Source organism: Lemur catta, chromosome 19, assembly GCF_020740605.2.
Source record: "Lemur catta isolate mLemCat1 chromosome 19, mLemCat1.pri, whole genome shotgun sequence".
NCBI classification, from domain to species: Eukaryota; Metazoa; Chordata; class Mammalia; order Primates; family Lemuridae; genus Lemur; species Lemur catta.
The window spans coordinates 33,475,246-33,543,763 of record NC_059146.1 but is presented as its reverse complement, the minus strand read 5'-3'; the positions used below and the strand labels follow the sequence as shown (position 1 = coordinate 33,543,763).

At 57.4% G+C, this 68,518-nt stretch overlaps 2 protein-coding genes, 2 non-coding genes and 1 pseudogene across 15 annotated transcripts; 4 read left to right on the top strand and 1 right to left on the bottom strand.

Annotated features, from left to right (window-relative positions):
- The first annotated feature begins 3,420 nt into the window (after window positions 1–3,420).
- On the top strand, window positions 3,421–3,482 carry LOC123624891. The gene has a single exon (XR_006730254.1). It is a non-coding gene; the product is annotated as a U7 small nuclear RNA (small nuclear RNA).
- An 8,933-nt stretch (window positions 3,483–12,415) lies between these two features.
- On the top strand, window positions 12,416–12,489 carry TRNAT-AGU. The gene has a single exon. It is a non-coding gene; the product is annotated as a tRNA-Thr (tRNA).
- Window positions 12,490–14,868: 2,379 nt separating this feature from the next.
- On the top strand, window positions 14,869–15,049 carry LOC123624925 (annotated as a pseudogene).
- A 10,079-nt stretch (window positions 15,050–25,128) lies between these two features.
- LRP3 (LDL receptor related protein 3) lies at window positions 25,129–38,587 on the top strand. 12 transcript variants are annotated; one of them, XR_006730073.1, is made up of 9 exons: window positions 25,134–25,218; window positions 26,855–26,902; window positions 32,444–32,582; window positions 33,917–35,674; window positions 35,890–36,022; window positions 36,278–36,580; window positions 37,593–37,671; window positions 38,011–38,334; window positions 38,513–38,587. XR_006730073.1 is itself a non-coding variant. In XM_045531768.1 (7 exons), exons 1-7 carry the CDS (start codon window positions 25,146–25,148, stop codon window positions 36,863–36,865), a joined length of 2,313 nt encoding a protein of 770 aa, XP_045387724.1. In that variant the 5' UTR covers window positions 25,129–25,145; the 3' UTR covers window positions 36,866–36,931. The 12 variants fall into 12 exon arrangements, 6 of the variants coding, with proteins under 6 accessions (XP_045387724.1, XP_045387721.1, XP_045387722.1 ...); XR_006730072.1 differs by having other exon boundaries at window positions 37,911–38,334; XR_006730071.1 differs by having other exon boundaries at window positions 37,553–37,671; window positions 37,911–38,334.
- SLC7A10 (solute carrier family 7 member 10) lies at window positions 37,878–52,309 on the bottom strand. Its single transcript, XM_045531769.1, has 11 exons — window positions 52,019–52,309; window positions 43,799–44,003; window positions 41,607–41,758; window positions 41,309–41,434; window positions 41,088–41,241; window positions 40,263–40,386; window positions 40,074–40,177; window positions 39,649–39,745; window positions 39,280–39,429; window positions 38,475–38,652; window positions 37,878–38,223 (listed from the first exon to the last, which is right to left on the bottom strand). Exons 1-11 carry the CDS (start codon window positions 52,167–52,169, stop codon window positions 38,093–38,095), a joined length of 1,572 nt encoding a protein of 523 aa, XP_045387725.1. The 5' UTR covers window positions 52,170–52,309; the 3' UTR covers window positions 37,878–38,092.
- Between the last annotated feature and the right edge of the window lie 16,209 nt (window positions 52,310–68,518).

The window sequence follows — 68,518 nt, the reverse complement described above, 5'->3', positions numbered from 1 at the left end:
TCAGCCCAGCTCACAGCAACCTCAAACTCCTGGGCTCGAGTGATCCGCCTGCCTCAGCCTCCTGAGTAGCTGGGACTGCAGGCATGTGCCACCACACCTGGCTAGTTTTTCTGTTTTTTAGTAGAGACGGGGTCTCACTCTTGCTCAGGCTGGTCTCGAACTCCTGACCTCAAGCAATCCTCCTGCCTTGGCCTCCCAGAGCGCTTAGGATTATAGGCATGAGCCACCATGCCTGGGCTCATTTTCCTTCTTGTATTGATTCAATTTAATTTTTAATTTTAATTTAATTTTTATCTTTTATTTTTTTGAGACAGAGTCTCACTCTGTTGCTCAGGCAAGAGTGCCGTGGCGTCAGCCTAGCTCACAGCAACCTCAAACTCCTGGGCTCAAGCGATCCTCCTGCCTCAGCCTCCCAAGTAGCTGGGACTACATGCATGTGCCACCTTGCCCGGCTAATTTTATATATATATATATATTTTTTAGTTGTCCAGATAATTTCTTTCTATATTTTTTAGTAGAGACGGGGTCTCACTCTTGCTCAGGCTGGTCTCAAATTCCTGAGCTCAAACAATCCTCCCCCCTTGACCTCCCTGAGTGCTAGGATAACAGGCGTGAGCCACCACGCCCGGCCTCCTTCCTGTATTGGCCTCTCCCCTCAAGGAGGCAGAGGTGGCCTCTGATGGTCCCGGCCAGCCTGGTTCTGGCTGCTGGCAGTCCTGGGACGGAGAGACCCTCTGTCTGATGGTGCCAGCACAAGTTCCAGGGAAGACTCCCATTGGCTCAGCTTGCGACACATGCCCACCTCCGAACCAATCACTTAGCAGGATGAAAGGCTCTGATTGGCTAGGTTTGGGTGACTTGCCCACCCCCAGGGCTGGAGTTTGGGGTCAGTGTCCCCTGAACCAGAGACTGAGAGTAGGAAAGGGCTGCTTCCCCGCAGGAAGTTGGGGGAGCTGTTTCCCGATGAAGAGGCGTGGATTTGAGCAGGGGCCAGGGCAGGGAGCTGCCATAGGGTGCTCCAGACATCTAGGAGCCAAGTGGGCACTCCCCATGCTGGTGAGAGGTGGGGCTCGCCCTGTGTGTCTGGGGGCCCCAGCCGGTGCGCATGCCGTCCGGGCCTGGCTTGAGAAATGCTAGGGCGTGTCTGAACCACTTTCCCCCTTCAGCAGCCCTTGCCCAAGTCAGGCTCCCACCGTGAGGCACCCCTCGCTTCTGTCCGTGGCTTTACTGGGTTCAGAATCGCATACAGTCCATCGTTATTATTATGGAGTCTGTATTTGCCAATTTACCTAGTTGCTAAAATCCACTTGTAACCCTAAAATCAATACGTGTGGCATTGCCAGGTTACTGATGGATGTGGGCCGAGCAGCAGAGGATGTGAGTCACCCCAGGCACACGTTCCCAGGTGCTCCTGAGTGAAGTGGTGCTCTGCCGTCTTGTGTCAGCTCTCACGCAGTGAAGTGTCTTTCTTCTTTGTGGTCTGTTTGGTGCCATCTTTTTCATATTTTTGTGCTTTTTGTTGGTGCTTTTGCTGTTTAAAATGGCCCCCCAACCTCAGTGCTGAAGTGCTGTCTGTGTTCCTAAGCGCTAGAAGGCTGGGCTGTGCCTTACAGTGAAAATACGCATTCGATAAGTTCCATTCAGGCATGAGTTATAGTGCTGTTGGCTGTGAGTTCAATGTAAATGAATCAACAGTATATAGTAAATAAAGTGTCTTTAAACAGCAACACACATAAAACAAAGTTATGTACTGATTGATTGACGACAATGTTGTGACCAGAGGCTCGAGGGAACCTAACCCTGTATTTCCCCTAGGAGCAATGATTCAGTATTTGCCAATTTAGTGTTTGCTAATAACTTTATAGACTGTAACTACCGTGAATAATGAGAATTGGCTGTAAGTGGTTGGGGGTCATCGAGCCACACCAGAAAGGGGTTTCGGTGTTATCAGAGTGAGCTGTGGTGCTGCCCCCCAGGTCACCCTCAGCCTGCTCTAGATGCACCAGGGGAGGAAGCACTTGGCCGGGGAGGATGGCCCTCAGCCCTGGCTCTTCCATTGTGTGTTGCAGGCTCTTTTCTCATTTCTGGAGGGTTTGACAAGACTGTGGCCATTTGGGATGTAGGAGAAGGCTACCAGAGGCTCTCCTTGAAGGTACATGCCCCAGTGCCAGAAGAACTAGGCTTCATTCCTTAATCCTTCCGTGCTGGGTGCTGGGTGCTGGGTGCTGGGGATACAGCAGTGGGTGAGACAGACCTACATGTCCCCTAATGGAGCTGACACCTCTGTGGGGAAGAATGGACCAGAAACCCGCAAGCAAATCACCCTTGGTGAAGAGTGAAATGGAGAAACACAATAGGGTGATGTCATAGAAACAGACCCGGGGACTAGTCCACAGTGCCTGGGCAGGGAGAGCATGTTGGAGAAGGAGGTGCTTGAGCTGAGAACTGGATGGCAAGCAAGGACTAGATAAGCGAGGATCTTGGGGAAGGGCATTCCAGGCAGATGGAACAGCAAATGCAAAAACCCCGAGATAGGAAAGTGTCCAAGAATAGCAGAAATTGCCATGCAGAGGGATGAATGCCACAGAACAGCACGCAGAGAGTGCTGTGGGGCTCCCAAAGGGGGGTGTAAACTGAGTCCTTCCGGCTGCAGGTTGGAGGAGCCCTAACTCAAAGTGGCACTGCGATTAGGGGACCCAGGCTTGGCGCATTCCGTGCCCCCGTCCCGGGGGATTGTGGCACACTCCTGGTTTCACCATCTCACAGTCACCTCTGGCTGCTAATGCTTACATCCAGGACGCTTGGCCTATCTGTCCCCAGGGACCCAAAGTAGACCATGTCCCCTTAGCAGCACGTGTTCAGGCCCGCGGGGCTGGTCTGTCTCAGCCTTCCTTTCCTAGGGTTTGGGGAGGCACAGGGAGTTTATATCACAGCAAATAAACATTTAGAACCGAATGTTAAACCTCCCTGTGCTTAGACGTCCCTTTGTCCCCCTAATAGATTGTTCTATTCTCTCTCCTCCTCTTCTCCTCCCTCCATTCTTCCATCCTCAAATTCCTGTCCTTTTGTTAAACACAGTAGCTCAGTCTTCTTTCCTGTTCATTTTTCTTCTAACATACCCCGTTGACTCAACTTCCACCTCTTTCCGTAAGGGGAAGGCCAAAGACAGGTATAGACACCGACGCAGAACCCAGCATCACCGAATGTCGAGCAGCAACGGCATCTGCCTCCTCTGGGCTCCTTTTCACCGGGGGAAAACGGCTCCCCATGTCCTTAAGCCACAGTGGATCGGTGTCGCAGTTACTTGAAGCCAAAAGGACCTCTGGGTGGTATTTCCTAGAACAAAGAATGCAAACAAAAGCCTGACAAGCTGGGAATATAACTTTTTTTCCCATCGTGCTAAACACCACAGTGCTAATGCAGTGTTGTAACTCTTGTAGGATTTGTCTGGCAGGTTTTCTGGTCCTCACTGGAATATTCCACCCCTCACCCACCCGCCACAGTGCAAAAAAAAAATAAATGAACACCACATACCATTTTTAAAAACACACAGTGCCAAGATATGCACACATATGACGTCTCTACACTTTGTGTTCCACCTTGAATGTTGTTGATGAAACCAGGGAAGCACAGTTAGTTGTCCTTCAGTGTAAGCAGCATTGGGTCTCTGACTTTGATGTCTTTGGTTTCATTTTTGTTGTTCTTATAAAGACATTTTCTCTAAGTCCTCATTAAGATTTTATTTTCCTTCAGGGCCACACAGACTGGGTGATGGATGTTGCCGTTAGTAAGGACAAGAAATGGATCCTATCTGCTTCAAAGGTAAAGGTGGCCAAGCTTTCTTTTTTTTTTTTTTAAGAGACAGGGTATTGTTCTGTCACCCAGGCTGGAGTGCAGTGGTGCAGTCACAGCTCACTGCAACCTCTAACTCCCAGGCTCAAGCGATCCTCCCACCTCAGCCTCCTGATTAGCTGGGACTGCAGGCATGGGCCACCATGCCCAGCTAATTTTGTGAAAAGTTTTTTGTAGAGGTGGGGTTTTGCTATGTTTCCCAGGCTGGTCTCAGACTCCTTGGCTCAAGCGATCCTCCTGCCTCAGCCTCCCAAGTAGCTGGGACTACAGACACACACCACTACACCTGGCTAATTTTTCTATTTTTTAGTAGAGACGGGGTCTCACTCTTGCTCAGGCTCATTAAAAGGATTACTTACCATGACCAACTAGGATTTATCCTAGGGATACAAGGTGGTACAACATAAAAATCAATCAATGTAATATATCACATTAATAGAACAAGGGGAGGGGAGAACCTGCATTTGATCATCTCAATTGACACAGAAAAAGCATTTGGAAAACTCCAAAACCCTTTCATAATAATAATTTAAAAACTCCCAGAAAACTGGGAATAAAGGGAAAATTCTTCCACTTGATGAAGGGTATTCATGAAAATCCCACAGCTAACATCATTCTCAATGGTGAAAGACTAAAAGTTTTCTTCCTAAAATCAGGATCAAGACAAGGATGCCTTTCACTGCTGCTATTCAATATTGTACTGGAGTTCTAGCCAGAGCTATCAGACAAGAAAAAGAAATAACGGGCATCCAAATTGGAGAGGAAGAGATAGAACTATTTCTAGTCACAGATAGCATGACCACATATATAGACAATCCCAAAGAATCCACAAGAAAGCTACTAAGCTAATAAATGAATTCGACAAAGTTTCAGGGTACAAAATCAACACACACAAATCTAACCATGTTTCTATACACCAGCAATGAACCATCTGAAAAAAATAAACAATTCCATTTACAATTAAAAGAATACTTAGGAATAAATCTAGGCAAGGTGGTGAAAGACTTGTTCACTGAAAACTGTAAAACATTGTTGAAAGAAATTAAAGCAGATCGAAATAAATGGAAAGACATCCTATGTTCATGGATAGGAAGACTTAATATCTTTCAGATGTCAATACTACCCAAAGTAATCTACAGATTCAACACAATCCCCATCAAAATTCCAACAACCATTCCTCATATGGAATCGCAAGGGGCACCAAATACCCAAAACAATCTTGAAGAAGGAGAAAGAGAAAAATAAAGTTAGAGGACTTATACTTCCTGACTTTGAAACTTACTACAAGTCTACAATAATTGAACAGTATGGTACCAGAATAAGGAAAGACTTGTAGACCAATGGAATAGAATAGAAAGCCCAGAAATTGACCTCGTTTATATGGTCAATTGATTTTCTTTTCTTTTTTTTTTAATTAATTAATTTTTTTTATTATTTCAGCATATTGTGGGGGTACAAAAGTTTAGGTTACGTATATTGCCCTTGCCCCCCTCAATTGATTTTCACTAAGAATTCCAAGACCATTTAATAGGGAAAGGACAGTCTTTGCAAACTGGCTATCCACATGCAAAAGAATGAAATTGCATCCTTACCCTATACAATATACAAAAAAAAAAAAAAATTCAAATGGATCAAAGACCTAAACATGAGCGCTAAAGCTATAAAACTCTTAAAAGAAAACATTAGAGAAAATCTTCATGATATTGGATTTGGCAATGATTTCATGGATGTGACAACAAAAAGCACAGGCAACTAAAGAAAAAATAGATAAATTGGACAATTGGACTTTATCAAAATTAAGAACTTTGGGCCCAGTGTGGTGGCTCACGCCTGTAATCCTAGCACTCTGGGAGGCCAAGGTGGGTGGATCATTTGAGCTCAGGAGTTTGAGACCAGCCTGAGCAAGAGTGAGACCCCGTCTCTACTAAAAATAGAAAGAAATTATATGGACAACTAAAAATATATATATATATATATATTTTTTTCTGTATATGTATATACAGAAAAAACTAGCTGGGCATGGTGGCACGTGCCTGTAGTCCCAGCTACTTGGGAGTCTGAGGCAGAAGAATTGCTTGAGCCCAGGAGTTTGAGGTTGCTGTGAGCTAGCCTGATGCCACGGCACTCTAGCCCAGGCAAGAGAGTGAGACTCTGTCTCTGAAAAAAAAAAAAAAAAGAAGAACTTTGTATATCAAAGGATACTATAAAGAAAACAAAAAGACAACCTATAGCATGGGAGAAAATATTTGCAAATCATTTATTTGTTATATAAGGGATTAATATCCAGAATATATAAAGAGCGTCTAAAACTCAACAACAAAAAACACAACCCAGTTTAAAAATGGGCAAAGGACTTGAATAGACTTTTCTCCAAAAAAGATATAGAAATGGCCAATAAGCATATAAAAAGATGCTCAACATCCTAAGTCATTAGAGAAATGCAAATTAAAAGCAGTGAGATATCACCTCATACCTACTAGGAGGGCTATAATAAAAAACATGGAAAGTAACAACTGTTAGCAAGGATGTGAAGAAATGGGAACCCTTGTGCATTGCTGATGGAACTGTAAACGAGTGCAGCTGCTGTGGGAAATGGTTTGGCAGTTTCTCAAAAGGGTAAACAGAATCGCCATCTGATCCAGCAATTCCACTGCTGAGTTTGTACCCAAAAGAACTGAAGGCAAGGACTCGAGCAGATACTTACACACTAATGTTCACAGCAGCATTATTCACGATAGCCAAAAGGTGGAAGCAACCCAGATGTCCATCAATGGATAAATAAAATGTGGTATGTACATACAATGGAATATTATTCAGCCATAAAAGGAGGAAATTCTGACATATGTTACACCAGGGATGAACCCTGAGGACATTATGCTAAGTGACATAAACCAGTTGCAAAAGGACAAAGGACAGATATTGTGTGACTCCCCTTCTAAGAGGTGTCTAGAGTAGTGAAACTCATAGACACAGAAGGTAGAATGGTGGTTGCCAGGGGCTGGGGAGGAGGGGAGAGGGAAAGTTATTGTTTAGTTGGTAATGGAGTTTTTCTTGGGGATAAGGGAAAAGTTTTGGGTATAGACAGTAATGATGGTGACACAAGATTGTGAATGTATTTGATGTCACTGAATTGTATATTTAGAAATTGTCCAAATGATAAATATTATACCCCAATAAAAAATAAACAATGACATGTTTCTTTATGTCCCATAATATATTTTTACTTTTCTGTTTCAAATAATACTTGTCTGAAATGCCTGCAGCCTTTAGGACATCCTTCTTTTACGAAGTGGTAAAACTGAATACTGGCAAATGTGAAAGTCACTGTGACTTTTATCTCTGTTCTTATCAAGCCTACATCATACTGTTTCCTGGTGTCAGCCCAATGTGATAACATCAAACTAAATGCCCTCTTGTCAAACACATCCAAGCCTGGGATACTTAAGATTTTACTTACTAGGTTCTTAGACTTGCAGAACTTAGTTTCCAGCTCTCCAAAAATATCCAAATGTACCAAATCCACAGCTTGTTTAATAGACCAGGTATTTGTCAGTCAGGTTCTTTGCTGCTATAAATTGAAGATAGAGGCTATATGTATCTAAAATATCCAACTCTTTTAAACACTCTGGAGCACATTGGATGTCATCATAAGTTAAATCTCTTTTGTTCCCCAGGGAAAAAGGCATTAAATCACAGAGGTAATAAAAACATGTGATATTAGGCTGAGCACGGTGGCCCATGCCTGTAATCCTAGCATTTTGGGAGGCCGAGCGAGGGGATTGCTTGAGGCTAAGAGTTCAAGACTAGCCTGGGCAACATACTGAGACCCCATCTCTATAAAAAAATAAAATAAAACAATTAGCTCGGTGTGCTGGCAAGTGCCTGTAGTTCTATCTACTTGGGAGAATGAAGCAGGAGGATCGCTTGAGCCCAAGAGTTCAAGGCTGTAGTGAGCTATAATCACACCACTGCACTCCAGCCTGGGTGCAGAGTAAGACCCAATCTCTAAAAAAGCAACTTGTGATATTGAAGTCAGATTCCAAATAAGTTATAGTTTTAGTAAAGAAACTGAGAATGTCCTGTTTAAATTGGCTGCCCTCTTTTTGATTTTTTTTTCTTTTTTGAGTACTGAAGAAGTCTTATTTCCAAAGAATGAATAATTTTTTCACTATGTGATTTTTGTCACAACCTACCGATGCAATCACTTCATCCTTTTTTGGCCTCTTCAAAGATCATCAGTTTTAAACAAACAGTATATACATTTCTGTGTTATTCTTATCTTTTCCTTTATTCTCATCTGTAGTGTATTTTAAATTTAGGGGGCATTCTTCTTGTCCTACACTTAAAAAATGTAATTTTATGGCAGGTCAACATTTTAACATCTTTTCTGTGGCCAGAGACAATAATAGCCACCTTGTTAGGCACATGTTTAAGGAAGATATCTCCTTCCGTTTCTGTAATCAAAAATCTCATCAAGTGCTTCTCTATGTTTTGGGGAAGGTGAAAAGTGGCCAAAAACTTGTATTGTGATAGACTCGACATCACAGGTAAGCAAATCACACATGTACTAGGTATGCACAAGGCCATTTAGCATTTACTTTGGTCAGAAGTTTATAGAATGAATGGAATTTGCCAAAATTTACATTTGCACTGTCTGCTGAATACGTAGGTAGATGAGCTAAGTCTAGTTTGTATTTAGACAAATACCAACATGCTTTTGTTTTCTGCAGTTTTATTAATATCTTTATAGAAACTCAGAAGATGATGTGAAACTCCAGCTTTGGAATCAAAGTATCTAAGAGCTGAGGGGACATTTATTTTGTTGCCATGGTTTGACGAATCACTTGATATACTGTAGAAAGCGTGATTGTTGGTAAAATCTGACAGCTCTACACTGTAAGGGGCCAATACGTGTTACCCCAAATTCTCCTTTCATTTCCCCACACAGGACATTTGGTTGCCACGGCTGAATCAGGAAACATAGCATCGCTCAGTGTGTTAGTTTTTAGTGCTTCTATAATAAATTGCCACAGACTGCTCATGTTTAAACAACACAAATGTAATATGTTACAGTTCTGTAGGATAGAAGTCCAACAGGGTCCTACTAGGCTAAAATCAAAGTGTCAGCAAGACTGCATGCCCTTCTGGAATTACTATTATTACTAACTAAAGTCCAGAGTTGACATGGTTTCACTCTTCGTGTTGCACACACAGTTCCATGTACTTTGCCAAATGCATGTCACGCATGAGCCACTGCAGTAGCATACAGAACAGTTTCACCTCCTGAAAAATCCCCTGTGTTCTACCCACTCATCCCTAGAACCCCTGGCAACCACTGATCTCTCTACTGTGTTTAAGTTTTGCCTTTTTCAGAATGTCATATGGTTGGGATTACAGTCTGCAGCCTTTTCAGATTGGCTTCTCTCGCTTAACACTATGCATTTTAAGGTTCCTCCATGCCTTTGCGTGGCTTGCAGCTCATTCCTTTTTATCTTTGAATGGTATGCCATTGAATGGATGTACCGCAGCCTGTTTTGTGACTGCTGGTTTGCTGTTTACCTTGTTCCAGGATAGGACCATGAGACTATGGAATATTGAAGAAATTGACCAAATTCCTTTGGTGATAGAGAGCAAAAAGGCCATGGGCTTAAAGCTGAAACAGGTTGGTACTACGTAAAATTAAGCCCGGTGAACCCTTTTAGATCCCTCTACAAATTACTATATTCTTTGGACAAACATTTACTGGGCAGCTAGGGATACAGCCGTGAACAAACAGACTGGGTGTTTGTCCCGGGGGAGGCAGAATTCTAAAAGAGCAAAGACATAGAAAAATGTGTGTTGAGTCACACAGTGATGAGTAATTTGGAGAAAAGTACCAGGAAAGGGGGATGGCAGTGCGGGGTGTTGCAATGTTTTAAAGGATGATCGGGATAGGTCTCCTGGAGAGGGTGACATTTGTGCCGACTTGGAGGGGGTAAGCCGTGGACATTTAGGGGAAGAATTTCCCGGCAAAGGGAACAGCCAGTGCGGAGGCCCTGAGGCAGGAGCAAGCCTGAGTGTCTGAGGAGTGAGGGGAGTGGAGGACATGGGGCCTGAGGGAGCACTGTCCGTGGAGGAAGGGCCAGGTGCACAGCTGGACACTGGGTGAGCCTCCTACGCTCCAGCTGTGGACCCCTGGCCGGGTGCCCCATTTCCCTTGCAAGAGGCCCAGGCACCTGTGTTTCTCTAGTGCAGGAACTTGGTGGCTCGTCTTCTGCCTCACCAGGGCCAGCCGGTGCAGGCCGCAGAGGCTGTCCCTGCTGGGGCCTCTCTGTGCATACACCTGGCTGCTGCTCGGAGAGGCTGAGGAGCATATGCTGGGCCCTCCTTGAGTCCCCCTTCCCTCGGAATCCTGGAGTCATGAGACTTGTCTCCTCTCAGAAGGCCTGGCTGGGGGCCACTGCTTCTGGGAACGGCGAGTTTGAAAGCAGCACTGCAGGACAGGGCGGTGAGGGGTGGGGCCCACATGGGCCTTGTCTTTGTGGCCAGCTGGCCCTCATGGCTCTTGCAGCTGGCTCATTCTCTCTCTGTGGCCTGCAATTTTGCAATTTCCACCTTTGCAGGCTTAGTAGCTGCAGAGAGGGGAGCTCTTACTGTGGCCCAGTCCAGGTAGTTGGGCCTGGGGGAGAATTCTCACTTCCTGCCCAATCCCCTCTGACCAGCACCTCCTTTCTGCTCTTTTGAAATATTTCGTGTCAGTGTGAAGGATGTGACAGGCCTTTCTCCATCTTTGAGAGTGACACCTCTTCTGAAATATTCAACAAATGTGTGTTCTGCCGGAGAGACGCAAAGGACTTGCCAGAAGAGTGTTCATCATCATCAGAAAAGGAGAATTCGTCACCAACATCGCCACCAATGGGGAGCAATGATGACTGATGGCCACAGGGCCCTTTGGGTGACTTGAACACAGGCTACCTATCACGTAGGTTTCGGGGCTCTGCAGGGACCTTTTTCTTGGGCCCCTCCCAGCTGAGTGAACCTGTCAGACCAGCAGGGCCAAGCCGGGGCTGGGCTCTCACCGCAGGGCCACCGTCGTAGCTCCGCAGCACCCTTGTGGAGCAAACAATTTATTCTTAGCTTTCATGAAAAATAAATCTATATTCCTTTGGAAAACAAGTGTCCGTGTGGATTCTAGAAGCAATATTGCCATTTCTATTGTGTCATTTTTGTAACATGCTATGGACTCACGTTCTGGAGTCTGGAGTTGCCCTGTACAGTGACGCTTGGGCGCTGGCACCTGCAGTTCCTGAGGAAGGGTTTGTCAAATGAGTACAAAGATGTGTGGGGCCCCGTTGTGAACGAGGCATTGCCTCCCCGGCCAATGCTCTCAGACGGCCGGCCACCCACCCAGAGCAGAGGCAGGTCTGGCTAGGCCAGGGGGTGACGGTGGCATTTCGCTGATGGGATGTCTCATGCTCCCTACCCTAGGCTTCTCCGTTTGCAGATTGCCCACGCCTACGTGCAGCCCTCTTCCTGCTGCCACGACACATTGTGCAGCATAAATCGACGCAGAAAGTTTTCAGTTAACACGAAGGACCCCCTTTTCCATTTGGTATGTGTGGCTCACATGCTTTTCATCAAATGTCATTAATATTCCCCTTGGTCCATTTTGCACACTTAACTGCAGGACTGATTTACACAGTGCCGATGTCTGGCATCCAGTCACTGCGCACCATAGCAGGTGCGGCAGGTCCCACACTTGGTGCCATCCTCCTCGGTCACAGCCCAGCTGACTGCTCACACTCAAGCTGGCCGTTTAGTATTTATCCGTTTATCTATGTGAGTGATGCACGAACACGCCAAAGCTCCACTGACGCCCTCCCGTCGACTGGGGTCCCCTTGCAGAGGCGCCCTCTTGCTCGTGGCCTCCCTCCCTCCCGCACGGGGGCAGGCCTCGCTGTATCCACCCCAGGGCTGGAGTCACCTAGACTGCAGACGCCCACTGCCCCACTGACGGGCACGCGGGGTGGCATTACAGGAAATGCCGGGCGAACCCTCGTGCATGCACTTTTGCAGACTTAAGTTTCTGCAGAGGGACTGCCACCGGGAGCGCGCTAGGTGGGCAGGCTGGCAGTGCTGGGACACGGGGACGGGGTGCTTGAGGGAGGAGGCCCAGGTAGGAAGGTGAGAGCTCGGGCGGGAGGGCCTGGCCCTGCTCCGGGGGGACTGTCCCCGGACTGTCATGTGGGACCCGGGGACGCCCCGACCGACACGCGGGGGCCGGGGGACCCTCCCACTTCCGGGGGGCAGAGGGCCGGGGCGCTGCGCGCGCGTCCCCTAGAGTGTGGGTGTCCCGGGTCCCCTTCGGAGACACCACCCTCCGACCCGGGGCCCGGCCTTCCCGGGCCCTGCGCGGCACGCGCCTCCCGAGCTCCAGTCCCCGCGTCGCACCCCCACCTCCGGCGGTGCCAGTGAATCCGGCCCCGCCTTACGTGTGTGTCCGCGGCAGACGAAGCCTGTGCGCATGCGCGCGGCCGATGCGCCAACGGTGATGGGAGGAGATTCGCGCTGTGCGTGTGCGGGAGGCGCCGTGGCTTAGTTGGTTAAAGCGCCTGTCTAGTAAACAGGAGATCCTGGGTTCGAATCCCAGCGGTGCCTCAACCGAGCGTCCAAGCTCTTTCCATTTTGCCCCTGTCGTCTTTCGCTCTGCGTCCCTGCGCGGCTCCCCCTCATTTTAGGGGTGTGAGAGGGACCCTGAGAGGTCGTCTTAGCCGGGCCCCTGGTGGGCGGGGCTTCGGCCCCGAGCGGGTGGGCGGGGCGCTGGTGGGTGTCACCGACCCGGGGCCTGGGCGACAGGGCCCGCTTTGCTGGCGAGGCGGCCACCCAGGTGGCCCCACGAAGGCCAAGTCCCCGTGGTCGCCAGGCCCAGTTCAGCTGATTTCCCCTTCTCCGTCGTAAAGGAAAATAAAAATCTCAGGACCTTCCTCCTAACCCTTTTTGCAAGAGGAGGCTGAGTCCTGCAGCTCCCTCTTCCCAGTGACCGTCCGCTGCTATCCTGCATGGGCCAGACCCCGGGGAAGGGCAGAGGCCTGTCCTGGCGTCTGCAAGGACTGTCCCCACAGATCCTTCAGGAGGAAATCCTCGCTGGCCTCCCCTGCACAAGGACACGCGGCTTGTTCCTTTGGGTCTGCAGGCTCCGTCTGGCTCCTGTTCATCGCACACCGAGGATCGTCACGCTACTGACCCCACGGTTCTCGCTCCCCAGTCAGCAGGCACTGGCAGGAGGCCGAAAGAGGAACTCCTAGAGGCCAGGCTTAAGGGGTAGGGAGGGCTGTGGGTTTGCTGGAACAAAAGGGAGACAGTGGCGGTTGAGGGGCAACCAGACAGGCTTTTTTCCCCAGCAAAGGGCTGGGGAACTTCTAAGGGACAGCGAGAGAAAGTCTGATGCTGGCACTGAGAGCACACACTAGAGGCCGGGTTTTGCTGGCAGCTGCCCATCTGGCAGTCATGCTTCTTCATACATGGCACGTTTCGTTAGCGTGTTAAATCCCCACCCTGGGGCACGATTGTTGGCACTAAAATGAGGCCAAAGGTCTCTGAGCTGTCAACTTTGGGCTTCCTTTGGGCAGTAACGGGTTCGCGCTGGCTTTGGGTCCGTCGCACCCCTGCTGCAGTGGTCACTATGTCCTGTTAAAGAAAGAATTACCTTCTATAGAACTGAGGTGTTGATCATTTTCAAAGCTTTTGTTCAGCAGTGTAAGCAGACTTAAGCCTTGGCTCAAGGCTCAGGCGGGTAGCCAAAGTCCACCTCCTTATACCTGCTCAGTTACAGGTTTGTCTTCCCAGGTGCAGACCAGAGACAGGACAGCATCAAACATTCTTCCGCCTACCCGGGACATCTGCATGATGGTGCCTCTTTCACTTCCTCGTTCTCTTCTAACATCCGCCTTATTTTATGTGACATATAGATTCCTGGGTCTCACAAGAATGTAACCATTTAGTCTCCCTGCCCACCCCACCTTCCTCTTTGTTTCTTTCTGTGTGCCCTGTCCCCTCTAGAACCTGAATCCCCAAATCCCACTTGAGAAAAACAACCACATGTTAATATTTGTCTGTGGTTTGTGTTTTTCCTGGAGTGTCCTCCACTTTGGCTTAAAAGGCCTCTGTTGATTGAGGTCTTTGCCTCAGTCACTTATTTTGGGTTGTCACCCTCTGTTTTACAGATGTAAGACTGGGGCTTAGTGAGGTCAGGTGAGGCCCGAAGGGGAAGAGTGCAGGACTGAGTCCAGCCACTGTGACAGTCAGTCCGAGGACGGCATGAGAACTCCAGGTGAGGGGAAGAGCAAATGGAACTCTGCCCAGTTCAGGCCAGGAGAGGGCTGGGACACGAAGGCCTGAGCTGTGGCTGCAAATCGGGGCTTGAGAACACATTTGCATGTGGGGGCCTACTTCAGAGAAATTGCAACTGTGTCTTTGCAGGGCGGCGTGGGGGGAAGCATTGGAGTTTTAAAAATAATTCCCCAGAGGTTCACATACGTCAAACCCAGAAGGACAGTTGTGACGCGCTGCAGAAAGTGCAGTCATGGCATGAGGCTGTGCTCCACACAGTCAGATTCACCCGCCCAGAAGCAGTTCCTCTCTCTGCATTTCCTCTGGGTCTAGTTTATTGTTTGTTTTTTCTCATGTTTTGTGGTCCATTCTTGCCCTTTGCAGCTTGGTTGTTTTTTATTGACATTGCCAAGGAAAACTTATAGGGATACTTGAGGCTTTGCAGTTCTAATGAATTTACTGGGGAACTGGGCTCAAGTCGTCGTGGAGGCTGGTTTATTTCTGGTTCATATTTACTCCTAGCCTGAGGTATTTAGGGTCAGTTTTGAGCATTTTTGTGTTAGGTGGCCAAGGGGAGATGTTGGCTGGGTGTGTGTGTCTGGGTCTTAGGGAGGGTCAGCTGAAGAAAAGCATGTTGAATCATGAAATGTTAAATATCTTATGTAGTTTATTGAATACTATAGCAAAAGTGAAAAACAGAATGGCTGAACTGCTTCTCAGCCTTTGGGCTGAGTGTAGTGTCTGTTCATAGCAGTGTAATATCTGCTATGTCCTCCATCCGAGGACAATATTAAATGGATATTTGGAGCGGGGAGACGGAACAAAGTCTTGCTCCACCCACTCCGCACATCAACCTGGTATTGCAGTGTGAGTGCTCAAAGTACGATTTCTACTGACTGCGCTTGGCTTCTGCACTGTTGCAAAGTCGAACCGTCATATAATCATAAGTTGAATCCTCACACCTCAGCCTCCTGCAGCGCTCGGATTACAGGTGTGAGCCTCCGCGCCCAGCCTGTGTTGTTTCCCTTACTGATTTGTAGGTGGAATTTTATTAAACGAGAGTCCTTTGCCTTTTATAGATGTGATCAGTATTATCTCTCAGTCTGTCATTTGCGTTTTAACTTTGTTATGGTGTCTTTTATCTTTTCATTGATTCAAGTCATCTTTTAAGTCCTTTGATCAAGTTTACAGTGTTCTCAATCTAGGTCTTATATATTTCTTGCTGGATTTATTTGTAGCTATGGCGAATGGAATCCTTTTCCTATTATTTCTGTCGTTGCACATTGTCGTGTGTAGGAATGCCTTTGATGTTTAAAAGTGGCTCTTTAAAGAGTCCTTCTTGCCTGACTCTCATCACTGCCAAGTTTGTTTGACTTTTTGGCAGATTCTGGGTTGTGCAAATTGGGATACTGAATAATAACTTTGATCTTAAAGGGGAATAAAAGACAAGTTACAAAACCAGAAAAAGATATCTAGAAGACGTATAAGTGACAAAATAATTTTCAGTCGAGGAAGGATCCCAGGTTTAGCAGAGCAGTGAAAATACTTTATCAGAATTTGAAAAGCCAGGTTGTCGACAATCACATTCTTCAGTATTTCCCCAAAGAAATGAAAACAATTTCCATAAGAAGACTTCACAGATGCTGTAAATACAACAGCAAAAACTAGGAACAGCCCAGGTATCCATGGAAATGAAGAAATTGTGGTATGTCCAGGTAGTGGACCACTATACAGCAGCAAAAAGGACTGAAATGCTGATACACTAACACGGATGGAATCTCACATTGTGTGGAGTGAAACACTACACGATTCATGATTCCATTTATATAAAACTTTATAGTGACAGCAGATCAAAGGGTCCCTGTGTGGCAGAGAGACTGGCTTCTTGAAAAGGGGCATAAAAGAACTTTTGGGGGTGATGGAAATGCTCTTTATCTTGGTAGGGGTGTGGGTGTGTATTTACCAAAACTCATTAAATTGTATGCTAGAGATCTATGCGTGGCCGGGCGTGGTGGCTCAGGCCTGTGATCCTAGCACTCTGGGAGGCTGAAGCAGGAAGATGGCTTGAGGTCAGGAGTTCAAGACCAGCCTGAGCAAGAGTGAGGCCTTGTCTCTACTAGAAATAGAAAAATTAGCTGGGTGTGGTGGCATGTGCCTATAGTCCCAGCTACTCGGGAGGCTGAGGCAGGAGGATCACTTGAGCCCAGGAGTTTGAGGTTACTGTGAGCTAGGCTGACACCACGCACTCTAGCCCGGGCAACAGAGTGAGACTCCGTCTCAAAACTAAACAAAACAAAATTTACAAACAAAAACAACAAAAAAAGATCTATGCATTTCATGGGATGAAAGTTAATCTCAATAAAGGTATTAACAATAAAAGTCATGCAGACAATTCAGATCCTCACCCCTACCTGTCCCCCAGCTGCAGGTGGATTTAACTCTTTTTTGCCCATGGTCCATGCCCTCACAGCAGGGTGGGGCTCCAATAGGAGGGCTGCGGGGCTGTCCGTCCCCTCTGTTTCGTGTCCTGTGCCATTCCGGCCTGATGGGTTCCAGACAGAGGCGGGTTTATCTGGGCCTGGAGGGTGGAGATGTACATGTACACCCCATTGGCTGCTTCTAGGGGAGAGTTTCACATTTAATGACTGTCTGGAGAGGTGGCCTCAGCCTCAGGGAACAACCCTCCAACAGCCTCCCGGAAGAGCCTCCTCGTTGCCAGGGAAGGCTGGCAGTGTGGTCTCCGTGGAGCTGGGTTCTCAGCCGACAGAGGGAAAATCATTCATCGATTTCCCTCGCCCCACCGCTGTCCAACCAGTGTGATTTATATAAATCAAAATGTAATGGTGAATGTGTTTGTCCAAATGATATTCATAAGATTCTATTATTTAATTTAATAGGTTGACTAATGTGAAAACAAAAACATCGTTTCACACCAAATGTTTTTTCTTCAATTTAATTAGATTATACTCTAATCCAAAAAACTCATCAAAATTTAAATTCAGCAAACATGAAATGTCTGTTGGGTGTGAGACAATTTACTATGTGCTCTGGGAGCTGGAAACACGAATTTGGACGGTGTAGGATGGGCAAACTGAGGCCAGCGGGGCATGAAGACGGGGAGCGAAGGGCAGGCGTGGGCATGAGTGTGGATGGGCTTCCGGCCTTCATGTGTGGGCTCCTTACTAACCGTGCCCCTCGGATGCTCTGCCACTGCCCTTTGAACAAGAGAGGAGCGTTCTGGAGGCCAGCTGATGCTCCAACAGAAGCCTGTCTGCTTTTTTTATTATTATTTTTTTTATTTTTTGAGACAGGGTCTCACTTTGTTGCTGGGGCTAGAGTGCAGTGATGCCATCATAGTTCACTGCAACCTCAAGTGAGCCTCCTGCCTCGGCCTCCTGAGTAGCTGGGACTACAGGCGCATACCATGACACCGGCTAATTTTTGTATTTTTTGTAGAGATGGAGTCTCGCTCTTGCTCAGGCTGGTCTCAAACTCCTGAGCTCAAACCATCCTCCTGCCTCAGCTCCCAGAGTGCTAGGATTACAGGCCTGAGCCACCACACTCAGCCCTAAATTTTCTAATATTTTGTTGAGGAATTTTGCATCTATGTTCACATGGCATATTGGTCTGTGATTTTCTTTTCTTACAAAGTCTTTGGTTTTGGTTTCAGGGTAATTCTGGCCTCATAAAATGAGGTGGAAAGTGTTCACTCCTGTTTTGGTTTTCTGAAAAGATTGTATCAAATTGGTGTGATTTCTTCCTTAGTTGTTTGGTAGAATTCACCAATGAAACCATCTAGGCATGAAACTTTCTTTGTTGAAAATGGTTTTAATTACAAGTTCAATTTCCTTAAAAGATATAGCACTACTCACGTTATCTATTTCTTCTTGAGTGAGCTTTGGTAGATTCTTACAAAGTTAAGCATACACTTAATATACAACCCAGCAATCTCACTCCTAGGTGCTTACCCAAACGAATTGAAAATTTACGTTGGCACCAAAACCTTTCAATTCAGAAGTTCCATGGCAAGTTACAGGACACACTGAAAGAATGTCTGGAATGGCTCCTGCTCGATGCCAATTCCCAGGGCTTCAAAACCAGACAACCCCAGTCCTTGACCACAGCTGGTCACCTGACCCAGGATGGGCCCACACAGAAGGGCACCATCCCAGGCGAGGCCAATCAGAGCCTTTCCATAGAATGTGGAATTTTGGTCGTTGGTTTGTAATGTGCAAGACCAGGTGCTGTATATGCAGGTGCTGTGAGCGATGGTGGTGGTGGTGGGTGCCATGTTTTCTGCCATCTGGTTGGAGGACACAGAAGGTTCTGGGGAGGAGGACAGGTTGGGCACAGGAACAGGGTCAGGGATGAGAGACCCAAACCACACTGATTTGCTCCCAAGTGTCTCCCTGCATTCCTGTTCTGAGCTGCATGACACACCCAGGCCAGAGTCCTCTCAGCAAAAGCTGAGTTGGGTTTCTGTTACTTGCAGCTGAAAGCATTCCAGTGCTTAAGCATCTCTCCTTCCTTGGGCAATTTACATTTTCTCTGGAGAGGAGAGTTTTTTCTTTCCCTCCATTGGCTTCCTCCCCTTCAGTCTAAGTGCTGGGCTACTGTGGCTGAGTCACGCCACACTGCCCCTGGCTTTTGTCTTTCATGAAATGAGGGAAATTGTCCTTGACTTACTACATGTAAGAATCTTGCATGGAGAAGATGCTCAAAGGACAGTCGTGACAAGGATGTTGTCAGGATGACACCAAGATTTGCGGGAGATCCTCTGAATTGGGGGCTGAGATAGATGAAGGATTGAAAAGGACAATGGGAATGATGATTTGTGATTTTTAGCTTCCCAGTAGCAGAACCTGAACTTGTTGCCTTGAAATTGTTACAATTCCCTTAGAGCTGCTACTGCTGCTATTGTTGCTGCTGTCATTATTGTCACAACTACACGGGGCACCCTGAGTTCACAATGATTCCGGGTATAACCAGGTTCCCTCCTTCTCCCAAACTTGACTACTTCCTGGCTGTCTGTGGCCACACTTTGGGCTGAATTAATATAGACTTTGGATCTTGCTGACAAAATTACAGTAGCTAGTGTTGCTTTTTCCTCTTTAGTTATAGAAATTAAAAAAACAGATAAAAACAAAAAGAACATTATCTCTTGGTTTTCTAAGTATCATAGAATGTTATTTAAATAAATAGTTGAACGAACTTTTGGGATTGACATTTCTGATGCTTATTGTCTGGGGGGGAAACCATTACTCTCTTGTGTTTTGCACAACTTCCTTTGTTGACAGTATGGAGACTTGAGTGTGGAAGAAGAAAGCCACTCCAGGGATCTTGGTGACCTCCTGTCTGTACACAGTTCACTCTGTGCCAGGGACAACGTTAAGCTGAGCTTGGCTTCAGCTGCCTGCAGGAATGTAAATCTGTACTTCCAGTGCCAGAAAACTTGCTTTTCCCCTTTGTTATTTTAGATTTAAGAGCTGGAAGGACACTTTTAAACTCCTTGGCACTGGATGTTTCAGCTGCTGTGATGTTAATGATTCACTAATTGAAAACATAAAATATCCTGGAAACCTTCTGCTAAAGGAAGGATTTTAAAACGTGTTCGTTCTGTTGAAAAATATGCCCTTCTGAGATGGCTGAGGAGGCACAATCTCATTCGGTCTCATTCCTGAGGGCGGTGTACATGCCCTTCTTATTTCTGAATTAGGTGGGAAGATCACTTGAGAGCAGAAGTTCGAGACCAACCCAAGCAAGAGAGAGACCCTGTCTCTACCAAAAATAGAAAAATTAGCCGGGCGTGGTGGTGCATACCTGTAGGCCCAGCTACTCAGGAGGCTGAGGCAGGAGGATCGCTTGAACCCAGCGGTTTGAGGTTGCTGGGAGCTAGGCTGATGCCACTGCACTCTAACCTGGGCGACACAGCAAGATGGTCGGAAGGGTTTTCTGTACTCCAGACACACTTTCCCTTGACGCTTTTGCGGAGTAGTGTCCCAGCCTCCCTGGCAGTCTGGATCAATGGCCTGAACCAGCACCCTCACTGCCCCTTCCTTGCCTGCTGATTCAGAGCATGGGAAGCCCAAGGTGGCAGGTGGCAGTCGCCACTGCCAGTTCAGTGGACTCATTGTTATGTCTCCTGGTGGAATCGTTCCTCCTCCTGGAGCTAAGACCCCTAGGCCAGCGGAGCATGAGATGGGGGAACAGAAAGCAAAAACTTCCTAGTGGGTCCCTAAGGGTAATAACGGAGGGTGCCATTCCCATTCGCATCCCTCGATTCCCTGAGCCTTGAGCTCTGGCTAGGAGCAAGCACCACAGTGGGAAGTGATTCAGAGCATGGACGGTTTCCCCGGCACCTTGCCCCAGCCCTGCCAGGTGCTGCCTCCGAGCTGCTGCTGTAACTGAGTCTTCAAAAGGCCATTCCGCCACCGTTCTGTCCAACTAGCCGCTGCGTGGGCTCCGCCGCGCTCCATGCGCTGTGAAGTGAGCTCCTAGGTCGCGAGCATCGCTGTGCAGAGTACCGTGATGGAGTGCCACCTGCGGAGTACCACGACGGAGTACCACATGTGGAGTACCACCTGCGGAGTACCACGACGGAGTACCACGTGCGGGGTACCACGTGCGGAGTACCGTGACGGAGTACCTTGTGCAGAGTACCACGTGCGGAGTACCGCGGTGGAGTACCGCAATAGAGTACCTTGTGCGGAGTACCACGACGGAGTACTACGTGTGGAGTACAGCAACAGAGTACCTTGTGCAGAGTACTGTGAAGGAGTACCATGTGCAGAGTACCACGTGCAGAGTACCACTTGCGGAGTACCACATGCGGAGTACTGCAATGGAGTACCTTGTGCGGAGTACCACGACGGAGTCCCCTGACGGTGGAGCAGACAGCGGTGGGTCCACAGATGGGGGTTTTGGCAGAAGCATAGTGAGCAGGGAGGGCAAATTGGGATTTACATTTTCCCGTGTTTACTTGCCATTTGGACATTCTCTTTTGTGCTGTATCTATTCAGACTTCTTGCCAGTTTTTACATTACGTCGGGTATCTTTTATCGATTCACGGTAGCTCACTTCGTGTTCTGGATGTAAGTCCTTTATCCTACCTGTGCTTCATCTACAGCTTACCTTTCACTTTATTTTCTTCTTTAAAAATTTAATTTACATACCATAATATTCAACCTTTTCTCCTTTTTAATGATGTTTGGTTTGGTTTGGGCCAACAGAATACTATATTTAAATAAAATAAAAGTGAGTCCATTTACATACAATGATTAAGTCCCCATCTGTGGCGGTGGCCCGGCAGGGGGTGAGCACTGCCCTCTCCCCACTGCATCCCCAGGGAATCCCAGGGACTGGTGGTCTCAGTGCCAGACCCGCAGCAGGCTGCTGTCATCTCTCCCCGGTGCTGAAAGTAAGCGCGGCCTGCCCCTCTCCGGCCCCCCCGTGATGGCGAAGGGGCCTCTCCTTGGGACGTGAGGGTTATGCTGGCGCCTGGCCCCACCCACCCCTCCAGCCCAGGTTCCCGCGGGTGTACCGGTGCCTCTGACTCAGGACCAACAGAGTTAAAGAACAAACCTTATCTGTTAACCCACCTCAAGAGTTCTGATGCGCTCTGCTCCATTAATAATTTAGTAAGGTAGACTGAATCGGATTGATTCTCCCTGAAATCAATACACAAATGATTATTGTTTCAGGGTGCTTCTGAGTGCTTCAGCAAGGCCGAGGGGAGCTTTTTGGTTGAAAGTAGGAGCTGCACTCACCACTCCGGGTTACTGCAGAGAGGGTTATGCAAACCAAGTGGTGACCTGCTGCTAACATTTTTATTGCAATAAAAGCCCTTTTTGGGGAATGGTGCTTTTATGACATACTATCACTGTTTGAGGCCTATAATTTTAAAATTACTGTTCAGTACTGAAGGTGAAATGATTTTACTGCCACTGGAAGTTGTAAGAACCAGCTAAGGCTTGGAGAGTGTCTATGGCTAGATGCACTTGGCCACACCGCACCCATTGTCACAGATGTGCTCTAGACCCAGCAGGGCGGTGTTGCACTGAGGCTGGGTGTGCCTGGGCACTCTCAGAGGGGAGCAGGCACGCAGCTCCGAGCCTGGCTGTCTGCACCCAGCTGACCAATGCTTAGGAAGCCACGCTAAACCCAAAGCAGCACCCGGGCTGGCTGCCCCACCCCATAGAGCTCGGGGGTGTGGGGGGGAAATCTTAAAACCATACATTTTTCCAGCTTATTTTTAGTATTTTAAATTTAGTTTACATTTTTATTATTTTTTTTGTCGTGGTAAAAGACATGTGACATGAAATTTAGCATTTTAATCATCTTTAAGTGCACAGTTTAGTGGCATCAAGTACATTCACATTGTTGTGCAACCGTCACCACCACCCATCTCCAGAACACTTTTAATCTCTTCAGACTGAAACTCCTTACCCATCGAACCACTCCCCGCTTGTCCCTCCTCCTGGCAACCATCATCCTACTTACTGCCTGCCCATGACCTTGTTGCTACAGTTGCTCACGTCCCACTGTCCCACCGCTGCTCCCTCGCCTGCCCCAGGCAGTTCCATGTTCCAGGTCCACTACTCAATCAGCTCCTTCCCAATACTAAGTTCTCCACTATTTGGAAATTTTTGGTTTGCGGTGGTTAGAAGCCTCCCGGATGGGGGATGTTTGTTAAAAGGTTGCAGAGGTGGAGGGAGCCTGGTGACTGCAGCCGGGCTGGAAGAGTGCTGCGGCAGACACAGGACTACCAGGAGCCTTTCCAGAAATGGCTAGCAGGCAGTGGGGGAGCATGGGCCAGGGCTGCACTGGGGACCCACAGCAAGGCCCCCGCCTGGGTCGGTAGCCTCTAGAGTGCCCTAGACCACCAGGAGACTAAACTAAATGGGGTGTGAGGGGAGGGCAGTGAGGCACTTGCCTTGGGCACAAAGGGAGTGCCAAAAAACTCAGTAATCAAGATGAAGCAGAGGTTAATGCAACATTTTTTTTTTTTTTTTTGCAATGGGAACATTGTTTCCGATCAGCCCAAGGTTCCTGGGTATCCCAGCACCCCCTGATGTTTGGGTTTATGATGGTCCACAATGGGATATGCACAGATTGGAGGACGTGGAGCTTTATATACAGTCATGCTTTGTGATTGCAAAGCTTGTATTAACCTTCCCCATTTGGTTCAAAATATAGGAGCATATTTCGGTAAGTGTTTATAGGGTTTCACATTTTTCTTTTGCCTCAGGCCCCAATGTGGCCCCCTAAGGCTTTGGTCTCCACCCTTGATTCTTTACATAACTTCTAAGGCACAAACGGCAGGAGGCAGCATCCTCAAGTGGGAACAGAGCTGCAGGTCCTCCCGGCCCCTGCCCCTGCCTCTGTTGAACATTTCTGCCACGTGTAAATAAATGCCTGTTCACGGGCAGTCAACAGTCCGAGGAAATTCTGAAACTAAGGCACACGTAGGCTAGCTCTGCACCGTAAGTCAGTAATTCATCGCATTTGATTTTGAAATCTTTGAATACATTTCCTAAGAAGTCTGCTTTGGAAAAATCACCAAAGGAATTACAGAAGAGAGAGAGAATAAGAAAACCCAGAAAAACTAAAAGGATTTTCCCCCCAATTTTTAAATTAAGATCCAATCAGGCTGCACAGTAAAAGTGAGTTACTGAGTTACTCAGTCTACACTTCCACTAATTGAGCCTCAGTTTCTCCCCACCTTCTCCCCATAAAAGGAGAGTAACAAATGGGTTGGGATAATGGACAGGGGTCCTGAGCCTCAGCTCAGGCTGGCGAGCCCTCTATGCCATGGCATCTTTGGGGACCTCTGATTCATACCTGTCGTAAGGATGGAGGGTTGACCCTGCTTGACCCTAAGTGGCCTCAAACCTGCCCCCTGTCTCTTCTGGCTTCTGCCTCTTCTGGACTCAAAGCCTTGGTTGACAGCGCTCCAGATGGCGACCCCGAGCCGAAAGGCAGGCCTCCTCCCCATTCCCAGTGCCTGCGAGGTGACTGGTGGGCTCAGGGATCCCTGGGGGGATGGGTCTCCAGGGGCCTTTCAGGGTGTTCCCAAATATCCCCTTGCGGGCCTTGCTCTGCATAGGGGGCTTCCTCTTAGAGATGTGACGGGGGCACCTGGACTGTGGCAACCGAGGGGGCGCAGGGCGGGAGCAGGGACACCTTCGAAGGAAGACAGGCCTTAGCCCTCCACCACTATGCACTGTCCTGACCTCAGGTCCCCCAAGCAGCCCTTTCTCTGCCACCTTCTGCCAATCTTCTGTCCTCCTCCGCTCCCAAGCACAGCCGGCTGCAGGAGGGACCAGTACGTGGGACCGGGAGGGCAGGCGAGCGCTGATCCGTCCCGGGCGCAGTGTCCACCTCGAGCGCCGGGCTCCAGGGCCAGGGGCGCGGGGCTGGGCTGGGGCGGCGAGCGCGGAGCTGTCCAGCACCCCGAGGCGGGGCGTGCGCCCCCGGCCCGCCCCAGCCTCCTCCGCCCGCCCTGCCAGCGCCACTGCGGCTCGGCGGGCGCGTCACGTGGCTGGCGCAGCTCTGCCTCCAGGCTCTGGGCGCCGGCGAGGGGCCGGGCGGGAGGCGACAGACCCACGGACGCACTACCGGCGGAAGCCGGCCGGACCGGCTGGGCGCAGCGCGGGGCTGCCCAGGGGCACCGAGGCCGGGCGGGCTGCGCGCCGCGGGGCATGGGCGCACCGGGGGGCCCCGGGCGCAGGCCGGCCGTGGCGCGGCGCCCCGGGCGCGGGGACAGCGGCGGGCGGGGGTCCTCCCTGGCGGCCGCCGCTGAGCCCCCGCGGGGCCCGTGACGCCGCGGCCGATGTGGCCCCGCACGCGCTGCGGGCCTGCACCGCCTCCGCACAAAGACGCTGACGGAGCCGCCGCTTGCACCCGGGCCGCAGGCGCCGCGCGAGCCCCAGCCGGAGCCCGAGCCTGGGGGCAGGAGGCGGTGCGCGCGGACGGCCAGCCCCGGCATGGAGAAGCGGGCGGCCTCGGGGCCGGAGGCGGCGCCGGGCGCCCGGGCGCAGCTCGCCGTCGTCTGCTTGGGTGAGTGGGCCGCGCGGGCCCCGCGGGTCCGGGTCCCCCAACTAGTGGCTCCGCGCCGCGCCCCGGCCGGATCCCTCGGCCCCCCGGCCCGTCCCCTCTGCGGCCAGGGCTTCCCGGAGCCCCGCGCCGCGACTGCTCCCGCACGGAGGCCGCGGAGAGCGCGCTCCCCGCACTGGCTGCGCTCGCAGGCCCGGGAGGGCGGCCCTGGGCGCCGAGGCCGAGCGGGCAGTGCTCGGGAGGCCGGTGCCTGCGGGCGCCAGGGCCGGCAGGCAGCAGCTTTCACCCGGCCTGCCCGCGCTGGCCTGGCGGCGAGGTGGCTTCGGGAGCTGTGGACAAAGGCCAGGCCGGCTGTCCCCCAAGAAGAAACTGTTTCCTGCCGGGAGTTGGGGTGGGGCGGTGCTGGCGGCAGATGGGGACTGGGATGCCCGGCCGGAGGAGGATGCCTGGGAGGAGGCGGCTTTGAGAAGGATCCTGTTCTCCCTTTGTGTCTTAGCCCCAACCGGCAGCCGGCAGCCCTGGGTGGTGCGTTTAGGGAGGGCTCAGGGGCCGGCCCAGGCCTGGCATCCGGGTGGGAGGCGCTTCTGCCCTGCCTAGAGTTTCTCTGTCCACCTTTCCAGGGCCCTGGGGGGGGGGGGGGAGAAGGGAGGGAAGGAGTTAAATCCTCAACCCACATGGCTCCTTTATTTACCATGATGGAGGAGGGAGGCCATTCCAAGAGCTGGGGGTCATTAGGGGACACTCTGTGATGTCACCGTTGAGGGCTCTGTAGCCTGGCAGGTTTGCTGAAGCCACTGAAATGCCCAAGTGAAAAAGCTGTGCCCTCCTGTGCCTCCTCCTGCATGAGGGAGCTGTGAGTCGGGGTGGGGGGGACGGTCCACACCCCAACTGCGTGAACTGGTCTAAAGAAGGGGCATAGCCCCAGGGCACCCCCCAGTCTGGTGGGGGTTATGGGCTCTGGGCTGTGAGCTGCTAGGTGCTGGGTGTTCCCGGTGAGCAGGAGGGCAGGGGGACAGGCCCTCGGCATCGCCAAGGCCCTCCCTGCTCAGGATACCTGGCATGGCTCTGTCCAGCAGAGCTGTGTGTCCTGAGGGGAGGGGCAGCTGCCCCTGCTTCCTTGCGGGGGGGAGGGGGGAAGGGGCAGACCCCTCCAGAGATGCTCCCTGTTTGGTTGGCACCCTGGGTGGGGAGGAGAAGTTGGAGCTGCCCTCTGACTCTGCCCATGTCCTCCTCCTGGGCCACAACCCCAGGCAAAGCAGCAGGTGAAAGCAAAGGCTACCCCTGGAGGTGGGTGCTTGAGGGGTGCTGGGGAGTTCTCTGCCTCCCTTCTTGAGGTCAGCATGGCACAGTGGAGAGGCACTGTTGCTCCACTAGCTGTGTGTCCCTGTAAATGGGGATAATCAGACCTGCTCCCCCACCCCCGGGTGGACGAGGTGGCTGTCAAAGCCCTTCAGGGGTCCAGGCGCTGTCCCAGCAGGCACGGTCTCTGTGCAGCCCTCTGGCCTTGCCCTGTGTGATCCAGGGGACTGGCCTTGCGTTCAGCTGTGGGGTCCTGTGCTAGAGCAAGGACTGCCGGGCCCACGCTGTGCCTGGGACCCCGAGAGCGCAGCCCCCACTGACCCCTTTGTGTCTCCCACAGTGAACATCTTTCTCACTGGGAGGCTCAGCAACGCGGTTCCTGCCTTAGGTAAGTCAGTGGCTTCTCCCCTTCCTCTTCTCCTCCCCGGCCTTCCTCTGGGCTAGTGACCACTGGGGACAGGCCTTCAGGGTCCTGGCTCCATCCTGACATCCTTGTGCGACTTTTCTGCATCATAAAGGATCAGTGTGGCCTTGGGCAAGCTTAAACTTTTGTGAGCCTCAATTTTCTCATCTGTAAAATGGGTGAAATAACCGTATCCACCTGAAAACCTGGCTGTTAGGGTTCGTTGAGGCAATGAAGCGAGGTGCTCAGCACGGTGTCTGGAGCTCTATAGCACTAGCAAACTGCCAAGGGTCCGTATGATTGACATATGGTGCCTCCCGTAGGCTGTGGAGTTCCCCCAGGGCCAGGAGGTTCCATGAGATGCCCACTTGTTTTAAAATAATCCCTAGGATTTAATTCGTAGAAGTATGACTGATGACACAGAGAGGCCAATGCCGTTGAAAGAATTTATCACTTTTCTTGGGAGGAGGGGACATGCCCTGCCACAGGGCCACAGGGGAATTACTACATGTGGTCAGGCAGAAGCAGGAGCGAGAGAAAGGCACAGGCCAGAGATTTTTATTGGGGTTTGCACAGGGAAGTCGAGGCAAGGCAGAGTAAACAGCTTAGGACCGGCTAGTTTGAATAATTCCAGCAGGTTTGGGCTATGGGGGTGGCCTCTAGTTGCCCGGTACATGGTCTGGGGTGCTCTAGGACAGGGGAAATACCGTCTTGGTGTGTGATCCTTAGACAAGAAGGAGGGTGGCGGGCACAGCCTTGGATCAGCTGGTGTGTAGGTGACAGGTGAGCCGACCTGCAGGGGAGAGGTAAACACCATGGGCCAACAGGACCCAACACCGCCCCGCCTCCTGCCGTCTGTCCATCCGCTGCCGTCTCTGAGGGAGTCAGTCAGCCCAGGCCCCCTGGCCCTCGGTGCCGCCAGGAGAGTTCTGAGAAGGGCCCCAGGGAGCCAGTTCTATAATCGATAAGCCTCCCGTTTGCTGCTAATTCAGCCAGTATACCGCCATCTGCAGCAAACCCTAGAAAGGTACGAAAGCAAGCACAAGTATTTACATGAAAATGTTAGGTCAAGGTGTAGCCAGGGGGAGGGTCGCCAGCCTGGAGCCCTCTGACTTGTCTGTGGCCTGCTGTGCTGCGTGGTGGGGTAGGAAATGCTTGGGGTTTTCAGTTCTGCTCGTGGCCCAGGTTGCTGCAGAAGCTCACGGAGGCTGGCTCAGGAGTTAGGGCCCAGGGGGAGGGACCCCTGCTGGCTGCGGTCACTGGGACCCCTGCTGGCTGCGGTCACCGGGATCGCAGGCCCAGGGTGCACAGAAGCGGTTCTCACTGGCCCATCTCCCAGGCTCGGCCTCTGCCTCGCCCTCGATTCTCCCTGCACTGAGCGCCGTGCCCTGCAGCCCGGCCTCCTCTGCTGAGTGGCTGCCCCAGGCGCTGCCTTGCTCAGTGCCGACCCAGCCCCCAGAGCTGACGGCCCCGTCTCCCATCCCAGAGTCCAGGAAAAGACTGACTGGCCCTGCCTGGGTCAGATATCTGTGGCCGTGGTAGAGAGTGGTGGAAAGAGGGGACCGGGGGTTGTGACATAGAAACGTGAGCTGCAGGCCAGCCCTCATGCTGGTGTGGTTGGTGGGCTTGTCGCCCCAAACGTATCTGCCACATACACATACCCCATGTTTAGAAAAGTGGTGCTTCAGGGACAAGGGCCACTCGTAGCACTAGGGAGGGAAAGGGACCCACCCAGGTCCTCGTGTTTGGTGGTTCTTAGGCATTGAGACCTCAGGCCCCAGCGGGGTCCACACTGCCCAACTCCAGGGGCTGCTGTCCACAGCGCGGCGCCCTTGGTGTGGGGGGGTCTCGGCCCAAGCTCTCTTGGAGTCTGGCTCTGACGCCTCTGGCGTCGCTGACCGGCGTCAGGCTGCCGAAGTGCCCCCTCCCACCACGGCATGGTGACTCTGCATTTTCAGGGCTTTTCCTGCAGTTCCCGCCGGGAGGGAGCCTGGGTCAGGAACTGTTCCCCCGAAGCCCCTCTCGGCCCTCACTGGGCCCAGGTGCTCCTGAGAGCCCGGCCGGGCTGCCCAGGGACCTCACGGGGTTTGGCCACTCTGCCCCTGTCCACCCTCATTGTTGGGCCCCGACTGGGCAGAAGACCCACTGCCTGCCCCCCTGCCCCAGCCTCTGGGCTCTGCCACAGGCCACTGTGGCCCCAGCGGGGGGAGCCTGGGCAGGGTCTTCATGTGGTTCTCCTGTCACCCGGCAACTCCTGGGCGTCTGCAGTGGGCCCCCCAGCTCTCCCTCATCGGGTGACACCAGGCGGGTTGTCCGGAGTATTGATTGATCACTCTGGAAATCGGATCTGCAAACTGTGCTTCATCAGGCCTGGCTCTGTCCTCTCAGGAGTATCTGACGACTCTTTGGGCCAGGAGGGAAGGACGCCGGCCTGAAAGTGCCCGTCATTCCTTGCCCACCTGAGCGGGCACCTTAGCCCGTGGGCTGAGGCCATCTTCTGCCCAGGTGAAGGCCGGCACCTCCAGGTAGAGCTCAGACGGGCCTCTCGGACCACCCCCAAGGCCCCCAAACCCCTCTCTACGCATCAGCGTCCCCCCAGACACACACTCCACCTCTCCTCACTGCCCTCCCACTGTCACATGGCCTGTCACCAGCCCCGGCCCCACCAGGCATCCTTAGAGACTCCCGTGCCCCGTTGGCCCCCCGCCCCCCCCCCATGAACGTCTGCCTGGAGACTGCCGCTTTCCAGCCATCCCTCAGAGACAAGCAACACTCACTGGCTCCATTTTACAGATGGACAAGCTGAGGCCCATGGCAGAACAATGTGTCTGGCAGTGTGGTCCTGGGGCTGGATTCATGAGCCCCTCCCCTGCTGGTGCCCGGGCCCTGGGGTGGTGTGCTGGGGGGGCTGAGGCCTGCCTCACAGAGAGCGCTGGGGTGGCCGTCTGAGCTGGCAGCACCCTCCCGGCCCACGGCCAAGCGTCTAGTCAAGAGCCTCTGCCCAGAGCTCCAAGGCCCTGCACGGGCCCCAGCCTGCCCCCAACCCCAAACCCTCTGCGTGGGGTCGGGCTGGTGGCTGCACAAACCATGGGTGCCCTCTGGGGTGAGGCTGTGTGGGGGCCGTGGGGCTTTGCTGAGAGGCAGAGAGGGCTGGCAGTTGCCCAGCCCTCTGCTCCCGGCATGGCCGGCGGGCTGGAGAGACAGGCCCCCCAGTCCCTGAACGGGTGGCCAGACATCGGTCTAGGAGAGACAGTATTCTGGCTGAGGTGGCCAGAAGAGAGGAAGGTGGCGGGTGACACGTGACATGAGGGCCTGGCTTTCCCCCGGCCAGTCTGGGTGAGACACCTGGCCTCGGTGAATGCCTTGAAGACAGGCAGGTTTACGTCTGCGTCCTAGGGAGGGGCTCTGGGGACAGGGTAAGGACAGACGGGTCCCTGCGTGGCGCTGGGCTGTCCTTGGGGCTGAGGGCACCGGTAACCAAGGGGTGTTCCCACCCTCACTGACTTGAGGCCACCTGCCTCAGAGGTCCGATGCTTTGTTTAACATGTGCTTTGGGGACTCATTGTGGGAAGATGTGGCCCAGCCTCGCTCGCTGGGGCCCCCAGGAACCCCCTGCCCAGCACCCTCTGGGAGGAAAAACCTCTTCTGGGCTTCACAGCCCACGTCTCCAGGGCGTTCCAGGTCAGCACCAGGGTCCCTGTGAGGTCCGCATGGCTGGTGGCTTCACCTGGCAAAGGCAGCCGGCTGGGGCTGGAGGCGTTTCGCGTGCTGGGTGTGCTGTGCCCTGAGACCCCGCTCCGTTACTCTAGTCCAGGCCTCCTGGGCGGGAAACGGAGTGAGCGGCTCCCACTTGCTGGATGAGGAGTCTGAGGTTCAGAGAGGCTGCCTCCGGGGCCAGGTGTGAGTGTCAGTTGGGCAGGCACTCAGGCCCTGGCTTGCTGACCAGGGACCTTGCTGACCCGGGACCGTGGAGGGTCTGATGGTGACCTGATGGTGGCCAGCCTTTCTGTAGGACCAAGCTGGGTGTTTCTGTTCCTGTCCTTTGAGGCTCTTGTGAGCCTTCGGACAGGAGCTTGGTTGGTGGGGTTCCCCACTCCCCATTAGTCACAGTGTCAGACCACCTGGACCTCCACAGTCACAGCAGGCCCTGTGGGTTTGGGCTCATGTCTCTGGACACCCAGCAGGTGCCTGCACTGACCAGGTCACTCGGTGACCCCCACTGATTAACCCCGGCCATGTGTCAGGCCCCGTGCAGGACCCTGGGACATAGTGCTGGCCAGAGCCAGTGCGGCCCTGCCTTCCTGTGGGGGGACTTCCATCCCATAATCCCAAGAACAAGAGGGAACTTGCTGCTGAGGCAGGGGCTGGGGGCTGGAGCTGTGCTGGGGGCCGCTGGGGACAGCTGGGGACAGCTGGGGAGGGCTTCCCTGGGAAGGGACCAGGGAGCTGAGCGCGAAAGCTGAGCGGAGTGAGTGAACAGGACAAGGGGGTGGGAGAGCACCCAGGGACCTGCAGAAGCAAAGTCTCCCCCCACTGAGGGATGGTGGGAGGAGTGGGGTGGCTGGCGAGGGGGTAGTGGGAGGTGTGAGGCAGAGGGGCGGGCAGGGAGGGGCCGGGGCCACTGCAGTGAATTGTGCCCTTGTCCTAAGAGCATGGGAGGCAGCCAGAGGGCTTCCCTCCTTTCTGCAGCTCCTCCGTCTGGGGTCCCAGAGAGTCTTGCTGAGAGCCAGAGAGCAACAGCAGCAGGTGCCAGCCGCAGGAGGGTGATGAGGTGGTGTCACCAGGCTCGGGTGACTTGCCTTCCTGAGCCTTGGTTTATCCATCTGGTTCTGCCATCTACCTCCCATGGCTTCCCGCTTAAACTCGGGATAAAATTCAATTTCTGCACAAGGTGCGGTCAGCCCCAGGTTGTGTTTCTAGCCACGCCTGGACATTGCCAGCTCCCTCCAGGCCTGTTTCACAGTCTTCACCCGGAGTTCTGCGTAGTCTGTCTTCTCCCATCCCCAGCCTGTGAGTTCCGTGGAGGGGCCTTCTCCTGTCTGACTCAGCGTGTCTGTCACTGTGCTCAGTGCGTAGTAGCTGCTCAGTAAATGCTGGGGGAGCAAAGCCCCTCTCCTCCCTCGGCTGAGATCTGCCTTGGGCAAGCCCCAGGGAGGGCATGCAGGGGACCAGAGCAGGGTGGCCTGTGCAGGCCTCACAGGACTAGTGGTGCAGAATTCTCCGCTGAGCTGGGGCCCGAGGCCAGGATACTGCACCTTGGAGGTGCTGGCTGCCAAGGGGCATTGGTGGGCTTGCTCTCAGCCCCGCTGGGGATTGGGGCACAGGACCGAGGCCGCCCCAAGTCCAGGTGGGTCTTCCTTGACCTCCCACACACACCACTTCTGTGAAGTCTTGAGTTGGGGCCTCGCCCTTGGCCATGGCTGCCCTTGGCTGGACTTGATCCCACCCTGGGGGAGGCCTGTGCTCAAACCATGAGGTGCTCAAGCTTCCCACCCAAAGCGGGGGCTGGCATTTCTCTCCCGACAGCTGCCTGCAGCGGGAAGCTGGAGCAGCACACGGAGCGGCGCGGAGTCATCTATAGCCCGGCCTGGCCCCTCAACTACCCGCCGGGCACCAACTGCAGCTGGTACATCCAGGGCGACCGTGGGGACATGATCACCATCAGGTAAGGGGGTCCTGGGGGAGTCAGAGGGGATCAACCATGCTGGGTGAGTGAGCAAATGTGGGAATGTGTGTCTGAGCAGGTGTGGAGGGCACAGGTGAGAGTGTGTATGTGTGTGAGTGGAGCATGTGCACGCATGTGAGCATACATACGTGCTTGTGACATGCACAAGTCCGTGTCTGAGCAGTCAAGAAAGACATATGTGAGTGCACATGTGTGCATATATAAGTGCATGATCACGTCTGCACAGGTGTAGAGGGCATGTGTGTGAGCAGTGTGTGGGACAACACGTGTGACCATGTGTGAGCCATAAGCATGCATGTGCACATGTGAGCCTGGCGGTGTGCCCGACTCTTGGTCTCTGAGGTTGGGCTCCCAGAGCCGGACCTCTTCCTGCCTCGGCCTCTTTCACGGGGGGTGGGGTCTGTCACCTCCATGCTGCCGGGAAGGGAGGGTGGCACACACACCACTAGGCACACACACTGGGAACCGGTGGGCATGGTCCAGCTATCTCTGAGGTGGCAGAGGTGTCCCCTCTGGCCTGCAGGGGTGGCTTGAGGCCAGGCTGGCACTGAGCCCAGACCGAGTTTCCCCATGGGGCCTCGGGGCAGGAGAGTGAGCTGGGCAGCTGGCAGGGGGCTTGACTTGCAGAGGGAAATGGGGGAGGCGACTGGGAGTGGCACAGCAGGGCTCCCCCTGGCCTGGGCTGGTCATGGGGCCATTTGGCCAACAAGTCACTTGTGGGTTCTCTCTGCCTAGTTCTCCTAAGTGCCAAAGCCCGGAAGGCCCAACCCCTAGTTACTCCATGGCTCCCAAACAGGGGTGTGCACGGTCTGTCCTAGCCTCTGTGCCTCAGTCTCCCCACGGCTCTGGGCCAAGGGGTCCAAGGCCAGTGTTTCTCCCCAGGTGACAAGCTGTCACCCAGCTCACCCTCAGTGCCATGCCGGGGAGTTTGGCTGGGCCTGTCCCAGCAGACCCAGAGGGAGGGATCTGGGCCCTTGGGCCTCCGCCTTCGGGGGAGAGTGTCGGGGACTCCCGACTCCCCTTGATGAGAGATGCAGATGCGAGAGATGAGACATGCGCATGCGCGGCACTATGGAGGGGGAGGAGCACAGCTGAGCTGAAAATGACATCCAGGGCTGTCGTGATTGTTCTTCAGGGAGCTGCGCAGGGACCCCTGGGTGGGCAGAGTGGTGGGCGTGGAGGCGGAACGGGGGCGGGGCGGCGGATGGGGTGGGGTTGGCCGTCCTGCCGTGAGCTCCAGGCTGACCACTGCCGGCCCTGGGCCACCGGGCCCGGCCCCCCGGCCATGCCTGCGGTCCCCTCTGCCCCGACAGCTTCCGCAACTTTGACGTGGAGGAGTCCCACCAGTGCTCCCTGGACTGGCTCCTGCTGGGCCCCGCAGCTCCTCCGCGGCAGGAGGCCTTCCGCCTGTGCGGCTCCGCCATCCCGCCCGCCTTCATCTCCGCCCGCGACCACGTCTGGATCTTCTTCCACTCCGACGCCTCCAGCTCGGGCCAGGCCCAGGGCTTCCGTCTCTCCTACATCCGAGGTGACGCTGGCCGCAGGGTGGGGTGGGGACGGCCGTGGAGCCCTCAGTGCTCGTGCGTGGGCCCCTGGCTCCCTGTGGGGCCTGCCCTGCCCCGCTGTCAGTCTTGGGACGGTGGTGGCACTGGTCCTGCCGCCGTCCCGGATGCTCTGAGCCTCTCGAGGTCACTGGCCCCACTTCACAGGCTTGACTGGGAAGGACTCTCCCCGACCCTGGGCTTGGAAACTGAGCCCACCCTGGTGTTTGAGGGGTCTCTGCCCCTCAGGCGGCCATGGAGAGGCAGGGGCCCTTCTTGGTCCTGCCACTTCCTGTCCCCGCAGAGGCACAGCTGGGAAGGGGAACCAGCTGCTGCTCCTGGCCCCAGGTCCCTGCGCTGGAGGGAGGTTCCGCTCTCCCCTCACTGTCTCCTGATGCCCCTTTGCCCCCCAGGGAAGCTGGGCCAGGCGTCCTGCCAGGCAGACGAGTTCCGCTGTGACAACGGTAAGTGCCTGCCGGGCCCGTGGCAGTGCAACACCGTGGACGAGTGCGGGGACGGCTCTGACGAGGGCAACTGCTCGGCACCAGCCTCCGAGCCGCCGGGCAGTCTGTGCCCCGGGGGCACCTTCCCGTGTAGCGGGGCGCGCTCCACACGCTGCCTGCCCGTGGAGCGGCGCTGCGACGGCACGCAGGATTGCGGCGACGGCTCCGACGAGGCCGGCTGCCCTGACCTGGCGTGCGGGCGGCGGCTGGGCAGCTTCTACGGCTCCTTCGCCTCCCCGGACCTGTTTGGCGCGGCCCGCGGGCCCTCGGACCTTCACTGCACGTGGCTGGTGGACACGCAGGACCCACGGCGCGTCCTGCTGCAGCTGGAGCTGCGTCTGGGCTACGACGACTACGTGCAGGTGTACGAGGGCCTGGGCGAGCGCGGAGACCGGCTCCTGCAGACGCTGTCCTACCGCAGCAACCACCGGCCCGTGAGCCTCGAGGCCGCCCAGGGCCGCCTCACCGTGGCCTACCACGCCCGCGCCCGCAGCGCCGGCCACGGCTTCAACGCCACCTACCAGGTGAAGGGCTACTGCCTGCCCTGGGAGCAGCCGTGTGGCAACAGCGCCGAGGGGGACGGGGATGGCTCCGGGGACCAGGGCTGCTTCTCGGAGCCACAGCGCTGCGACGGCTGGTGGCACTGCCCCAGCGGCCGGGACGAGCAGGGCTGCCCCGCCTGCCCGCCCGACCAGTACCCCTGCGAGGGCGGCAGCGGCCTGTGCTACACACCCGCCGACCGCTGCAACAACCAGAAAAGCTGCCCCGACGGCGCCGACGAGAAGAACTGCTTCTCCTGCCAGCCCGGAACCTTCCACTGCGGCACCAACCTGTGCATCTTTGAGACGTGGCGCTGCGACGGCCAGGAGGACTGCCAGGACGGCAGCGACGAGCACGGCTGCCTGGCCGCCGTGCCCCGCAAGGTCATCACCGCGGCGCTCATCGGCAGCCTGGTGTGCGGCCTGCTGCTCGTCATCGCGCTGGGCTGCGCCTTCAAGCTCTACTCGCTGCGCACGCAGGAGTACAGGTGGGTGCCGCCGCCGCCGCCGCCCTGGCTGCGCACGGCCCTGGGGCGTGGCCCAGGCTCACTGTCCCACAGCCCTCCGCTCGGGGACCACGGCCTGGCCATCCACGTCTGGGTCCGGGTGCCTTGCGATTCTGGATGGAGGTGGGTCCCCGAGTCCTGCTGCCACAGCGGTCCCGGCCAGCCCCGCCATGCTGCCCCCCGCCCCTTGCTTCCAGGGCCTTCGAGACCCAGATGACGCGCCTGGAAGCTGAGTTTGTGCGGCGGGAGGCGCCCCCATCCTATGGTCAGCTCATCGCCCAGGGCCTCATTCCCCCCGTGGAAGACTTTCCCGTCTATAGCGCGTCCCAGGTGAGCCCCCACAGGGCCCAGGCCCCCAGCTGGACCTCAGAGAGGACCCGAGATGGGGGCCAGGGGGCTGGGTGGGACAGCGTGCGGGCTGCGTTGTCCGGGGGCTAAAGGAAGGGGAGCAGAGGCCTGGGCAGCGTGACCCCGGGGGCCATGGCCAGGTGGGGGGGCCCAGGAGGTCTTGGGTTCTTTGGGGCTGTGCTGACCTCTGCCGCTGAGCGGCCTGGCCACCCCCTCAGCCGCCGCCCCGCCCTGCAGGCCTCGGTGCTACAGAACCTGCGCACGGCCATGCGGCGACAGATGCGCCGGCATGCTTCCCGCAGGGGGCCCTCCCGCCGCCGCCTGGGTCGCCTCTGGAACCGCCTCTTTCACCGGCCACGGGCGCCCCGAGGCCAGATCCCGCTGCTGACCGCTGCGAGAACCTCACAGACAGTGCTGGGCGACGGGCTCCTGCAGCCCGCACCAGGGGCGGCTCCGGACCCCCCAGCACCCCGTACGGACACAGGCAGCCCCCGGGCAGCTGGGGACGGACCCTCTAGTGCCCCCGGCCACGCATCCGAGGTGAGACCTTCAGTCCCACCCCCACCCTCCGGCCTGCGAGACTTGGAGTGCAGGCCCGTGGACAAGGACAGAAAGGCCTGCAGGGACCCCCTGGTGGACAGCCCGGCCCCTGTGGACATGCCTCGGGAGCCCTGCTCGGCCCAGGCCCCCCACCCCCAGGCCCCCACTGCCAGCAGCACCCTCGGCCCCCGCTCACCAGAGCCACTGGGGGTCTGCAGGAGCCCCCCGCCACCCTGCTCCCCGATGTTGGACGCCAGTGACGACGAGGCCCTGCTGGTCTGCTGACCCGCCAGGCACGCTGGTGACTGCCACAGCCGCGCTTTGTAACCAGGGAATACACAGTTGTTTCTACCCTGCCTCTGCGTCCTTTCTTGAGGGGCCCACCCCATGGCCCCGGCCAGCTGGCTGCATCAGCACAGGCCCTAAGAGGGCACGGTGGGCAGGGGCTCTGGGGATCGGCCAGGGCAAGATGGTAGAATGGGGAGCCCGTTTGCAGGGTCCCCGGGCACACGGCACCACCTCCCCACTCCATCCTGGAGCCCGTTTCCAGAGGAGCAGGGGCCTGGGCGGGGCTGTCAGTGTCCTTTGTGGCTTCCCGATTTGATCACCCTGTGGTGGACCAGCCCCCCACAGCCGTGCGGGAGTCACAGTGAGGACCGGGCAGGGCTGAGCAGGGCCCTGGGGAGCTGGGCTAGGAGGCCTCTGTCCCCAGGCTCATGCTTTCGGTGGTGGCAGGGGCTGGCCAGGCTGGCGCCCTCTGCCCTCTGGCTGAGAGGTCGCTCTCCCGGGCGCTGGGCCAGGGCTGGGAATGGTGCACGGGGTACAGGGAGCCCACAGGGTCTCTTGGAGGGCCTGAAGCCCCCAGGACATGCTGCTGTATGCTTTCTCAGGGGACAGAGGCCAAGGCACCGACCAGTGGCCAGGTCCACTCCATCCTGTGGCAGGGCCTCAGTTTCCCCACCTGTAAACTAGGGTGAGACTGGGCTCTGAAGCGCTGACATTCACCCTGCAGTGACTCGTGGGAAGACAGTCCCCACCGTGAACCCCGGGCTGTCCTGGGTGGCTGAGCTCCGGGTGCATCACGGGCCTGGGTGAGTGGCACTGAGTTGCTGCCCCATCCTCAATGTCCCGGGGGGCAGGATTGCTCTGGGTCCACGGCAGAGAGTGCCTGGGTTACACGGCACAGCCCTCAAACGCTGAGAGCCCCCCCCAGAGCCTGCCCTGCACCTTCCCAGCCAGCAGCAGGCGCCCCCCACCAAGGTATAACCCCCACCAGGGACTGCCCTGAGCACAAGCGACAACCAGCCCCGTTTATTCGTGGCCCTTTCAGGTCAGCTAGCCGGGCAGCGCTAGGGCAGGAGGCCCAGCCCACATCTTCAGGCTTCCTTACAACAGGCATCTACGAGTCAGATCTTTTTTTTTTTTTCCAGAAAAAAAAACTTTTTTTGCAAAAACACCTCCTCAATAAACAACATGTAAACAGAAACAGCTGCTTCCGTCTCCAGGAACGCCTCATTGTGCCTTCAAGGGCTTGTCCGTGGCGGGCAGCGGGGAGGGCTGGCAGGGCCCACTTTCCTCCTCCTCGGGGGAGTCTTGGGGGTAGACCACGAAACACAGCTCCTGGCCCCAGCGTGTCATGGACTCTGAGGACAGACAGATGGGTCTTGGGGCCTGGCCCCTGGGGACAGAGGCTACCCCACCTCCGCACACCTCCCCTGGGCAGGGGTCTTCAGGGAGCTGCTCCCTCTGTGAAGGTGGGTTCCAGACACTTCGGGCACGGCCTGGGGGACACTTGGTGGTGGCTGGCTTGGGTTGCCACCACAGCTCTGGGAGGGGCCTGTGAGAAGGTCCCGTCTCCAGGCTCTGGCCACCTGGGAGAGGCTGCCTGGCTCACCTGTGAGTCTGCGCACACACTTTGGTTTGCTCCTCCAGAACACCCCCAGGAAGAAAATGGGCACCCCTGTGAGGATGATGATGATGCCGACCCCACAGACCATGGGCTCTGAGATGAAGCTGAAGACCAGCAAGAACGCCCAGAAGACCAAGTACGCGATGGGGACGAGAAGGTTCACCTGGGGAAGAGTGAACGGGGACGCCGTGGTGCGGGACCCCGGCTCCCCTGCCCCACCCCGGGGGTCTGAGCAGTGTTCCCCCCTCTCCTGGGAGCTGGGGGCCGCAGGGGTCCTCTGGCACAGCCCAGCGTGGTGGAAGCCAGTTCATGGGTTGGTCAGTGGCCGGATTGTTGAGGATTTGTCAGTTGCAGCGGCTCCGAGCCCGCGCAGCGGCTGTGTGCAGACTCGGTGCTTGCACTTGGCTGGAGGTCGATTAGTTTTTGGTGTTTCCCATTTCAGGCACCGAGCACTTCTCCACTTAAGGATTTATATGCAAATAGAGGGGCTTTTCTTTGAGCTCAGGCTGTGGCCTGGTCTTCTGCTTTTGTGTGGGCCAGTGGTGGAATCCTGGCTCTGTCACTGGCAGCCCGTGTGCACTGGAGTATTAAAGGCAGCCTCCTCTTGGGGCTGCCGTGGGGACTGAGTATGTCAGCGCATGCAAAGCCCCGATTAGGGCCCAGCGCTCGGCACAAGCCGGCACTGCCGTCGCTGTCATCGCCTGCCCCTGCCCCTGGCACCCGCAGCAGATGACGGGCGGCTCTGCCGGTTTCTGGTGCGTCCACCGCCCCGGCCGCCCCCGGGCCTCACCTTGATGGGCCTGTGGAGCGCCGGCCGCCTCCAGCGCAGCAGCAGCAGGCCCAGGACGGTGACGCCGTAGCAGAGGTAGTTGATGAAGGACACGTAGTTGATGAGGGTGTATGTGTCGCCCACAAGCATGATGACTGCCGTGGCCCCGCACTGGGAGAGGACCTGGGGCTGACGGCCGGCCTCCCACCTGCCTCCTGCCGTCCCCGCGGGCTGCCCTGGGCCTGCCCACTCTGGCCAGGAGGTAGGGGGAGACCCGGCCCCTCCCCACGCCCCCTGCGGGCTGCCCGCCACAGCCAGAGGCTCATCCCTGCTGTCACCCAGGAAGTCTCCCAACTCCGTGCCCTGCCTGGCGTGGGTCCCCCAACTTACACAGACGAGGAGGGCGGGGATAGGGGTGCAGCGTCTGACGTGGATCATGGCCAGCAGGCTGGGCAGGTGGCCTTCCCGGGCTCCAGAGAAGCACAGCCTGGGGGTGGGACAGAGATGGGTACCAGCCACATCCCGGACCTGACGTCCCTCTAGAGCTGTCACCTCTGACTTCCTGCTCCAGGACCCAGCAGCACCACTGGGCAGTTCTTCCCCTGAGCTAGCCCACCTCCCTCTTGCTTTTTTTTTTTACCTCTGAGCTGGATCAGACACTTGTCACTGGTAGGTTCATCACCCCAGCTTCAGGTGACTCCTCTACCTGGCGGAGCCTCCCTTCCTTGGCCCCCCCAGTCCCACTTGGCATGGCTGGCACACACCTGGGCACCTGCCTTTCCTCCCCACCTCTCCCCTCTCCCCAGTCCAGTCACCTGGAGGAGGTGAACAGGTAGCCGTTGATCCCTCCGAACGTGGACAGGGCCACGGAGACGGGCATGACCCACGCAAAGTAGCCCAGCAGCTTCTCCCCGAAGGTCTGGTGGGCACAGAAGAGAGGCCACGCGTGTGGCTGGGGTGGGGGCCAGAGCAGGGACTGGGGACAAGCAGGGGCCCCCACTCACCACGGCCACTGCGTTGGAGGACAGCAGTTCCTGGGGGGACATGGCCGTGAAGTAGGCGATGTTGGTGAATGTGTACACGAAGGTCACCAGCGGGATGGAAATGAAAATGGCTCGAGGTAGGTTCCTGGGGGCGGCAGTGGAGTGTGTCAGCATCAGCCCCCGGGAGGTGCAGGACTCAGGGGACCTAGCCACGGGAGCAGCTTTGAGTCTCACCTCCCGCAGCTGCTGGGGGCACTGGGGAAGGAAAGGGGACAGCCTGCTGCCCAGGGTGCAGGGACACTGCTGTCTGCCTCCTCCCCCACCCCTGCCTGGGCACGGGGAAGGGCGGAGGGGGGAGGGTCCACATCATATCCCAAGGGCAGGGCTAATGTCTACACATAACGACTGAATTGCACACAGCCAAAATCAGCCTGGAAAGTCCCCAGAGTGCCCCCAGAGCCAGTCCATAGCTGGGGTCTCCCCGGGACTCTAGTCCCAGCCCACCCGGTTGTAGCAGTTCACTGTCGAGAGCTCTCGCTGAGCACGAGACAGTCACTGGCTTCGTTTGCGGGGACCACATTGTGTGCTTATGTATGATTTGTGGCCAAATGCAAATCACTGGGTCTATTTACGGCAGGACGGTGACACTCAGTCTTTCTGGGGCCCAGCGAGGGCTGTGATGTGTCCCCAGCCTCACAGAACAGGGCCAGGCTGGAACGCGAGCATCCCAGCTTTCTTTCCAGAGCCCTCCCCGGGGGGTGCAGGTGTGCTCAGCCGGGTGCCCAGTCTGAGCCAGGGGTGCAGCGGGTCTGCCCCTCCCAGTGCCTGGTCAGGTGCCCCACTCACTTTCGGGGGTCAACCAGCTCCTCGGTGACGTAGTTGAGGAAGTTCCAGCCGCTGAAGGCGAATGAGCCCTGGAGGAAGGCCAGGGCCAGGTGACCCACGGAGGGCGTCGTCCAGAAGGCGAAGGCACTGCTGGGCCGCAGCTCCTCGACGTGGCCTGGGGGCCCAGGGGTCAGGGGTCAGCGTGGTCTCCCGGCCCCGCCCACACGCCCACCCGGCCCTACCTTGGAAGATCTGGATGAAGCCCACGCCGATGATGAGGGACAGGGCCAGCAGCTTCCCGCCCGTGAAGACGTCCTGGATGCGTGTGGCCCAGCGCACGCTGGAGCTGTTCACCCACGTCAGGAGCACTGTGGAGCGAAGGCAGGGTGGGCGCCTGGGCCAAGGCCCCTCACGGTGGGCCGCTGCCACGTCCAGCCCAGGCGGCAGCACGGGGACCCCAGCCCCTGACGCTGCCGTCCCCCGACATGGGGCCACTGGCGGCTCTGGGACAGACCCAGCCCAGAGCCCGGGGACACTCACTCAGGCAGGCCATGGACAGCACTCGAGAGGCGGCGGCGGGGGGGACGCAGTTGGGGAACACAGGCTGCAGCACGTAGTTGGAGAAGGTCATAGAGATGACAGCCAGGCTGGTGGGGTACATGATGAGGACGGCGCTCCAGAGCAGCAGGAAGCTGGAAGGAGCGAGGGCCGGGCTGGCGCAGGCGTCCCCGGGCCCCCCCAGCTGCCAGAGGCCGCTCTGGCCCAGGGAGGCAGGGTCGACCTTGTCGAGGCCTCACTGCTGTATTTACGGACTATTTTAACCGAGAGGGTGTTAAATATACTTATACACCGACAGGGGTGCGTCCGGGCAGCTGTTGGGAAGGACATGGGAACCAGACATCTTTCTCCCATCCAAGGACTAACCAGGCCCGACCCTGCTTAGCTTCCGAGCTCGGACGCGATCGGGCGCGTGCAGGGTGGTAGGGCCGCAGACATCCAAACATCCTTCTAATGACCACCAGCCCTCCCTTGGCCACAGGCTGTTTCCTGAGCCAGGGTGGGTTGTCTCGGCGGAGTCCTGTGGCCTGATTGGCTCTGAGCTGCGTGCAGGGCCTGCACCTTGGCTGGGGTGGGCAGTGACTTATGCCTGAATCTTGCCCCTGTAGGTGCCCACGTGGTGGTTGGGGGGGGGGGTCTGCACTCAAAGCTTTGAGGCCTGACCTGTTCCCAGGGGCTCTGCCTGCACCCCGTGGAGACTCTGCCCCTGGGAGTGGTCCGAGCCCCTGGCTAGCCCTCCAGGGTGGGATTGCCACGTCAGGGACACCAGCCACTTCTGGGTCACCAAGTTCGATGGGCTCCTCTGGGTCCCCGCCTTGCTCTGTAGCCATGACCTTTCCCCTCGCTTTTCCCCACTCTCCTCCCTTCAGGGCCTTTCTAGCTTGGCGGCTTTCCTCCCCTGCTGGGGGTCCCCTCTGGCCGCTCCTCCATGCCGGGTGCCCGTGAGTAGCATCCCGGGCCCTCTTCTCCCTTCCAAGTGTTCTCTCCAGGCCCAGAGCATGATTCTTCTGCTTTCCTGGGGTCCAGGGACAACTCCCCGCAGAAGAGAGCACCCATGGACACACCTGCAGGACGTGCATGCCCTGCCAGGGCCCCTGGCCTGTGTCCCTCAGAACCAAACTTCGCCCACTTCAGCCTAGATGTCTCCTCTGAACTCCAGAGCATCCACGGAGCCTCCCACTGGGACGGTGGGTGCCCCCCTCGGCATCCGCCTCTTGCTCGTGCTACCCTGGCTACCACGTGCCACCACGTGCTCCCAAATCAGGCTCCGAAAGGATTTTAGAATCTGCCTGTACCTCTGAGGTTTTTGGCTCCACTCAGCTGGACAAATGCAACGGCTTCAAGCCCCTCATCCCCTCCAAGCCCTGGCGCCTGCCACGTACCTGACCTTGCCTGTAGCCACAGCGGACACACCGCGCCCACCCAGGCCACCGCGCCCTCTGCCCGCGCCCCCCATCCTGGGGTGCCCTCCCCATGGGCAGGCTGGCCTGGCTGAGAAAAGCCCCACCCTCCTTCCCGGCCTGGGTGCACACCTGGCTTTCCCTGGGAGCCTGCCCGAGGCGTGCACTGTCCTTGCTGCTCTGCACACACCCTCAAAGCAAGGCTCTTGCAGGGCTTAACCACATCTGAGGGGCTGTCTGCTCTCTGCTCTGTGAGCAACTGGAGGACAGGGACAGATCTTTTTATCGCTGGCTCCCCAGCCCTCAGCTCACAGCAGGTGCTCAGCGGATGTTCACCAGTGAATAGAGGAACGTCAGGGAACTGCTTAAAGGGGACCTCTTGCAGGGCGTGTGACAAGAATACCCTGCCTCCCCCTTGGTTCCTCACGCCACATGCGGGCTTACTAAAACCAAGGCCCCTCCCTGCCTGGTCCCAGCACAACGGTGGGTTTCCGAGAGTAGGCGCCTCCTGTGCACAAGCACTGGCGGGGAGGGAGCTGCGGGGTAGCTCTGTTTAACAGGAGACTCGGAGAGGTCAGGGGCCAGCTGGAGCGGCAGCAGACAGCAGCGGGCTTCCGTGGGCCTTGGAAGGCTGCCCAACACCCACTCCTTCTCTCCATCCACCCATGACCTCCCGGTGATGTGGGAAGCAGAAGAGGAAACCGAGGCCCCGGGCCCAGCTGGCCGCCCCATTCTGGAGAAGCTGTCCCTGTCCTGCCGGAGGGCCACACTCACCCAGCCAGGCCCCCGAAGATCTCCGTGACGTAGGCGTAGTCCCCGCCGGACTTGGGGATGGCGACTCCCAGCTCCGCATAGCAGAGGGACCCCAGAGCGGTCACACCCCCGCCCAGAACCCAGACGAACAGGGCCAGACCCACGGAGCCCGAGTGCTCCAGGACGCCCTTGGGTGAGATGAAGATGCCCGAGCCGATGATGTTCCCTGTGGGAGGAGAGACGGGGAGGTGTCAGGCCCGGGGTCCCCTTTAGCAGCCCGGCCTCTGTGGGGATCCAGATATTGCAATGAGGAAGGAAGCCCAGGGGGCTCCCTGGAGGAGGTGGCGTGTGGATGCCACTGGGCCCCCAAACCCGGCAGGTGCCACTGGGGCTCATTATATACCACCTCCTTAGTCCCTGACATGGGAAGGGCACCTCATCCAGCCAGTCAGGTCTTCTGCCAAAGACAGGTCTTGTCTGTCTTCCTGGGCTCCCCACTGGCCCCTGTGAGGAGGAGCCACAGAGCGAGGTGGCCCAGCCCCCATAACGATGGCAGAGCTGGCCACTCCTGCGCCTGCCTACATGGCCCATGCTCAGGTCCTCGTCTGCGGCCACCTGTCCCCCCCCACAACCTGCTGTCCAGAGCTGTCCCTTGTATAAAGCCAGACCTTGACAACTCTCCTGCCACTTTCCTATCGGCCAAAGTCCAAACTCATGCAGTGACGCAGGGAGTAGCACTTCGTCCACGAAGCCCTCCTAGACCTCACTGGGTTTGGGCTCTTCCTCCCACATCATGGCCCTGCTCTGTCCTCCGTTTCATCTTCTGGCTTCTATTTCCCTGTCAGGCAACACGCCCCTCCCCACTTCCTCCCTGACCTGGAACCGGGACGTGGATGCCGACCCTGCTGAGACCTTGTGTCCTGGTGCTGTTGAAATGTTTCAGGTCCTAGGCACGGCCCAGTGGGGCCAGGAGAGGAACTGGTGCAGTTTCAGGGCTGAGCTGCTTAGCAGCATGGGGGCAGGGGCGGGGTAGGTGGCAGAGACTCTCGGCCCCGCCTGTGGTCCCTGCTCTCCTTGGGGCAGCCCCTGACTGTATGAAGTGCTCATGCTCTAACCCAAGACACCGTGGGACACTGTTTGGGCTCAGTGGCCTGGGGCCCTCCTCCTGCCCAGGCCGGCGGGGCACTTCCTGCTGTCCTCTCCTGCCCCGTCCGTAAGGTGGGGTTCCGGGAAGGGCTCAGGGAGGGTGTGAAGCCCTCAGCTCGTTCGCGGCTGTGTCTGCGAAGCGCTTTGCATCTTCCTTGGCGTGACTCTGCGTGGACTGCCTGCACCCCGTGGGGAGGGGCCCTGTCTGCTCCTGATGCAATGCCACAGGGTCAGAGGCTCCGCCGTGGCCTACAGAGCAGGCTCCCAGGAGAGCGAGGCTCCAAGCGCCCACCTAGCCCTGCGCTCCAGGCAGTTAGGGCAAAGCGGGCAAGGTTCTGGCTCCAGGGTCTCCCCATCCGTGTGCGTGGAGCAGGGGCCTCACGGGCGGTGTGCACCAGGGCCTGCCCCAGGGGACATGATCCCGGAACCGCATGAACAGAAGAGCTGACACTGCTGGGACCTGGGGCTCAGCTTCCCGACCAGGATGGCCTCCACCCGCCAGGGCCTCAGGAGGGCGGGCACACGCGGGTCCCAGCAGAGCCCGCCTACTGCACCTGCCGCCTGCAGGAGGGCTGGGCGAGGACACAGTGTGGCCGCCAATCTGCATTCACTCCCTGTCCACGGCGCTGCCCCCACCCCCACCCCCACCCCGGCCGACACAGATTTCTAGTCCGGACGCTATGACACCCCACTTGGTGTTCTGGTCACATCCCGGGAGTCCTAAATACATCTAGATAAGGACGAAATAATTCCTGTGCCCCAACCCCCAGAGGTAAGCGGTGCCCGCGGGCTGCTTCCAGGGGCAGAGGAGGGCCTCCCTCACCCCCCGCCAGGGCCCGGGCCTCGGTGGGCTGCGGGTTTCTAAAGGGCCTTTGAGTCCGCTCCGCCGGCAGCAGTGCCTCTGTTCTCAGGACCTGGCGGAGGGGCATTTGCCAAAAGCCAGGGAGGTTGGGAGCCAGCGGGGGCTGGGTGGCCTTGGAAGGAGCTGAGCATGTTCGGGGCATCCCAGGCCCTCAGCCACCCACCTGCATGGACCCACCACTCGGTACAAGTCAGCCTGGCGGGGTACCTGGCACCCACACCTGGCACCTGTCTTCCAGGACTGGGGTCTGAGAGGGACTTACCGCCAGCCCCGTACCCTGTGTCCGGAGGCTCGGACGCTGGGTCCGTGGGGTGGGGACCACTACTGTTCTGGACACGTGGTCTTTCGCTACAGTCCAGGACTTCTCCCCACGCGGCCCAGAGAACCACAGGAGCTAGCCCGTGTCGCTGAGGTCCTCAGGGGCCTCTCCCTCTGGGCCTCGACGGCCTCCAGCATCTGTCCCAGGATTGCGTGGAACGTGGCAGAAACCCCACCACGGCCCACTGGCTGCCCCCGGCACCCTGTGGCGGGTGGGACTCTGCGAGAAGCACCTGGGGTGGGGGACGTGGGCCAGTGGCAGAGGAGGGGGGGGGAGGATCCTATGGGCAGGGACGGGGGCCCCAGTGCTCAAATGATTATAGGAGGTGTGGAGGGGGGCTGTGGGGGTGCCTGCCAGTCCCCCCAGTGGTGTGGGCTCAGCCTCCCTTCTCAGACCCCACGTTCAGCCCAGTAGATCTTCCTGGAATGGGGGACAGCAGTGGCACGTCCAGCCTTCGGGGGCCCCTGTCTGGAGGGCAGGAAGTCAGGGCCTGGCAGGACCGGGGAATGTGGGATGGGCAGGAGACACTGCTGGGTCCCCGGTTGGGTGTCTGACCGATGGCTGACCAGAGAGATGGGGGTCCCAAGGCCTCCACATCATTCGGGTCCTATGCACCCAATGGGACAACTGCTCTGGGTCCCCGCAGGTCCTCGGCGGGGCGGAGCTCCGGGTGGGTAGGCAGGGACGTGGGTGCCCCCACCAGCCACCCGCCCGCCCTGCTGGAGTCTGCTCCTCCCACCCCCTTCCTTGAGCCTTCGCTGGGTGGTTTTATCACATTAAGATGTTTGGCCTGATGGGGCTTACCCAGCTCTTCGGAGGGACGAAGAAAGGGCCATTGTTCCCCGTGGCGGCCACGGTGCACGCTGACCTATTTCTGGGAGGCAGTGGCGGCCCACGGAGGTGGCAGGGGTGTCCTGTGCAGGTCGCATCGGCAGAATGAGCCACCTGCCCTCGGTGTATGGGGGGACGTGCAGTCTGATTTGGGGAGGGGCAGGGAGGGCCCGCCCGGCCAGGACGCCGGCACCACCCCTCACCCCTAGGGACCTGCAGGAGCCGGCTGTGTGACTGCAGGCCAGAGCTGTCCTGCTCAACCTCAGTTTCCCCGTCTGCCAGATGCCGCCACTGGGCTAGGGGGCAGCAGAGGGCTGGTCCCACAAGCCTTTGGCAGGGAGGATGCACCCTGCACAGCTGCACTGGGCCAGCGGAAGCCAAAGCCGTCTGCTCAGCGCCCCCAGCCCCCACTGTGGCGGCCCCTCCCAGCTCACTGCCTCCCTGAGGCAACACCAGTCCCAGGAAGCTCTCCCGGACCACCCTCCTTGGCCCCTATATCTGGACCCTGCGCCACGCCCATGGCACCTGGGGGATGGCTGGGAAGGGATTCTTTCACCTGATGCAGGTGAGCTCGACCCTGTCTGCACGTCAGACGCCACGGGAAGTGCTTATGGCCCTCACTGTTGTCATCCACGCTAGACACCCCCTAGGCCACCCAATCTCTCCTCTGGAGACCTGAGCCACATGGGACCCCAACACCCTGGGGGTGGTTGGCCAGAGCCCGCCGAGGCCTGGGTGAAGGCTGTGTGCCAAGCTCCTGAGCGTGCTCACCCCCACACAGCAAGCATGTGTCAGGTACCTCTCTGGGAGGACAGCTGTGCCCACTGAAGTCCTGGCAGAGTCCCAAGGAGGTGAGTGGGGACATCCAGGATGTGCCTGGAATTGCGACTTGGCGGGTGCACACTTCCAGCCCAACCCGCTTTCCTTGAGAGACAGTGTAGAGCCCTCTCTGGCTCCCTCGGCCCAGCCTGGCCCAGCCTAGCGAGCCTCCCCTAGCCCCGTCTCCAGGCTGAGTCTCGTCATGGTCACCGATAGCGCCATGTTGCCGAATCCAACAGTCACGCCCTGGGCCACTCTTACTCGTCCCATCGGCCCCAAGTGGCTGGTGCATCGCTCCGCCCACTCAGCCGCCTGGTCTCCCTCTGACCTCACTGGCTGCTGCTTGGAATCCTTCGCAAGTCCCTTATCTCACCAGACTTCTAGATACTGGGCACCCTGGGTCCCGTCCTTGGGCCTCTTCTCTTATCTGTCTACACTCGGTCCCCTGGACACCTCACCCAGCACCCTGGCTTCCACTGGCAACCGCCACATTTATATCCCTAGCTCGGACCTCTCTGCTCAATGAAACCTGTACGTCCAACCAACTACTCACTAAACGGACGTCTCACAGTGAACACGCAAAGCGGAATTCCTGACTGTCACTCTCCTGCCCTTGAACCTGCTCTCTCAGTCTTTCCTGATGGACAAATGGCAAACCATCCTCCCCACTGCTCAGGCCATCACCTTGTGTCTCCTTGACACGCCCCACGTCCAGCTCTTCACAAATCCTCCGGCTCTACCTTCCAGACACATCCAGAGTGGCACCTCTTCTCTGCACCTCTGCAGCTGCCACCCTGCCCCGAGCGCCTGCGTCTCTCGCCCAGGGGACCTGTGCAACCTCCTGACCCGCCTTCCTGCTCCTGCACCCTCTTCTCCACAGCAAGCTCGCCAAGTCCCATCCCCTCCGTCCTCTGCTCAAAACCCCCGCTGGGCTCTCACCTCACACAGAGGGCATGGTCCTCGCCGTAGCTCGCAAAGCCCTGCACAAGCTGAACCCCACCCCACTCCCTGACTCCTCTCTGACCTAAAACCCCCTCCCCTCCTTCCGCAGCGCCCATTGTGGCCCCGTGGGCTGTGCATCGGCTCGTTATCCCAGTTGCCATTTGACCCCCGTGCTGGGAGGTCAGCTCCAGGAGAGGGATTTTGGGGGACTGGTATCCCCAGCACATGCCTGGCACTGTTTGGTGCATAACTGTTGAATAGATGAATGAGTGCGTCCAGGGCTGGCACAACCCCATCCTGTCACTGGGGCTGCCCCGGCCCCCAGTGGGGTCCTGGAGCACACCAAGGACCTCTGGCCCTCGGCTAGTTGCAGCTTTGGGTCCTGTTTCCTCATCTAAATGGGGCCGTGGTGAGGCACAGACAAGATTCTGCATAGCTTTATCTCCTCGGGTTCTGGTGAGGAGGGGTCCTTCCTCTCTGAGGAGTCACCCACCTCCAGCCCTGGAGATCAGGGAGGGTCCTGGCTGGGGCTGCATGAGCAGGGATTGGCTCCCGAGAGGAGAGCTGTAAAGTAGAGCCCTGAGCCCCTGAACACACACCTGACCCACGGACACCTGCAGGAGCTGGGGACACCTGCAGCAAGGGGGAGAGCGGAGGAAGAGCCTGGCCAGCAACCCAGCGTTGACTCCGCTCTGGTGGAACTGGGCACGTCCCTCCCTTTTTCAGGTGGGGAGCTGGCTGGCAGCCTCCACCGGGGGCACGTCCCTGTCCATCTGTTTGTTTGTCCATCCACAATGGAGTGGGGGGCTCAGTAAAGCCGGTTGCACGAGTTCCCAGCCCACTCCCCAGCCTTCTCCTGTCGAGGGCCTGAGTCTGGCCTGATGTGCCCGGCGTCAGAGCAGTATGAAGGGCACGGGACCGGGGGTGAGTCCAAACCGCGCACCACATCCTGAACCTGCCACTCGTAGCAGTGCCAACCTCGGTTTCCACATCTGCAAAATGAGTATAAAAATTCCTGTCTTGCAAGGTAGGCGTGAGAATCAAGTAAGACAAAGGAACACGTGTTCATAACGTAGGGAGTGTTTTTACGAACAGATGCTCGAGGTGACGATGACGTTCTGCACAGCCCTGCTCCAGCCTGGCCAAGCCCCTCCAGCCGGTGGACACTCTCACACCTGCCCTAGCCAGTCCCTTCCTTATGTCCCCGTCCCCGAAAGCCTCACTCCTCAGTCTGGGCTGGGGCAGGGGTGAAGGGGGAGAGACTGATCGGATCTTCTGGGAGGGTCTACCTAGAAGCTGGGGAGGTCACAAGTTCAGTAACTGGTGCCAAGCATAGGTGATAGAGCAGGATGTAAAGTTCTCAAGATTTTTACAGCTAAAATATGACATTTTGCAGGCGGTTTTGACATCGACGAGGCTCCCTAGGGTAGCGGTGTGGAGGAAAAGCTGCCCCCCAATCCCTGCAGGAAGGTAGGGTGGGGTGGGGGGTGGGGATGTGGACCCCCGGGGCAGTGGCTGGGGAGAGCAGGGAGGGCAGTGCAGAGCCCGGCCTGGCCCACAGCTGCCCCGGCCCCCACCTCCTGTCACCTCCCAGCTGAGGTTGAGCCCCCTTGTTCCTTCCTTCCTCATCCAGCCTCCTGGCTGCTGTGGCCCTCTGAAGCTCCCCAAGCCAGGCTCCCAGGACCACCACTGAGTGCCCTGGGCTAGGGGTCAGGTCCGGGGGCTCTGTAGCTGAGTCTATCGTGGGTTGGCCAAGTTGCCCTTTACTCCAGCTCAGTCTTCAAATTCTGGAAGCTGAGGGAGGAGGTTGACCTGGCGGAGCGAGAATGGGCTGCAGGGTGGGGAGCTGTCAGGGCAGGCCTGGGCTGCATGGGGACGTCCTCACAGGGTCTCTCTTGGAGAAGGAGCGTGGTGGTGGAGCTGGCCTCCTCCACTCCCCCCACGACCACCAGGGCCCTCTTCTGACCTGAGGAGGACGGGATGTGGGGAGGTGACAGAGCAGGAACACAGCTCAGGATGTGGGATCAGTTGAGGCAGCCCAGGAAGAGCTGTGTCCCCTCCCGCACCTGCCTGCTCAGCCCCTTCCTGGGGGTCAGCTCCTGCAGAGGGGGTGGCCGAGGAAAAGCTCTAGCCAGTACCCTGGCCGAGTCCCCAGAGCTCAGGGCCAGATCGGGACCAGCTGTGTTCAGGGCAACTCTTGACGTGAGGGCTCCTAACACGGGGGTGGAAGACGGGGAGGTGGGGACCCTGGGTCTGCCCTGCTGAGCCTCCAAACTTTCTCCATCTCCAGGGCTCGGCGTAGGAGGGCGGTGGACGCACAAGCAGCTCCTGCTGGCTGGGGACGGGGAAGGTTGGCAGGTGACAGGGCAAGAACAGTCAAGGAGCCAGTTACTCATGCCCCAGCCCATGTCTCCCGGGATACCGGGGACCGTAAGGGGTCCCTCCCAGGAGGGGCTCAGAGGCACCCAGTATGGAGAAAGGCACAGGTCTGGATTAGCCCAGTTCCTGAGCAGTCAGCATTCATGACTTGGGACAGAGGGAGCAAGAATCCCACCACCATTCTGTGCCTACCCAAAAGCCCCTCCGTGGGGACCGGATATACTGCCCGTGCTCAGGTGGGGAAGCCGGAGCCCGAAGGCCAGACCACGCGAGCGCCAGCCCAGGGAGCAGCTGGCCCTGCTGCCGGCTTGGTGTGCTCACCACTGCCTCCCCAGTCACTGTCCGCCCCCTCCCCCTGGGTCCTGCTGCCAAACTCTGGTAAATACATGCTCTGAACACATTTGGCCTCTGCACGGGCTCTACCTGTCCAGTCTACCCGCAGCCCCTCCTGCTGTCCGAGAATAAATCACTGGCACTGCATGGCACCTGGACCCTGCACACAGGGCTCAGAGGAACCACTGCCCAGAACCTGGGGCTTCAGCCCGCTCAGCCTGACTGGTCCGCGAACTTTTGCGTCTCAGGCCCTCCAGGCAGGACGGTGTCATTATCTCCATTCCACAGTTGAGGAAACTGAGGGTAACTGCCTTGCCAAAGCCCCCCAGCAAAGCCAAGTCAGGAGGAAGATCCTAGTGGCGGATAGGACTGGAAACTGTCCCAGGCGCACAAACTTCCCAGGCGTCTGGGGAGCAGGGAACAAGCAGCTCTGCGCCCCTGTCCTGCCAGCCCCTGCCCTGCGAGCCGGTCAGTGCGCACCTCGGGTAGGCACAGCAGGTGCTCCGGGCGCCTGCTCGCCCGCGGTGCCACTGTCGCAGGAGCGCCGAAGGGGCGCGCCCAGCTCAGAGCGGCCGTGCGCCCCGCAGCCGCCCGCCTGGGGCCCGCTCACCGATGATGATGGTGCAGGCGCTCACCAGCCCGATCTCCTTCTTGAGCGTCACCCGCTCCGAGGCGCCGGGGCCCGGGCCCGGGCCGGGGGAGGGCGAGGGCCCAGGGCCGGGGTTCCCGCGCCCGCTCTGCTGCTGCGTGTGGCCGGCCATGTCGCTGTCCCGCCGCGTCCCAGCCGCCTGCGCTGCCCCGTCTGTCCGGCCGGCCGCCAGTCCGCGCGTCCGCTCGTCTGTCCCCGGTAGCCGGGACAGCGCCCACAGGCGGGCGCATGCGCTGGCGCCGGGCCCGGGACCCGAGCCCCCGGGCTGCGGGGCCCGAGGAGGGGCGGAAAGAGCGCCGGCCAGCAGCCCCCTCCCCCACTCCCTTAAAGAGAACCGCCCCTCCCCCGCCAACCCCGGGCTGGGAAGGAGGGAGAGGACTTGGGGCAGACCCAGGAAGAACTTCCCAGCTGAGCGAAGGAAGGGTCCCCCCTCTGCCTGAGTTATATCCGTCTTTGGGGTGGGTGGGGGCGGGGCAGAACGCAAAGGCAAGACTGTCCCTGCCCTCGGAGGCCGAGGAAGCCGGCAGTAGTAACAGCTGTGTTTGGGAACCCACTTGTGCCCCTTCAGTACTCCTTAAATATTGTCACCCCCGATGAGTGCGAGCGTGTGGGGTGGGGCAGGGCGCGCAGGTTGGGGCCATTCTACAGGGGGAAGTTGAGGCCCAGAGGTAAGCAACGGTCACAGAGCGAGGGGCGGGGTTGTCGCCTAGGGCGGGAGGTGAGGTACAACCCTAGGAGGGGTGGGGGCTCCGTCCTGTGGCTCCTCTGCGGGGTCAGGAGACCCTGCGCGCCCGTGTTCCAAGGCCCGAGGAGACAGGGTCAGGGCGAAGACCCGGAGTCCCCCATCCTCATGACCAGGGGACCCAAGGCCCGTGGGAGTCCTGGACGGGGCCCGCCCGCCCCACCGGGCTCTGGGCTGTGTCTGGCCTTGGTCCCGACCGCAGACTCCTGGTCACAGGTCAGAGTCCGGGCTCAGCTTACTAAAACTCGGGTCTGTGGCGCAGCTGCGCGCGCTCCAGCCCAGTTCAGGGGGCCAGGCCGCCTGCAACGCCCCAAGACACTGAGAAGGGGGCTGTGGTCGCAGAGGGCCAGTTGTGCAGGGGCGAGGGAGGCCGCCTCCTCTCGGAAGCCGTCCGGATTGCGCAGCCCCGGCCAGCGGAGCAGATACAGCGGGGGTGGCGGGCGGGGCGCGCCTGGCACGGTGCGGCAGACGGCGGAACAGCCTTTGTGTTTTGCTGGCGGCCGCCGAGACGCGCCGTCCCCTGCATGTGGATGAGGCCGCGGCGGGCGTCCAGTCCTCCCCCCCGGCCGCGGCCTCTGGGTTTGTTGGGCCTGGGCCCGGGGTCCGACGGCCGCAGGGTGGACCCGGGGTGGACCGGGGGCCGGGGGCGGGTCCTGGGCAGGGGCGGAGCGTGGCGGGGCCGGCGCTTTGCTGGCAGGAGGGAACTTCGAAGTTGGGGGCGGGGACCTCTGGGTAGCAGTAGGAGAGACAGGACCCAGGGTGGACGTGCTGGGGGGACGCGGAGGGGGAGGCCACCCGGCGAAGCTTCCTCCCTCGCGCTCCAGTGGGCGCTCCAGTCGTCGAGTCCGGCATTCTTGGCGTGCTCAGCCTCCGGGCCCCAGAGACGCCTTGGGCCACTGGCTTTCTTAAAGGAGCCTCGCGCAGGGTCGGGTTGGGGGGCCGCCCTGGCTGCGGAGACTCCTGATTGTCGCAGGTGGTAGGGAGCTGAAGCCTTGACCTTCTGATTTGACTCTCCCTGCTCAGTTGCCCTCGGATCTGCTCAGGGAAGGTCTAGCTGTGGGTAGTGCACTCAGCTGTGGGTCGCCAAGGGGCAGGGGCTGGCACGAGCCCCTGGAGTTTCAAGGGTGAGCCTCTCTGGGACCCCGAATGTGGAATATGTGTTTGAGGGGGAAGGGCTGAGTCGAGGCCTTTGCACAGGATGGAGTTTTTATGTTGTTGTCCAGGCCCATAGCTCAAGAGGTCATTTTGATGGAACTGAACTAGAACCTGTGAACTCTGGTCGGAACAAAAGGTTAGTAAGGTTGGTTTACCATCCAAAAATCAATCAGTGTGATTCCCCACATTAACAGAGAGAGAGGAAGAAAAAAAAAAGAAAAGAAAACCATAGAACCTTCTCGATAGATAAAAAAAAATCTATCATGGATGCATCTATGATTTAAACAAACAAAAAACTATTAGCAAATTAGAAACAGAAGAGAACTTCCTTAATCTGATAAAAAGTATCTGCCTAAAGACAAATCTCCAAGAAACAAAAAATAAACAAAAACCTTACATCTAACATCATACTGGTGAAATTTTGAATGCTTTCCCACTAAGATTGGGCGTGAGAAAGGATGTTGGCACCCATCAGTTCTGTGCAGTACTGCACTGGAGGCCCCAGCCAGTGCAATAAGGCAAGAAAAAGAAGTAAAAAGGCATGAAGATAGGAAAGGAAAACAAAAACTGCCATTTGCATATGACATGATAGTGTTTATAGAAATTTTTTTTTTAAATTATAGGTAAATTTAAGGAAGATAAGTTCATTTAGTGAAGTCACTGGATACAAGTTCAATATACAAAAACAAATTGCATTTCTATATTACCAGAAACAATTAGAAATTGAAGTTTATAATAGCATAGAAATCAAATACTTAAGACTAAATCTAGTGAATGATGTATACAATTTCTACATGGGAAACTATAAAACATTATTAAGAGAAATTGTTAAAGATGTAAGTTAATGGAGGGATATACCATGTTCATGGATTGGAATTTAAGATGTTAGTTTTCTCCAAATTCGTCTATAGAATTGGTCAATAGATCCAATACAGTCTCAATTAAAGTGACAAAGGATTTTTTTGTTGATTACTTGGCTTTTTTTGGGAAGTGTGAAACTTGACAAGCTGATTGTATATGAAGGAGAACAAAGTACACTTCACACTACAGTGAGGAAGACAGTGTGGTACTGGTGCTAGGATAAACAAATCTAGTAGTTGAACAAAACAGAAAATGCAGAAACAGATTCCTCTTTGTTCATTATGAAAAAATTGATTTTGCAGAGCAGTGGAGAAAGGACAGACTTTTTTTTTTTTTTTGACAGAGTCTCACTGTGTTGCTGGGGCTAGAGTGCCATGGCATCAGCTTACCTCACAGCAACCTCAAACTCCTGGGCTCAGGCGATCCTCCTGCCTCAGCCTCCCAAGTAGATGGGACTATAGGTGTGTGTGCCATGATACTCGGCTAATTTTTCTACTTTTAGTAGAGATAGGGTCTCGCTCTTGCTCAGGCTGGTCTCAAACTCCTGAGCTCAAGCGATCCTCCTGCCTCGGCCTCCCAGAGTGCTAGGATTATAGGCGTGAGCCACTGCACTCAGCCCAGACTTTTCAATAAATGGTGGTGGATCAATTGAGTTTCTATATTGGAAAAAAACCCACCTTTTAATCTCAACCTTACACCATACCCTAAAACCAATCCCAGGTGATGTACATGTGAAATGTATGTGCGAAAGGTTAAACAAAAAGGCTACTAGAAGGAGACTTAGGGGAGAGAAAGACTCATTTTCTTAAACGGGACAGAAAAACACCAATAGTAAAAAAGTGACAGGTTGGACTACTTTAAAATAAGAAATTCTGTTAATAAAAAACGTGATTGAGAGAGGGAAGAGTAAGCCACATGCGGCAGAAGTTATTTCACTACATGTATCTGATAAAGGACTTGTATCTAAAAATATAAATATGTGACTTGTATGTATCAAATCAATAGGAAAAAAACTAAAATAAGCAGGCACTTCCCCAAAGAGGGTGTTGGATGGCTGACAAACTTCCGAACAGGTGTGCTCAACCTAATTAGTCATCAGGGAAATGCAAATTAAAACCAGAGTGAGATACCACTGCATCACCACCAAAAGGGTAACAATGAAACACCCAGTGTTGGCGGGGATGTGGAGTTGGTACCATGAGTTTGGAAAACCAATTGGCGATGTCTCTAGGGTCTCTGCAGCCCAGCATAGCCACTCTCTGTTAGATACCTCTTGGGTGCCACCTCAAAGCCACTAGCCTCACGTTGGTGTGAAGACCTTGGCCACTTTTTCTCCCACTTCAAATGCAACCTGCTAGCACTTCCCATCATCCCTTGGGGCATTTCTACTGCTCCGCAAGGCAGCAGATGATAAGGAACCAACCTGGCACTGATGAACTTGCAACCAAAAATGAAGGGAGTTGACACACTTGGACCTGTTCTTTGAGAGTGGCAGCTGGGAGCTGGTGGATGCATTCCTACCCGGTCTTCATCCCAGATGGACTGTTAGGAATCGCATTCATTAGAAAGCCTTTTGGGAGATGTCATCTACAAGATCCAGCAATCACATGCCTTTGTCACCAAGTGGTGGCCAGTTCAGAAACTCATATCGGGTCTTCTGTCTTCCCCTTCCCCCTTATTCTTGATTCCCTGGGATTGCACCCCCTAATTAAGAAGTGCCTTAGGCTCTGCTTTCTGGAGAGCGCAGGCTAAGATATATACCCAACAGAAGTAAATATATACATGCACTAAAAGACATCTACAATGTTTGTAGCAGCACTCCTCATAGTAGCCCGAAACTAGTAGGAACCTGGATAACCATTAATAAATAGTAAAATGGATTAATACACTGGATTACATGCAAATTCTGGAGTTCTGTGCTTCTGCAAAGGAAATGAACAAATTACTACCATGCCACAACATGGGCCAATCTCATAATCAGAATGCTGGGCAACGGAAGCTGGATGCAAGATTACATTCTGGGACGATTTCGTTTACGTGAAGTTCTAGAGCAGGTGAAATGAATGCGTGGCGTTAGAAGTCAAGATAGAGGTTACCCTTGGGGGAAGGGACTGGGGAGGGTCACACAGAGGGACTCTGGGGTGCTGGCTGTGTTCTATTTCTTGATCTGGGTGCTGGTTCTATGAGTATGTTTATGAAAATTCATCAAGGTGAACACTTATGATTTGTGCGTGTGTGAGTGCGGGTGTGGGTGTGTGACGATCAGAGAGACCTTGAGGCTTCTTCAGTCAGTACATCATATTAAAATGCCATATTTTGGGGTAAACTATTTCTAATCCCTTCCTCTTCTCCAGGAAGCCATCCTGGTCCCCGAGCGGACGACCTGGCCATCCTGTGCCCACGGTGCCGCCTCCCGTTGCTCAAAGGCCGAGGTCTGGTCTTGCTCCAGCGTGTGGTCGGTCCTCAGTGAAGATTCCGGGGGTCTGACCCAGGAACTGAGAGATGCAGGTTCTGGTCCCAGCTCTGTCGCTGGATGATTCACTTAACATCTGGCGTCTCAGTTCTTCTCTGTGGGCTGGAGGGAGCAGGGGCAGGACGGGACCCCTCAGTGCCCACAGCTGTTGTGGGGGCCATTTGCCTGGACTCACCCTTCTTGCTCCCCAGGCCCTGGGGCTGGGTTATAGGAGGGTGATGGAGGGGAGGGGTGAGTTGTTAGGGAGGCGGTTTCCTGTGTCTGCCTGTGTCATCCCATGCCCTCCCCTGCGGCTGCTACGCGCACAGCCCTGTGCAACCCCTGTGAGTGATGGTTGGGGTTGTGGGTAACAGGGACCACTAGGAACACGAGAACTTGAGGCTTTGGCCTCTGATACGGAACTAGGGTCTCCTGTCCCTCCCTCCAGGTGATCCCAGCCCTCAATCCTTCAGGGCCGGCCTTCTAGACCAGGGCACCCTCTCTCTGGGACCTTTAGTTAGATCCCTCTGCTCAAGGACACCTGCCATTCTAAAAAGTGCCACCAGAGGGCAGCCTCGCCATCAGCCTTTGAGCCCAGGTGCCTGGGCTGGACCCCAGAGCCCAGCATCTCTGGGATGCCCAAGAGTCCCCACCTCTGCTGGTTCCTGTCCTGGAGGATGGGGGAGAGCAGGATAGGATTCCTGGGACCACCAGAGTCAGCTGGGAGCCAGGGAGGTCCGTCCTGGGGACTACTCAGGCTCCCTCCCGCCACAGGCTGAGCGGGGAGGCTTGTCGCTTGGCCTGAGAGGTGGAGGGGAGGCCCCGGGGCCCGTGGGTGCTGGCCTGGGTCGGGAAACTCATAGTGAAACCAGAGCGATCTTGCAGTGAAATTCATTCCGTGCAGCACACCTGCCTCCGGGCAGGGCTGGGAGGGACCAGGAGGCGACAGAGCCCCACGCAGTGGCGGTGGCTGCGGGAGGGCCCAGCGCCTTATCTGATGGGCCCGGCCTTTCTCACAGCTGCCCCGACAGGCCGACCCCGCCAGTGGGCAGGGGCTGCACGGGCCGTGGGCTCGGCTTCCCCACCTGCCCAGGGGGCAGGGCGGCCGTGCGCCTGGGAAAGGCGCGGGCGGCTGGAGGGGGGCTGGGCGCCGGGCAGCCCCTCTGAGGCCTGAAGACACGTCAAAACCTGGCACAAAAGATCGGGGCAATCTAGGTGTTTACTTGCAAGAGACAAACGCTTCTAGCGTACAAACAAGACCTGGCACATCACCGGATGTTGTTTGGATTCGAGAACACGTGTGTTGGGGGGATGCTGTGGGCGGAGGCCTGAGCTGGACAAGGGCTCCAGGTTGTCCCCTGGGCGTGGACTGTTCTCAGTGCTGCCGGTGCCTCTAGGACGGGGCGTGGGGCCTGTGTGTGGAACGAAGGTCGGCGGGAGACCACAGAGAAGGTCTGACCACGGGGTGGCTTTCTGGGGTGTCCCCACCACCCGCCCACACCTAGAGCCCCGTCTAGCGGGGAGGCCTGCGGATTTGACTCGCCTGGGATGTGGGGGCAGGTGAGCCCCTCTGGGGAAACAGAGGCCCACAGGGTACTTCTCGGGGATCCCTGTCCAGAGCTGCCTTTGATCTTGGGTGGACGCCCCCGGCTCAGGAGGTGTCTGGGCACTGCTATGTTCCTGTGCACTATTTGTGGATAATTTAACCTATAGCCATAATGTTAAATATCAACCTAATGTTCTAACTTTAAAATAAGGAAGGTCCCGGGTGTTTGCAGAAGGGCCTAGAGGAGGTGCAGTCTCAGTGTCAGAAGAGACCCCACCCCGTCCAGCCACCTCCCTGCAGACTGTGTCTCTGAGCACAAAGCACCAGCAGCTCCGGGTGGACTGAGCCCTCCACCTGGGTCCCCCTTCCCGTGCTTACATGAGTCACGGGTGGGCCCACCCAATGCGGTGGCCAAGGGCCCTTGGGACCAGCTCCTGTTGGCCACTTTCCCGAGGAAGATGGTGTGTTGTCTCAGGCCAGGTCACAGGGAGGGAGACACTTGAGGTGCGAGTTGTCAAGGTTGGCCAGCCAGCCCTCTGCCAATGGGTGGGGACCCCAGGCCACATGGCCAAGCCTGGGTGCTGCCGGGATCGGGGTGTGGGCTTGGCCAGGCCACAGGATGGGGTCTGGGCATTGTCTGGGGGAGAGTGAAGCGGGGTCGGCACTGTGTTACCTCCCCATTTCAAAGAGGGAATAACAGGCCCCAGGCCACTTAGGTGACAAGTTGGGGAGCTGGGATAGCCAGTCCCTGAACCTGTAACCCGGGGAGGCATGGGGCGTGCATCCTGGCCCGGTCAGTTTCATGGGCAGAGCCCCAGGCCTGCTAGTGGCCGGGCGTGGCCAGCCTCGTGGGGCCTAGTGGGGCCTGGTGGGGCCTGGTGGCTTCTTCCCAGAGCTGCCTTTGATCTTGAGGGGATCCCCCTCCCTAGGTCAGCGGGGGTCTGGGCACTGCCGTGTTCCCGTATATTATTCATAGATAATTTAACCTATAGCCATATTTTAAATATCATAATTTAAAACAATCCATTGTATGTCCTAACTTTAAGATAAGGAAGAAATGAAAGGAGTTTATCATTTCATTATATGTCTTTGATTTAGAAGATGCTTGGGCATGATTCACGGAGGACTCAGTGGCTGGTTCACGGAACTGCGAGGGCTGTGACCCGGCCGTCACAGACAGGACAAGGCGCATCCGCCAGGCTTGGGGACCCACTGGAGCCGCTGTGCCCTTCCAGGGTGTGTGTCTCCAAAACTACAAGTTGTTGGTAGATTTCCAAACACAACAAGGTTGCATGTCCCCTTGGTTTTCCTGCCTTGCACCCCTAGGAAATTCTGTCTTTGGAGACCACGTGCGACAGGAGCAGGCTTTGGACTCTGACCGTTGCCAGTGGGGCTGTCAGCGACGCCAGGGTTTGTCACCCACAGCACTGTTGACACGGGCTGAGTTGTGCACTGAGGGGCCCCGGCCTCTACCTACTACATGCCCATAGCACCCCCCTCCCCCATGCTGGGTTGTGACAATCAGAAGTGACAGCCAAAAGTCCCCTGAGGGGCAAATGGCCTCTAGTTGGGAACCCCTGGCCTAGGCGAGTACCTGGTGGGAAATTCAGACGCTGCCGTGTGGGTTACAAGACAACTTGCTGCTGGGCAGGCTGCCCCTCCCCTCCCAGACCCCCCTGCCAACTCAGTGCCTACGGCACCCCCAGACCACAAGCACCCACACTTCCCTCACGCTTCTAAACCAGCCCACGGGAGAAGCACACCGCAGTCGAGAGTCTCTGGCCCGATTCTGTAATCCGGGGGGTGGGGAGGGGGGCAGCGACACCAAGACGCCCGGCCCCTCCCGAGCACACACTGTGAGACCCACTGTCTCATTTCTCCCTCGGCCCAGTCACTTTGCAACAGCTGCTTCCTCACGGGCCCATGGGGACTTGTGACATCTATGCCATGGCTGCCATTGCCCCCTGTGCCTGGCCTCTCTGCCTCCCCCTTCCAGCTGCTTGGAGTGTGGACTTTCCTTAGGGCCTTCTCTGCAGCTACCCTGGAAATCCAGAGGAGTTCTTGGTCTGGCCTCCTCCTCCAGGGAGCCCTCCGGAGCTGCCCTCTCCTCTGCACAGCTGCTTCAGCCCCGGTGGCAGCCTCCACCCATTATGTGTTTCTCATCAGCCCCACTGCCCCCCGGCCCCCGGCCATACTGACTCTTAACCCAGCCAGGGTCTTTCCTCTTTGCAGCGTCCCAGTTCTGGCCCCTGAAAGGCACCATAAATGTGGGTGGCAAGGTTGAGGCTGTGACTCAGTTCGGTCTTCACTCATGGAGGCCTCCCATGCCCCTCCCCACAGTAAGTGGGCGTGTGCTCAAGGGCAAACCCGCTGGAGCAGCGGGGGCGGGGGTGGACAGGGTCACAGGGCTGCAGGGGACCCACCTGTGGGCGACCTGGCATCTCATCTCCCTGCCCAAAGTGCCTGCCCCTTCCACAGGAGTAGGGGGACGTAGGAATGTCTCCATGTGACAGTGCTCCTGGGGAAGAGCTGCTCCCATCCGGATGGGCGGTGGGCCTGAGGGAGAGACTGGGGGGGCCGGGGCACCCTGATTCCCACTTGTGGGACCAGTTTTGGGGGCTGGGCTTCCGGGCCAGCTCCCTGGCTCATGCAGCTTGTGGAGCCTGAGCCTGCAGCTCCTGAGGTGTGTCCCTGGGGCCCTGAGCACTGGGCGGGGGCAGCAGCGGTGGGCACCCTGGGGTGTCCACTCACTCTTCGTCTACCCCCAGGCCTCCATCGCTGGCCAAGGTCCATGCCAGGCAGGCGGGCGAGGGCCAAGGCTGCAGCGCCACCCACCTGGCCATTCTTCAGCCCACTTGGCCCCTGGCCCAACCTTGGCAGAGACCCCAGCCTGCCCTGTCCTGCTTTGCCCTGCCCTGTGGGTGCCCGGCTTCTGGGACACCTCCTCTGCATGGCGTGGGGACTAGGGGTCAGCAGGGGGCCGTGGGGAGGGGTGCCTGGCGGACGAGGCCACCTCCAACCTGGCAGGGCCGGGTGCACAGTGGGGAGGGTCGCCTGGGTCCTGGGAGGGCACCGGAGGTAGAGACCCTCGTACACTCCAGGGTTCACCCCAAGCCTGGGAAACAATGCACCCAATGTCTTCTGTCTCTGGCAGTTCCAGCTGGGCCTCAGTGTCTCCAAATGGGAAATGGGGCAAGTCACCTCCTCTCCTGGTGGCCACTGACAGAAATCAGCTCTTTCAGGCCAGCTGGGTCCTGGGTCTCAGGCCCCCGGCACCACCCTGTGCTGCTGGTCACATGTGCCCCGTGCCTCAGCTGGCAGGCTGTGGGCACCCCCGGCTGCCGGCCTCTCCCCCAGTCCCTCAGGCTTCCGTCGGTGACGCAGGCAGCGGGCCTGGCCCGGAGGAGGCTGCTCTTGGCCAGTGTGGACATGCCGGCTCCTGGGCCCCTCCCGTGCCTGGGTCCCCACACAGGCCTTGCCTTGGACCGGCTACTCCTGGGCATCTGGTCAGGTTGGTGACCTCCCTCCCACCCGGTTCTTGCCGGTTCTTGGGGTCCTCTGCCCCCCCGGGTTTGTTTTCGCCAGCAGCAGCGGGGAGGCCTGGCCGGGAGGACGTGGGCAGCAAGGCCTAGGGGGCAGTGTGACCCCCTCCGTGGGCCTCCCTCCCGGGGGGCTAGCTGGTCATGGGCTGCTCCCGGGGGCTGCAGCTGGCCCGCTGGGCCCGAGGACACCCCGACCCGCCGTGCCCCACGTGGCTCCGTCACTGTGTGTGGGAGGGACGAGCGGGGCAGAGGGTATGAGAGTGACAGTGTGGGTGCGGGCCCGGAGAGCCCGCGTGGGAGGGCGGCCGTGAGAACGAGTCTGTGGGCGGAGACGGAGGGCAGGGGCTGCCCTCCCTTCTGGGACATCCAGGGAGAGGTTTTGGGAACAGCAGGGTGGGGAGGACGGGCACACCGTGCAACAGGAAGTCCTGACCACTAGGTGTCAGCAGGAGCCCGTGGCACAGAAGCAGGGCTCCCAGGTGGGGCGGCAGAGCCCCTGTTCCCCGCGTATGCCCACCCCCGTCTGAGGCGACTGAGAGTCCCGAGCAGCGTTGAGCCGGTGGCCTCGGCCCCTCCCGCCCACGCAGACCCAGGCTCAGGACGGGGGTGGGGAAGCTGCACCCCTCCCAGCCCTCTCGTCCCCTCCCCTGCCCCGGTGAGCACCTTGGCCCTGCGCCTCCTGTGCCTGCTGCCGCGGATGCGGGCGGGCAGGGTCCCCACTCACACCCCATCCTCCCCTAGGGCCAGCTCGGCGGGTGGGCTCCCAGAGCCCCCCCAGGCCACTGTGTGCCTTCTCCTCCTGCCCTGCATTCACGCATCCAGCGCTCAGCAGGGACCTCCTGTGCACCGGGCGGTCCTGGCCCGCAGCGCTCTCGTGCTACAGAATGCCAGTCGCCAGATAAACAAGCCAGAGATTTGTAGTGGAGACAGCGTCACCGGAAAATAGTCACGGAGGAACTGGGAGCTGCGTTGGTGGTGGTGGGTGGGCAGTGGGTCTCCAGGGAGGGCCTTTGAGCAGGTGAAGAAGAGGAACAGTCAGGTGTACACCTGAGGGAAGAGCGTTCAGGGCAGCCGGAACAGTGCACGCAAAGGCCCTGAGGCAGGAACAAACCAAACCTGCTGGTATAACGCCAAGGCCTGTGTGGACGTGGTGCCGTGGGAGGTTGGAGGTGGGAGGAAACAGAGGGCCTTGGGCCATGCTGCCTTCTTCTTCCCTGGTCCCCGGGGGCCATCCCCTCCACAGGGCAGTGGAGCCTTCTGGCTAGCATGTGACTAAAGGGCCTGTCCTCCCTGGGGCTCGTTGTGACTAATGAGATGTCACAGCTCAGGGGGTCAAACAGGACCCCATCCTCACATCCCTGTAGGCTGAGGAGCAGATAAAAGCCCACAAGGGGCCCTTCCCCCACCATCCAAGGGCTCCCCGAGGCAGGGCGGGGCTGGGCTGTCTCAGCTTCCGGGCTCCTAGGTAGGGTCTTTTGGCGGGGGGTGGGGGTGGTAGGATGGGGGGGAAAGTTTGGCTGGGGTAGGGCAGAGGGACGGGTGGCAGACTTCCTGTCCCTGAGTCCCTCCACTGCTCACCACACTGTAGCCCTCCAGAGTAACACCAAGACCTCACCATAGCAATGACCTTACACACAGCCCCTGTGACCTTGCTCACCTCACCAGCCACTCTAACTGCCACCACTTGGCACTGGCCACGCTCTCCTTAAGTGGGGACACTCCTGCCCCAGGGCCTTTGCACTTGCTGTTCTCTGTGCCTACAGTGCTCTTCCGACCATTCCGTTGAAACCGCATCCCCCACCTCGGCACTTTCTGTCCTTTTTGTCCTGCTTTTCCCTGATCACCATTTGACATTCTAGATCTGTCACGTATTTTTCTTGCCCATCTCTGCCCACTGCCCACACCAGTCTGCAATCTGAGCAGTCTGATTAGCTTACCGGGGCTCCACACCACCCAGCACTGTGCCAGCACACGGCAGCAAGTACTTGACTGAATGGATGGGACAGTGGGGACAAGGCTCCCCAGCCTTCTGACCTTGTCTGGTCACAGTAGGACCGGAGTTGGGGCCTCAACATTCGTCTCCCGCAGAGCCAAAGGCCCAGGCATGCTGCTGTCTGCCCCGAGAGGTCCCCAGGGTTTGTCACGCTCTGTGTGGTGTGCCGTGGCTCCCCCCACGCCAGGCGTAAGGGGTGGCCCTGTGGGGAGCTTCCTAGGGCCAGTCTAAGCTGGAAGTAGGGGGCCAGGCCGGGGCCAGGGTGGCAGAGCCACCAACCACACACACACACTTGGTCTGGTTTTACGGCCTCAGGTAAACACTGCCAGCGCAAAGTGTAGGCGTGGTGGTGTGCAGGCATGGTGGCACGCCACACGTGTTACACGGGTGAACTGGGAACACACAGGAGGATGCAGGAACACATGTGGCAGGGAGGACGTGGTGCCCCGGGAAGGACAGGCCTTCACTGCCCTGCCCCCTCTGGAGGGAGGCGCCAGTGGGCCTCTGGGCGGAGGTGCCCTGTTATCAGGCCCCCTGGTGCCAAGGCCCAGGAGTGGGGCGGAGCCTCCCTGGGGCCTCACACGCACACGCGTGCCCTGTCACTAGTGGGCATGGAGTCGGCTCCGGGCTGGTCTCGGCGGGCCCCCAGGGCTGCCCAGCTCTAAGGTGGACACTGCCTTTTATTATTGCCTCTTCTGGGTTCCAAAAAGTATTTAAATGAGAACTCTACTGCCTGAGGCGTTTTTGGTTCCCTGAAGGCAGTTTTGTTTGCCTTTCGGAGAAGGTGGGGTCACTACTGCACTAAAGCCCAATGAATCATTCAACAAAAGGGCCTCACTGAGATACCCTTAGAGCTGAAAGGTCAAAATCTAGCCTAGAGATCTAAAAATATTTTTAGAGAAATGTCTTAAAAATGCCCAGTATGTAAAATTAATGCTTTTGTTTGAGGAGGGAGGTGGGGAACTGGGAGCCTTAACTTTTGAGAACCTTTGAAGGGAATGTAGGAGCCTCAGGGATTCCCTGGAGTCCAGTTCGGAAAGCACAGAACAAACGCAAGCTGTTGCTCCTGTAGGGAGGAACCTCATTCCAGCAGCCCTTTTTCCATGACAGTGGCTCCTAGAGCCAGTCTGTAGTACCCGATGTCCCCAGTGGGGGTCCCTGCTAGTAGCAAGCGCCAGCCAGTCCCTGGTGGAATCAAGGAGAGTCCAACCAGAGTGAGACCATGGGCCTTTGCTCCCTGCCAGTGACCTGAGCCTGGATCTGCTTGGGCCGCCACGTGCCCTCCCAGCGGACGGAGCTGCCCTCTGGCCATGCTGCCAGCTGGCTAGGGCCGTCCGGAAGCCTTCGACTTCAGGGCAGCTGCCAGGGAGGGGCCGCAGGGACTGGTGGGGGTTTCTGGCTAAGTCCGGGCCAAGCCATTCCAAGGGACAGCCGCAGTGTCTCTCCAGCTAGCGCCTGGCAGGGTGCCAGCCCTGCCTCAGACCTGGGACCAAACACATGCGAGTACATGCAAACACACACACACATGCCCACATGTGCACATAAATACACACATGCGCACACACGAATGCACACAAACACGTGCTCACACGTGTACTCAATGCATGTGAACACAAGCACGCAAACACAAATAACATGCACACACAAATACATACACTAGCAAGCGCATGAGTGTACACACATGCAAATGCACATGCACATGTATGCAAACATACATGTGTGCACACACTCACACATACACACTCCCCGCTCTCTCTCTCCCCAGGAAGGCTGGAGGATGGTGGGGAAACGCCTTTGGGTGGGTGCAGTCTGTTGGGGTGAGTCCAGCTGGGGGAGGGGGTCTCTCCCCCACCCTCCCCGTCATGGCGGCTTCTCCGCTCTGGGCCAGGCTTCTCTTCCGTCCTCACTGGCGGGTGTGTGTGGGGGGAGCAGGGGGCACCTGGAGTGTCCGAGCACCCTGGGAACGGCTCTGGGCAGAGGCAGGGGACAGGAGCCTTCCCTGGACTCACTCATGGCGTCTTTCTGGGGTGGTGGGAGCTGGAATTGTCCCTGCACCCCATAGCCACAAGCTGGGCAGAGGGCGAGATGGGGTGCTACGGTCACCGTCAGGTGTTGGAAGGACCTGAGGTCGTCCTTGGAGCAGGTAAGACTGGGAGAGGCCTTTGAGGTTGGCTGCAGCTGTCACCTCCCCCAGGAAGCCAGCCTAGCCCACAGCCTGCCGTCCTCTTGAAGACGCTCCGTCTGGCCTCGGTCCCTTCTTTTTGCAGGTTGGGGCTTCTGGAGCCCGGACCTCCTAAGTCATCTCAGACCTGGGAGAGCCTCAGAGGCACACGTGGGGCACATGGCGTCCTTGCCCTTGTCCCCTGGCCACACAGGCCCAGGCACAGAAGGGCAGCAGCCCAAGGGTGATACTGGACTCACTTGGGGTGTGGCAGTTGGGAGCCCGCTCCAGTGGGCTCTGCTGGGTCCAGCTTGCCGACCACCAGCCCATGCCCACAGTCCTTGGCAGGGGACAGAGCTCTGTCACCTCCCCCACTGGATCAATGCCTCCAAGGCTGCTGTCAGCAAATCTTTGATCTCTGACCTGGCCACACAATGTGACCCCTGAACCTACCTATTGGTCTTTCCACCAATCCTTGTGTGGGAGGCGGGTGAGGGGCTGACCCCTGGCTCTGGAGCCGGCTGGGAGGGGAAGGACAGCAGGAGGCCGTCGGTCCCCACAAGCCCAGCCCTTCCCTTCTCCCCACACTCGGCAATGCGGCCGGATGCCCACCTGGTCAGCATCACACGCAGCTGAGCAGGCGGGTGGCAGCCTGCGTGGGCAGACCCCGCCCTGGCAGGCTGCAAGGAAGGATTCGGAGATCCCTTCTGGGGCCCGAGGGCCCTGGGAGCTCTGGCCGTCAGGGAAGAGACCCTCGGCCTCCCGTCTTCTCTCCAAGGCCCACAGAGGTGCCCACGCGGCCCGCAGCGAGTCCTGACCGAGCCGGGACCGGCAGCCGTGCAGCCCCGGCCCGGGCAGGAGGAAGGGCTGCTCAGAAGCCCCGAGCATGCGCCCTGGGTCCTGCCCCTTGGGGCTCAGCTGGGAGGGTCACTGCTCTGGCCACTCCTGTCCTGCCCACCCATCCTTCCCCATCTGCAGGTTTAGCCCATTGTCCTGCTGAAATCCCGGGGGACCCTGGTGGTGGTGCTGGGAGCCCCGCCTTCTGAACCGCCCTGGGAGCATTTGGGGAGCGCTGGGATCCCCGGTGGACACCGCTGACCCGGGACTGTGCCTGCCGAGGGTCTGGCCAGGACAACGGGACCTGCCCCTGTGGTGTGTGGGTCTGCTCTTCATGTGACCCTTATGGCCACCTTGCTTTGCTCCTCTCCTAAGAGGAGACCCCTCCACTCCCCCAGGGGGTGTTCTGAAGGCCGTGGGGCCCAGCAGCTCCCCCAGGGCCAGCTGGGTCTGTAGCAGGGGCGGGGCGGTGGCCCAGAGCCTCCAGCGATGGGACACCTGCCCCTGCCAGGAGGAGGGAGACAGGGAGAGGAACACTGGGCAGGGCCGCACACCGGCGTGGGAGAGGCAGGTGAGGAGCGCTTGGAGCCGGAGGAACACGCTGGAAACTGAGGCTCAGAGAGGGAGGTAGGAGGGAGGTCTCCTCTCTCCCCTGACTCCATCCGCCTTGACCCCGCGTGTGCTGGCCCCAGGCGCAGTCCTGACCCACACAGGGACCCCTCAGGTCCTGCCTGTCTGCCTCCCTGGGCCTTTCTCAGGAGCCAGGAGGGTCCCGCCCCCCGCCAGGTGGGCGCAGGCCCCAGGTCGGCGGGCGGGCGGGGCCCAGGAGGCAATGCATCCTTCGGAGACCACGTCCCACACCGGCCTCGGCCATGCCCTGGGCCACCCCTCTGCCCCCCGCAGTCCTCTGGGCTGTCCGGGATCTTCGGTTTCTTTTCTACCTGGGACCTGGGCCAGTCAGGTGGGAAAACTTGCCATGGGGGTCCTGGCTGAGAGGTGTGGGCACAACCAGAGCCGCATGTGCCGGGAGACCTTTCTTTGCCTGCCTTGGGGCCAAGCCTTGCGCCCAGTGACGCCGCCCAGGCCTATGTGACACCCATTCTGCTGACCAGGAAACGGAGCCTCAGAGGGAGGTGACTCCCAGCTGACCCGGGAGCTGGAGCTGGACTTGG

Excerpts from the sequence above, each read along its gene's own strand:
- LRP3 (XM_045531763.1), top strand. The coding sequence starts at position 25,146 with ATGGAGAAGCGGGCGGCCTCGGGGCCGGAGGCGGCGCCGGGCGCCCGG. Across the intron at positions 26,903-32,443 it reads CAACGCGGTTCCTGCCTTAG|CTGCCTGCAGCGGGAAGCTG; the intron begins GTAAGTCAGTGG and ends CTCTCCCGACAG. Across the intron at positions 32,583-33,916 it reads GGGGACATGATCACCATCAG|CTTCCGCAACTTTGACGTGG; the intron begins GTAAGGGGGTCC and ends CTGCCCCGACAG.
- SLC7A10 (XM_045531769.1), bottom strand. The coding sequence starts at position 52,169 with ATGGCCGGCCACACGCAGCAGCAGAGCGGGCGCGGGAACCCCGGCCCT. Across the intron at positions 44,004-52,018 it reads CGCCTGCACCATCATCATCG|GGAACATCATCGGCTCGGGC; the intron begins GTGAGCGGGCCC and ends CTCCTCCCACAG. Across the intron at positions 39,746-40,073 it reads TACCTGTTCACCTCCTCCAG|GCTGTGCTTCTCTGGAGCCC; the intron begins GTGACTGGACTG and ends TCCCACCCCCAG.